The sequence below is a fragment of the Gymnoscopelus microlampas genome (genome assembly GCF_963454915.1).
Source record: "Gymnoscopelus microlampas genome assembly, chromosome: 17".
In the NCBI taxonomy this organism is placed as follows: domain Eukaryota; kingdom Metazoa; phylum Chordata; class Actinopteri; order Myctophiformes; family Myctophidae; genus Gymnoscopelus; species Gymnoscopelus microlampas.
The window spans coordinates 8,891,522-8,958,539 of record NC_139954.1 but is presented as its reverse complement, the minus strand read 5'-3'; the positions used below and the strand labels follow the sequence as shown (position 1 = coordinate 8,958,539).

Genomic DNA, 67,018 nt, shown 5'->3' with positions numbered 1-67,018 from the left:
CAATCAGAGGCGGAGTAGAAGTGACATCTCACATGGGGTTTTATTTATTCCACAGTAGGCTATAAACGTGTGTAAATGTTTAAAATATTTAAAATAACTACATGTATTTTCAGTATTTTAAATACAGAAAATACAAATTACCTACATTTTTCCTGTGCCAGCCAAATACAATGACAAAATACAAAAAAAGTATTTTAAATACGTATTTAAAATACTGCCCATATCAATCCCCATTGATATTACCTTATTCCCAATTGATATTATCCATGATGGTTAATAAATACAGTGAAACCTCACATTCTTCAATCATTTTGTTTCAATCATTGCAGATTCTGAAGACAATATGCTTCGGATTTCAGGTTGTTGCCCTAAGGGTATGATTCATGCTACCGCCCTTCCCCTTAAAATACAATGCAATTGTTAACATATACTGTAGCTGTACATACAGTGTGCTTTGACCTTGTTTTGAACCAATCGCAGTGAAAGAGACATACTATAAAAGACTCCTGAACACCCATCACCAGCATCAACCTGTGTTTGCCTTCAGAGCTGACTAAACAAGGTATCCAGAGATTCCAGACACAGGAGCGGACCACTGCTACAGTATAGAGCCAAGATGAATTTTCACATTCTTGTAATCGTCGCCACCATCATAGGAAGAAGTAGTAGTCAGCTGACATTGAGTGCCTGTAATACAATAGGAGAAGCGCGGCGACCAGATGTCACTGACATCGCGGTGACATGTGGCACCGACTCCATCAGTCTGGCAATCCAAGCCTGCCCTGTCGTCTACACCGGCTACAACGAGTCACTGATGATCGTGAACCATCATACGGAGCCAGCCTGCAGGGGAACCCTGGATACATCTGTATCTCCACCCGTGGTGCGTTTCAACTTCCCCTTGAACAATACCCATGCCTGTGGAAGTCTCTTCAGGACCACCAGCACTGCCGGCACAGGGGTGTTCTCAGACTTCTCCAACATCCAGACAGTCAACGTCAGTGGCATTGTGCGATCCTCTGATCCCACCACAGGGACAATCACCTACAATGCTGAGATGAAGTACTATTACTCCTGCGCCTACCCCTTAGAGTACCTGATCAACAACACCCAGATCGATGTGTCAGCCTCCTCTATCGCATTGAAGGACAACAATGGCAGCTTCATCAGCACCCTGCGCCTGGAACTGTTCAGCGATTCTGGGTACACAAGCCCCCTGGTGATGCCAGAGAATGGAATCGAGCTGAGGACCAACGTCTACGTGGAGGTGAAGGCCACCAACTTGACAGGCCAGTACAACGTACTCCTGGACCGGTGCTACGCCTCAATCTCCCCGCTTCCTAGCAACTCCACCTTCTTCAACCTGTTAATGCCCTGCGAGACTGAACAGCTCACCACCATCATCGAGAACGGCATGAGCCAGAGCGCCCGCTTCTCCTTCCCGGCTTTCCGCTTCCAGCAGCAGCAGAACGAGACCGTCTCCACCTACTACCTGCACTGCATCACCCGGCTATGCGAGGTCAGCACCTGCAGCACCTTCATGCAATGCAACAACAGGAGAAGACGAAGAAGCACGGAGGATGAGCCAGCCGACTTGTCCAACCTCCACACCATCACCTCCCCGGAGATCCTCACCCAAGAAAATGTCATCAAAGGCCAGACCAAAACACATGATGAGAATTCGTCTGCTGGCCTTGGTGCTGCTGTAGGTGTTTTAGCCTTCGTGTGCATTGTTGCCCTGTGCATCGCTGCCGTCTTTTACAAGAGGCTCAGGAACTAATAGCAAACCTCCTTGAGCTGAAGGCGGGATAATGGGGCATCAGGCTATAGGCTAAGTAAATACTGTCTTTTGAGGTGTACCATATCCGTCAGCTTGTCTAACTTTTGTGGTTGAGGACAGGGCTTGGTTCATCTCACTGTTGTTTGTTGGGGAAGATATTCGTTTGTCCGTCATCATAGGCTAAACCGTGTAGGAATATTTACATTTTAGATGAAGAAGGAATGTGATTGAGATGTTTAGATAGATGTTGATCTAATATGGACCCCATATTATGAGGTCATTTTGTTTGGTCGCGACAACCTTCTTTCTTTTCTAACTTTTTTACCGTTTCTTGACGGTTGGCAATGCATGTATGCGATTCATAAGCTATTACTTAAAGAGGGGAAAAGGTAGTTGGAAGGAAAATATAAAAAAGGTTCATAAACCCAGTTTTAATGTGAAAGTTTGTGAAATGTTTTGAAAGTCAATGTACCCTCCAAAGTATTACTGTTTAATTTATTGAATTTATCATCTTGCTTGAAAAAGAAAACCATAGCAAATAAAAGGCATTTAGTTTGCACTTTATATTACTGGAAGTGTATGTAATACCTGTGTAAATACTATTATTATTACTATTAATCAGTAATAAGATGTGTGCAATTACCGTACATCTGATGTACAGGAAGGTTACTGTCAAGGAAATATACTTTAAAGTGTAACATTTAAAACATTTTGTAAAACCATAAATGAAATAAATAAAGATGAAATTACATTTTGTTGTCATTGTGACACTTTATTCTTGAGTTATCTTGACTCGTTTCTATCTCATTTCTTTTCAACACATTTGAGGTATGCTTGGAGTACAATAATTTCACTGCCTGCAATGTTGCGTGAGCAGCTAATCTCCGGCATCCCTGGAACAATTGGCATATGTCTTTGCAAAGATACTCCTGGGAGGCCAAGGAAAAATGAATTTAGCAAAACATTGTTTCTTTTATATTACTCCTACAGATTTTGGCCAAACCTCACGCAAATCGGTACACATTATCTCTATAGTCATGTGATCAAGAAGAATCTGTCAGATTTTTCATATTCCATCCTGATTGGCTACATATGGCTTAAGTTTGTGAGAGTGGCCCGTTTTGCACAAAATGCCACAAATCAATTGTCCAATTGCCGTGAAACTTTGCATACACATTCCGACTAGGCCAAGGGAGAACCTCCAAATTGTTCAAATCGGCCTCATGGTGGTTCTACAAAAGCCCACTTCACGTTTTCATCTATAACTGTGCCTAAACTTTCATTTGATATTTTAAAGTACAGTTAAAAAATACACATATATATATGAGAACACTTTCATTGACTTTATTCAAGTGGATTTTTATGTGGTTACACCATTTGACATTTCCAGCCACATTCTGTAATTTTAATTGTAAACACTTTGAAAATGTCTTTTCAAATGACATGAAATCAAGATGACTACAAAATGTACATTTTAACAAACCTGATACATGGCTTTAAAATATGATTTTAAACGATTTTCGAGATGTGTACATTCACATCATGAATTAAAATCATTTGAGAAATCATGGCAAAATAGACCAGTGTTGCCAGAGCGAGGGAGCGAGAGAAATAAGCAACCAGGTCTATGAAAACAAGTCGGACCGCAGACAAACACATTCATTTGGAGGTCCTTGACATGAACATTTTTAAGAACCACTGGTTTAAACTTTTCATTTTTTCTTGTGATATGGTGTTTTATTTTATGTCATTGTTTGTTTAAAAAAAAGAAAATCTATGGAGAGCTGTATTATTTAATGGCTGAATGTTGAAATTGTTATTCACCAATAAAAAGATTTATAAAAAAAAAATGTCCTGATGGTGGGTAAGCCAATCAGAGGCAGAGTAGAAGTGATATCTCACATTGGGTTTTATTTATTCCACAGTAGACTATAAACCTGTGTAAATGTTTAAAATGTAAAAAAGAAATAACATGTATTTTCTGTATTTTAAATACAGAAAATACAAGATCTGAAAGTATCTGAATTCAAATTACATCTATTTTTTTCCATGTCAGCCAAATACAAAAAAAAAGTATTTGAAATACGTATTTAAAATACTGCCCATATCTGTCCCCACTGATATTACCTTATTCCCAATTGATTATCCATCAATCAATTGGGACTGATTATCCATCGATGGCTAATAAATATAGTGAAAACTCCTCATTACACAATTATCTTATGTGTATGGGATGTAAAGGTGTGTGTCAAGTCAAGTCAAATGTATTTAAATAGCACATTTAAAAACATCAGCAGTTGACCCAAAGTGCCTTCCAAAACAAGAACAAAACTAGAAAAAGTGCTCCTCGGAGCACAGGTCTCCACCAGGTCAGGTAGGCTATTGTGGCCTCCTGGTGGCGCTATAATAGGCCAATGTGAAAAGGGTGCCATTTGTTCTTAGGCCTTGCACGACAATTGGACCCTGACTACATTCATGATTTGAGGCATTTTGTTAAAAAATGTTTTTGCTAAATTAGACCTGCTGGTGGCGCTATAACAGGCCAATGTTAACAGGGTGGCATTTGTTCCTCAACATAGTGTGAATGTGCGTGCAAAGTTTGAGTGCAATTGGACGGTGCGTTCATGATTTGCGAAATTTTGTTGCAAACAAGCCAATAATGCAAACTTTAGATGTCAATCTTAGCCAATCAGTATGAAATATGAAAAATAAAACACATCTGTCGTGATCACATGACTAAAGAGATCATGTGTACCGATTTGTGTGAAATTTGGATAAAATTGGAAGGAGTAGTATAAAATAATGTGTTTTACGTAAGTCGGCCTCCTGGTGGCGCTGTAAAAGGCAGATGTAAAAAATGCAGGGCAAAGGTTTTCCCTTGACCTCTAGGGAGTGTGCATACAAAGTTTTACACAGATCGGTGCAATTATAGGTAAAAACACGAATCGGCCTGTTATAGCGCCACCATGAGGCTGATTTGAAAATGTTCAAATGGTAGTTCTTCCTCGGCCTAATGGGAATGAGCGTGCAACATTTCACGGAAATTGCATGCTGTGTTCATGATTTGAGGCATTTTGTTCAAAACGGAGCACTCCTGCAAACTTTGGAAGACATTTTAGCCAATCAGGATGGAATATGAGAAATCTGAAAGACCCGTTTCGTTTAACGACTATAGAGATACTGTGCACCGATTTGCGTGATTTTTGGACAAAATCTGTAGGAGTACTGTCAAAAAATATGTTTTGCACAAATCGGCCTCCTGGTGGCGCTATAAAAGGCCCATGAGAAAAAATTGGGGCAAAAGTTCTGAATTGGCATCCAGGAAGTGTGTGTGCACAGTTTCGCTGCGATCAAGCCAACGGTGCCGGAGATAAGCTGGTGACAGATGGACACACGGACACACGGACGGACGGACGGGGTGGAAAACATACTCTCTCGCCATGCCTTTCGGCCTGGCGGAGACAAAAATAGACCTAGGTGTTAGTCTATTCAATTTAGTCTAGTGTTAGTCTAGTGTGTGACTCGCCATGAGAGTCAGACTCCACAACAGTGGCGAGGAGCTCTTGTTGTACAGCTCTGCAGGCTTATGGGATGCAGTGCGTTCTTGAACACAGAGGACGAACATATTTAGTACAGATGCATTTCTACAAGCAGTTGGACATTGGTTGTGAACATGTCACAACCGTCTCAGCAGTGCATACACCCAGCCTACATCGTGTGCCTCACCACCTAAATGTTTGACCCTGGCACTAAATTGGACCTCGCTCTCACTGGCCCCTTTTCCACCAAAAGAACTTTGGTTCTAGAACTGGTTCTGTTCTAGATTCTTGGAACCTTGATGCTTTCACGGCTTGCGTTTCCACCAGTTTTAAGCAGAACCATTGTAATTTTAGGGTGGCATAGCTGCATGGTTGGAGAGCCCGCCTGGGGAGCAGGAGTCCCCAGTTGCCCCAGATTCAATTCCAGGCCTGGCCGGCAATGTGTCGAATATGACTGGTCGAAGTGTCCATGTCATGTGGTAAATTCAATTGTCAATGGCAGTTACAGTTTACCTTTTCTTTTTTTTTGTGATTTTCCGCTTGCTTTTGCCTTTGTATATTGCATCTACATCTTCCAACCTGTAGGATAGTGACACGCCAACTTTGGTTCCCAGTTAGTCCCATTTCTGAACCAATTCATTTTCAGTGGAAACACTCTGAACTGGAGTTCAGGAATAGAACAATGTACCTTTATTCCTCTAAAGTCGGCCAGGACACCCATGACCCAGGACCCATTCAAATTGCATTATGAAAGACGTGAGACGCCAGAGGGTTTTACGCAACAAACAAAGCCAATCGAAGGACAGAGTTTGTGGGCAGAACTAATGATGAACTTTAAGTAACAAGTGCGATACAAGTGGGAAAATATGTAGTTCCAAATTAGTGCTTGATTTACTGCTTCGGTTCTGTTTAATTAGGTTTTAGGTGAATTGGTGTTATTTTAAGTGATACTAGAGATTCTCTGTTTATATATTTATTGTATTCATTTATTTCCATGCATTTGTAATGTTTGTCGGTTTTACATCGAGGATCACTTTGGAAATAAGTGTTTTAAGTGCTATCCTCCGTTTTGTCTGTTTGAATCCAAATAAAGGCCTGGTTATCTTATTATTATGCTGTACAGTAGTGTGAGATGGAGAACCCTCTCACCTCTTCAGACTCCACCTTAGCCCGTAGCACTTGTCCTAGCCTTGACGACCTTGCAGGCTTATGCAAAGACTAAAATGTAACTTAGATTGCATGTTATGTAGACAGATACCAGGTCATTGTTGACCTGGTATCCTATAGTACAGATTCAATGTACAGATTATAGATTTTTTGGGGGATATTCTACGGTTAGACTGATGATAGGTTCTTCTTGGTTTACTAATGTATATGTATGTTTATTAGTAGATTACTATTTCTATGGATTTGATGTATTACCTTGTGTTGTCCGTGCTTACTGTAAATCGCTCTGGATCGCTAAATGCTTAAATTGTAAATTGTAACCCAGTACCCTACCTGTCTGTCTGTCTGTCTGCACCTGGATCCTCTGCTATGCAGTTACAAGTCCTGAGCACCTCTACTACAACAGCTTTGGTAGCACCTGAAGCACACTATCCAAACACCACAACACTATTAAACGTCCTATCCTTAAATATAAATATCCATGTAATTACAGTTCTCAGATAGCATCCATACTCACTCAGAAACGTGTTAAAATGTCTCACACTCTCTTCTCCTCCAGGCTAGTGTTAGTTGATCAGCAACAGACCACTTTGCACTTATTAATGTCAGCTGGTTATGGTAGAAATACTGAGTGAAAACCCAGCTCCAAACACACTAACCATCTTGTTTTTAACCGGGTTACACTCTATATGCTCAGCCTGGCTCTTAATAACATTTTATTAATAAACAACAGTTTTCACCTCTATGGTTTTCACCTGTTTCTCACACTCTTTTTGTTTAGTCCCACCCCCTCAGAACCTGGTAGGTTGACTACAGTTGATTGACACCTGGCTACCCAATGACATTGTGTCCACAAGCCTGGTATGAGCCTTGGAGTTTAGCCAACTGGTTAGCGCTGCTGCCTGTGATATATGAGACCTGGGTTCAAATTTACATGCTTGTCTTTGTTGTTTGATTCTAGGTTAAGAGTTCAAACACTTCTCTTACATACATTAATTCTACGTTTGAAAGTTAATCAAATCAAATCCATTTTCTTTCCTCTCTTTCATCCTTTCTTTGTCGCTCACTCATTTGTGATAATTTCTCATCTCCGCCAGGCCAGACGGCCGAAGGCCGGAAACTGTGTTTTCGGCCCTGTCCATCCATCTGTGTGTGTGTGTGTGTGTGTTTGTGTGTGTGTGTGTGTGTGTGTCGGACACACACAATATCAGTATTATACTGTTGCTCTGAATGGGACTGAAAGTGTGAATGAGGTTTTATGGAGATCATGTTCATTACAGTGCAGCGTTTGTAGTTGTACTGAACCACATATTTACACTCTGAGTTAAACTAATATTTGTGCGTTGCCAAAACATTGTTTTGTTATGTAATGGTTGTATATAATATAAAAGCACAGAATGTATAATTGTGCAATAATTGATCACAAAGCGATTTGTGATTGTTCTGTGCAAAAGGCCACCAAGCTTTGTTCCATTAACATGATTGTGTTAACTTTGAATGACTTTTGCATTTCACTGCCCGGAGGATAAACGCTTATTTTATATTTTTCGCTTGTATGCATTTCTTGAAACCAATAAAACCAATAAAATATTACACTAAACCACCCGTGCAACAATCAACAATCAAACTGTCAAAAGAGTAAGACACTACTGTAAGTCAGTCAATCACTACAACAATCTCCAAATGTATAACGCCAGTATTTGGGGCTACAACACTGATGATGCGTCCCAGTTGCATCCATGTGATGTATTTATTTATTAGTTATTCTATTTATAGTGGCTCATAGGAATTTATAGACTACGTGACAACCAGGAATAGTTTGGTGACCACAGGAGAGACTGTTGACAGCCGGAATGTAGACGGTATCCCGGGAGCAGTATGGGTTAGCGCCCCATGCTGTGTCTTCCGTGAGGAAGAAGCCCAACAAACCCGCGGGGTTCTCCTTCCATTCCGACATCTCGCCACTCCGACTAGTGGCTTCCGCGTGCGGTTAGGGTTAGGGTTAGGGTTAGGTATAGGGTTCGTCAACGTCGGAAAGGCAACATGTCGGAAAGGCGAAATGCACCCCAAACCCGCGGTGAGGCCTTTAGGAGGGCCATTCCATTCCAGCGTACCGCAAGCGGAGCTAATACCATTAGACGGCCCAATCTAGTGGTATCGGCCCAAGGAACCATCACGCCAGAAGGAAATGTTTGGATCGGGGCGGTGCATCTGATCTGGCGCAGCGCTCAGGTCCTGGACCTGGTGAGACGAAGGAGGAGCCCGGCCAGGAGACAACCCACAGTGCCTAGTCCCTCCACGTGCCAGAGCCTCCCCGAGTCCCGGCAGAGTACTTCCGGAGAAGCGGACTGAGTGGCCCTGTCTTTCCCTATAGGACTGACCGTGGGTGCTACTGGGACGTAAGTCGGGGCTTGATCAACCCTGGCTGGGTCACCTGGGCGAGGGTGTATGTTGTATGTTGCGAGACCCGAAACACCCTATGACCCCAGGCTACAACACTGATGATGCGTCCCAGTTGCATCCATGTGATGTATTTATTTATTAGTTATTCTATTTATAGTGGCTCATAGGAATTTATAGACTACGTGACAACCAGGAATAGTTTGGTGACCACAGGAGAGACTGTTGACAGCCGGAATGTAGACGGTATCCCGGGAGCAGTATGGGTTAGCGCCCCATGCTGTGTCTTCCGTGAGGAAGAAGCCCAACAAACCCGCGGTGAGGCCTTTAGGAGGGCCATTCCATTCCAGCGTACCGCAAGCGGAGCTAATACCATTAGACGGCCCAATCTAGTGGTATCGGCCCAAGGAACCATCACGCCAGAAGGAAATGTTTGGATCGGGCGGTGCATCTGATCTGGCGCAGCGCTCAGGTCCTGGACCTGGTGAGACGAAGGAGGAGCCCGGCCAGGAGACAACCCACAGTGCCTAGTCCCTCCACGTGCCAGAGCCTCCCCGAGTCCCGGCAGAGTACTTCCGGAGAAGCGGACTGAGTGGCCCTGTCTTTCCCTATAGGACTGACCGTGGGTGCTACTGGGACGTAAGTCGGGGCTTGATCAACCCTGGCTGGGTCACCTGGGCGAGGGTGTATGTTGTATGTTGCGAGACCCGAAACACCCTATGACCCCAGGCTACAACACTGATGATGCGTCCCAGTTGCATCCATGTGATGTATTTATTTATTAGTTATTCTATTTATAGTGGCTCATAGGAATTTATAGACTACGTGACAACCAGGAATAGTTTGGTGACCACAGGAGAGACTGTTGACAGCCGGAATGTAGACGGTATCCCGGGAGCAGTATGGGTTAGCGCCCCATGCTGTGTCTTCCGTGAGGAAGAAGCCCAACAAACCCGCGGTGAGGCCTTTAGGAGGGCCATTCCATTCCAGCGTACCGCAAGCGGAGCTAATACCATTAGACGGCCCAATCTAGTGGTATCGGCCCAAGGAACCATCACGCCAGAAGGAAATGTTTGGATCGGGGCGGTGCATCTGATCTGGCGCAGCGCTCAGGTCCTGGACCTGGTGAGACGAAGGAGGAGCCCGGCCAGGAGACAACCCACAGTGCCTAGTCCCTCCACGTGCCAGAGCCTCCCCGAGTCCCGGCAGAGTACTTCCGGAGAAGCGGACTGAGTGGCCCTGTCTTTCCCTATAGGACTGACCGTGGGTGCTACTGGGACGTAAGTCGGGGCTTGATCAACCCTGGCTGGGTCACCTGGGCGAGGGTGTATGTTGTATGTTGCGAGACCCGAAACACCCTATGACCCCAGGCTACAACACTGATGATGCGTCCCAGTTGCATCCATGTGATGTATTTATTTATTTGGATCAAAACTATTTTTTTATTTACCTTTTTATTATTTATTTATTTTGTCACTGTTGCACAACCAATCTCTGGGGAGAAACATTCCAGTCAACTTCGACTTGACTTTCATTGGGCATCCATTCTCTCCTCCCTGTCTACCTGACCTCTGTGGTCCCCTCTCCCTTCTGCCCCACCACCATGTACTCGGACACCTCTTGCACGGCCCAGACTACTGACACCTGCTTCTGGATTGAATTGACAGTGTGAATATTAATTCATCTTCAATTGTGAGAAGGGAAGTTACTCACTCCAATCACCCATCATGCTGGCCTAATCCTTTGTACAAATGCTCATTGTACATATTTATTTTACATGCAATGATTGACCCAATGATCAACTGTGTCAGTGTCAGGGAAATGTTCATAGACAATAGAAAGAAAGAAAGAAATATGTTTTGACTGGAATGTTAAAGAGGAATGATAATTGCCTCTACACTATGACAACGGCGTTAAGTGTTTTGCATTCTGTATGAACACAAAGAGAAGTGAAATACCATAGTGTAACTGGCCAATTACCTTAACCACATGAACCCTAGCGTCCCTAGGGCAAACATTATATTCTGCAAAAATAGCTGATCTACGAGCTCAAAACATATCACAAAGTGTTGTGAGCTTGTAGATCGGCACAAAGAGTTTGTGTAGAGGGAGATACTAGTGGACCTATAGTATAGAGAGCCCTGGAGGACCCTGGTCAACTAAGTGTGTGGGGTTATAAGGCTCTGTTAAGAGACTGAGGACAGAGTTTCAAGAATTGCATCCAAGTAATTGAGTAGAAACTTTATAACACCTTATTCTGAATTTGGATTCCTGCACTGAACTACAGTATCTGAACTAAATGTATTTTAAGGAGTTTCATAACCATGTCCTAATGCCAAACACATTTGAATTTCCATATGGAGTTCTTCTCTTCTGAATAGTGTTGAATGGGGGAAATGGAAAAACACAGAGGTGAAGGGAATAACTATAGCATAGTCATTAGATAGTCAACGTCAGTGGGTCAATGTCCGCTACAGATGATCCTTACTGGGTCATTTATGAATGTTCTCCATCCGGAGGATTTGTATGGGATCTTAAGGTATTCAGCAGATATGGGTTACTGTACTTTATGTTAAGTTACTTCACGATTCCTTAGTCTGTCTGTGACCCAGTTCACAGATATCTTTATTTTGTTACAGTTGCTGAAGACAATATGCTTCGGATTTCAGGTTGTTGCCCTAAGGGTATAATTCCACGCTGCCGCCCTTCTCCTTAAAATACAATGCAATTGTTAACATATACAGTAGCTGTACATATAGTGTGCTTTGACCTTGTTTTGAGCCAAACGCAGTGAAAGAGGCATACTATAAAAGACCCCATGAACACCCATCACCAGCATCAACCTGTGTTTGCCTTCAGAGCTGACTAAACAAGGTATCCAGAGATTCCAGACACAGGAGCGGACCACTGCTATAGAGCCAAGATGAATTTTCACATTCTTGTAATCGTCGCCACCATCATAGGAAGAAGTAGTAGTCAGCTGACATTGAGTGCCTGTAATACAATAGGAGAAGCGCGGCGACCAGATGTCACTGACATCGCGGTGACATGTGGCACCGACTCCATCAGTCTGGCAATCCAAGCCTGCCCTGTCGTCTACACCGGCTACAACGAGTCACTGATGATCGTGAACCATCATACGGAGGCAGCCTGCAGGGGAACCCTGGATACATCTGTATCTCCACCCGTGGTGCGTTTCAACTTCCCCTTGAACAATACCCATGCCTGTGGAAGTCACTTCAGGACCACCAGCGCTGCCGGCACAGGGGTGTTCTCAGACTTCTCCAACATCCAGACAGTCAACGTCAGTGGCATTGTGCGATCCTCTGATCCCACCACAGGCACAATCACCTACAATGCGGAGATGAAGTACTATTACTCCTGCGCCTACCCCTTAGAGTACCTGATCAACAACACCCAGATCGATGTGTCAGCCTCCTCTATCGCATTGAAGGACAACAATGGCAGCTTCATCAGCACCCTGCGCCTGGAACTGTTCAGCGATTCTGGGTACACAAGCCCCCTGGTGATGCCAGAGAATGGAATCGAGCTGAGGACCAACGTCTACGTGGAGGTGAAGGCCACCAACTTGACAGGCCAGTACAACGTACTCCTGGACCGGTGCTACGCCTCAGTCTCCCCGCTTCCTAGCAACTCCACCTTCTTCAACCTGTTAATGCCCTGCGAGACTGAACAGCTCACCACCATCATCGAGAACGGCATGAGCCAGAGCGCCCGCTTCTCCTTCCCGGCTTTCCGCTTCCAGGAGCAGCAGAACGAGACCGTCTCCACCTACTACCTGCACTGCATCACCCGGCTATGCGAGGTCAGCACCTGCAGCACCTTCATGCAATGCAACAACAGAAGAAGAAGAAGAAGCACGGAGGACGAGCCAGCCGACTTGTCCCACCTCCACACCATCTCCTCCCCGGAGATCGTCACTCAAGAAAGAGTCATCAAAGGCCAGACCAAAACACATGATGAGAATTCGTCTGCTGGGCTTGGTGCTGCTGTAGGTGTTTTAGCTTTTGTGTGTATTGTTGCCCTGTGCATCGCTGCCGTCTTTTACAAGAGGCTCAGGAACTAAAATCAAACCTCCTTGAGCTGAAGGCGGGATAATGGGGCATCAGGCTATAGGCTAAATACTGTCTTTTGAGGTGTACCATATCCGCCAGCTTGTCTAACTTTTGTGGTTGAGGACAGGGCTTGGTTCATCTCACTGTTGTTTGTTGGGGAAGATATTAGTTTGTCCGTCATCATAGGCTAAACCGTGTAGGACTATTTACATTTTAGATGAAGAAGGAATGTGATTGAGATGTTTAGATAGATGTTGGTCTAGATGTTAAGTGTTTTTAATAGCAAAATTTGGAAATGCACAAAAGCAAAGGCTGTAAGTGTTAATGCATGTAAGAGCTTCATAAGCTTTTACTTGATTAAAAAAAAGGAGGAAAAGGTAGTTGGAAGGAAAATATAAAAGAGGTTCATGAACCCAGTTTCAATATGTGAAAGTTTGTGGAATGTTTTGAAAGGGAATGTACCTTCCAAAGTGTTACTGTTTAATTTATTGAATTTCTCATTTTGCTTGAAAAAGAAAACCATAGCAAATAAGGCATATAGTTTGCACTTTATATTACTGGAAGTGTATGTAATACCTGTGTAATTACTATTATTATTACTATTAATCAGGAATAAGATGTGTGCAATTACCGTACATCTGATGTACAGTAAGGTTACTGCCCAGGAAATATACTTTCAAGAATAAAGAATAAATGTTACACTTCAGTTATCTTGACTCATTTCTTTTCCACACTTTGAGGTACGATTGGACAATAATTGCACTGCCTGCAATGTTGCTCGTGAGTAGCTAATCTTCAACAATCTTCATATGTCTTTGCACGGATACTCCTGGGAGGCCAAGGAAGAACCTCAAAATGTTCACACAAATGGGCCAGTTATAGCGTGACCAGGAGGCCGAATTTTGCAAAAATGATTCTTTTATATTACTCCTACAGATTTTGTCCAAACCTCACGCAAATCGGTACACATTATCTTTTCATATTCCATCCTGATAGGCTAAAGTTTGTGGGAGTGGTCCGTTTTGCACAAAATGCCAGAAAGCAATTGTCCAATTGCCGTGAAACTTTGCATACACATTTCGACTAGGCCAAGGGAGAACCTCTAAATTGTTCAAATCGGCCTCATGCTGGCTCTACAAAAGCCAACTTCACGTTTTGGTGTATAACTGTGCCTAACATTTTCATTTGATATTTTAAAGTAAAGAAAAAATATATTGTATGAGAACACTTTCATTCACTAATCAAGTGGATATAATATTCGATATTTAAATGTTTAAAAAAATCTGTAATTTTGTAAAAATGGTGCAAATGTCTTTTTCAAATGACATGGAACCAACAGGACTACAAAATGTACATTTTAACAAACCTGATACATGGCTTTAAAATATCATTTTAAAATATTCGTCTTTCCATCTTTGTCACTGACCCATAAAACTTTTCACTAAATCCATGTTCTGAACAGTAACTGTTGTGTGCCTGGGTAGCATGTTTAATGAAGCATGCACCTTTGATGCATGTTCGATACCGGGCAATGCCAGCTCAATGTATGAGTAGCCCACCGGGGATAAATAACTGATCGAGACCAAGCCTCAAGTCTTTGAGGGGCAAATCCACGTTTCTGACAGTTGTAATGAGAGTTCATGCATTAAGTTATACTGAACTTAAATACAAATACATTGGACATAAAAAAAGACAATAACATTGTAATACTAGTCATTAAGCTACTAATATAGACTGAAGTAATTAAAGGGGGTCATGTTTGCATGTTTGGAATTGTAACAGTTGAAATCAATAATATGTCAGTATTACGATATTAACCTGCGGGCCGCATTAAGTGAAGGTGGGGGCCGCCAGTTGCCCACGTATGTGCTAGGTGTTCCCAAGGACACCAGTTCGAACCCCATTTTTGACCCCAAGATAGATAGATATACATTTTATTGATACCGAAGGAGAAGTGTTGAATATATAACATACAAAACATCAATAGAAAGCAGCAAGTCTATACGTTTGAAGTTAAAAATCCTATGGGGACACAGTATCAAAATAAAAGACAAGTTAAAAAACACAACTATAACTATTATATCATTTAGCTGACCCCCCCAGTGATTCATTGTACAGTCTTATGGCCCTTGAAATGGCCCTAAAGCATGTTTTGAAGGCTGACATCCAGAACACTACTTTAAGGAAGCCTGACCGTGATGAAACGAGGTGCATGGTGGCTCACAGTGTTAAAACACTCTACCCGTTCTCTTGGTCCTGGGTTCAAATCAAAAGTGAAAGTCCTGCATTGAAAATGCCACTTCGAGTGAAAGTGCAAAAGTATTGGCATCAAAATAATCCTCGAAGTACCAGAAGTAAAAGTACTCCATTATGCAGAATGTACCATTTCACAAGTTGGTTCAAAAGTGAAGTTGGTTCAATGTCATATAGAGCTTTAACCCATTAAAACCGTGAAAGCATCGGTGTCATTATGGATTTTTGCTTTGGTTATAAAAAAAATAGCAGATATACAAGCTCACAGGGTGTCACTTCCTGCCGCGCTGCAAGCTTGTACATCTGAAAAGTTTTCAAGATTCAAGATCATGTGTCTTGCATGGTTGTATGTGAATGTGTTAACTCAGTCACAGCCGGAATAAATAAATCATCCACTGCCAGCGATTTTTCGATTTTCTTACCTTTTCAAGTAGTCATAGAATATGTATTTATCACCTGATCATTGCTAATCACGGAGGGTTTCACTGTGCTTCCACAAAAAACGTCTCGCCAAAAATACATAGTAAAACAGAGGATTTCCCAAATACTTTAACCAGGAAGTGAATGGAGCAGTAAATCTTTGGATAACATTATCTCCTGGTGTGCAAAATGTAATAAACTGACAAAAAAAAACACAAAAAGCCGTCAAAGTCGTCCTTGGCAGTCTGGGCCTTTGGGAAAAAAATCGTCAAAGTCGTTCTATGGCAGTGAATGTGTTAAGTGTCTGTACAAAATGCATTCAGTTCAGAGTTTTATTGAAAATAAATATATCTTTATTTTTTATTCTCGTCATCTATAGGGGGTTGACTCCTCCCAACAACCACAGGTACAGTTAAGCACATGAGACATATACAAACATTAATAACACATCAGTAGAGCAGTGGTTCTCAAACTTTCCCCCCCAAATTAATGCGTGTTTGGCCGCGGACCCCCCTCTGAAAATATTTTGTGCCGAGGAACAAAGTGAGCTTGCAGATCGGCCATTTTAAAATAGCATATATATATATATATATATATATATATATATATATATATATATATATATATATATATATATATATATATATATATATATATAGTGGTTAAACTGATTTTTATGCCATATTAAATAATTTCGCTGGAGCCTCGGTACCCATGGAACCCCCTCAAAGACCCCGCCTTGAGAACCACGGCAGTAGAAGGCAGTAGAACAGTCATCACATCACTGAGCAGGAAACTCAAAGTTATTGTAATATTGTTGTACAGTATATCGTAGTTTTGTAGTACAATATACTGTAGCATTGTTGCTCAGTATATTGTTGCATATTAGTACAATATAATGTAGTAGTGTACAACAATATATTGTATTGTTGTACACTACAGCATAATGTAGGCTAGTATTGTACAGTATATATTAGTATTGCAGTATACAGTTGGACAGTATATTGTAATTAATGCATTGTGTGTGTGTGTGTGTGTGTGTGTGTGTGTGTGTGTGTGTGTGTGTGTGTGTGTGTTGTTAGTCGGTTCTTAAATATCGTCGATATCGGGTAGAAACCTTGTATGTCCATATTTCAACCTTTTATGTTGCAAGTTAATTCCCTGCTTTGTCGTACGATGGTGTCACCAAATATTTGCAAAAACAGCAGATATACAAGCTCTCAGCACGAGTGTCGTGAGCTTGTAGAGCTGCTATTTTTTAATGTTTGAAACAGAAAGTGGTTAAGTGTGTCCGTGGGTTTTATAAACATTTAACCAATGACAAGTATTACAGGAGTTTGTGACTAAATAATAACTGCATTGGATCCATTGGAACACAGGTTATTCTTTCTATTTCCTAAAATGTACGGTTTTGGACCTAAAAGGTTTCCACCTGACAGTGACGATATAAGTCTGTTGATGACATTAAAACGGCTCCTTATTTTTGTAGTATTTAGTACACAGATCGATTTCTATTACTGCTGGTTTATATCCTACCGGGACCTCTAGTACTGCTGGTTTTACATCCTACCAGGACCTCTAGAACTGCTGGTTTTCTATCTTACCAGGACCTCTAGAACTGCTGGTTTTCTATCCTACCAGGACCTCTAGTACTGCTGGTTTTACATCCTACCAGGACTTCTAGTACTGCTGGTTTTATATCCTACCAGGACCTCTAGAACTGCTGGTTTTCTATCTTACCAGGACCTCTAGTACTGCTGGTTTTCTATCCTACGAGGACCTCTAGTACGGCTGGTTTTCTATCCTAACAGGACCTCTAGTAGGGCTGGTTTTATATCCTACCAGGACCTCTAGTACGGCTGGTTTTCTATCCTAACAGGACCTCTAGTACTGCTGGTTTTCTATCCTACCAGGCAAACTAGTAACCTGGTACTGGTGCTAGTTTAATATCACCAAAGTACCGCTGATTTTGTATCTTTACCAGGATAAAATGTGATTCTTTGCATGACTTACTTGTTGTCGTCATTTTATCAGGTGAATGTAATTAACTTCCTGGTAGGATAGAAAGCAGTAGGCTACAAGTAGATATTTTGGAGCAGGGCTGGTGACTGTAATTGAACACCGGCTTCGAATGCTATCAATGCATTGAATGGGAGATTATCACGTTTTATCAGACAATTTAATGGGCGAGTAGGCGACATACTGACCTACCCGCGATTTATCAGACCATTCATTGGGCGTACTGGATGGAGCTACTGACCTACTCGGAGGCAGAGCAGTCCCCACAACATGATTTACGATTAGCTAGCAAACTATCCTCTAGCACAGTGATTCTCAAACGTTTTACTTTAAAGGACTACCCCCCCCCCCCATTAGTGGGCCACAGACCCCCATAACTAAGGGTGTAAAAATGACAAAAGGAACCAAATGGACCCATAAGGGTCCATTTGGTTCCATTTGTGAACCCTCAGAGTTACAGACCTGTAATGATAAATTTGGTTCCTAACTATCAATCTAGCTGAGGACCCCCTGGAACCCCTCAAGTACCCCTGGTGGTCCCCAGACCACACTTTGAGAACCACTGTTTCAGCAACATCAGCTCAATAGATTATTTTGTTCCGATTAGATTGGATTAGTTTGGTCTGCTTTAGATTGATTAGTTTTTTGTCTGGTTAGACAGATTAGTTTGGTCAGCTGAGATATACAGTATTAGTTGGATCTGGTTATTGATAGATTAGTTTGGTCTGGTTAGATGGATTAGTATCATAATCCTTGACTGAAACCAGAGGCGATACAAAATGAAACAATATTGTCTATCTACAGTATCTCAACATTTACACCCTGTTTACAAATAGACAAATGTTAAAACATAAATTTAATAATGAAATATTTTACATTTCTAACAGTTTACTCCCGGAAAGAAAAAAACAAAAAAAAAGACAGGGAGTAAATCACAACTCCATCACTCCATTTCCTCAAACAGAGCACTGAACTCAACTCCTTTTTAGGGATGAAATGGTTATTGCACGAGGCAAAGAGACAGACAGACAAACAGACAGACAGCAGAATGTGTTGGAATGTAAGCTAGACAGTATTTGACTTTTAGGTTACAACATTTACAAGTAATCTTCAGCTAGAAGATGTTTTAGTAAGACGTTTTAACATATCCAAACAAACTAATTATGTCTTATAAAAAGCATTTCAACATGACAGACAACGGACGTTTGACAGTGAAGACAGTAGCAGCACAAACTATGACCGAGTCTGGGTTAAATATGCTCTAATTAGTACTGCAATAATCATCATTTACTATTGTTATTACTGTACACAAAGACATGACGCCAACATGCTAACGGAGGTTAGCACAAACACTGCGTGCTCCACCATAATAATTATGGGTCGTTTTAACGGTACGACCAGGCCACACCCTCATCGCTGTCACCATGACAACGACCAGGCCACACCCTCATCCCTAACCATGACAACATACTTTAACCTCCAGCTGACTGACCTTTCACCTCTCAGAGCACAACCTAACTTCACACACTTGACACAAATCCTGAACTGTAGTGAACTGTACTATACTGTAGCGATTCTCAACATTTGTTATGGCAATTTGTTACAATATTTTATCTCTGGGACCCCCAAACTACACTCTAAAATCCAGTGTTCATTTAACTCAGAGTTACAGATCTGTAAGGGTCCCATCTGGACCCCTGGTGGTCCCCGGACCCGACATTGAGAAACAGTGCTGTGCAGTACAGTACTGAACTACACACAGTAAAGAAATCTACAGTAACTGTACAGCATTGGACTATAGTGTATGTACTGTACAGTATTGTGGTCTGACTGGATGGTTAATGCTGATGATCAGGTTACATGGTATAAGGTCTGCTGGCACTGGAGTTATGTTCTGGTCTATATGGAATGCTCTGATATCAATGGAATGTTCTGGTATCAATGGAATGTTCTGGTATCAATGGAATGTTCTACTATAAATGGAATGTTTTACTATAAATGGAATGCTCTGGTATCAATGGAATGTTCTGGTCTACATCTGGTATAACTGTATGTTCTGGTTTAAATGGTATGTTCTGGTGGAACCACTACATATGGTATGTCGTGGTTTTAGTGGCGTTACCAGAGGATGTGCAAAGATGATGAACTATAATGACCACAAAAAAAAAAAGTGATGGTCCTCAAAAGTCACATAATCCACATCCCACGCACACACACACTTCCTCCAACAGTCTGTTTAACACAATCTACAAAACCTCCTGCACTTTGATTCTAGTTACTATGATAAGCTGGTACTTTCAGAAGTACCATAATCACCAATTACAACAACCAACTACAGTAACTCTCTGTGTTGTAGTATTATATTGTTATAGTTGTGTTGTCAGATTTTGTTGGGTTGTGACATTGTACTGTGTTGACACTAGAGGGTAGCACAGTCCACCCGAAACCGAAAACCTGAGAGGGCTCGGGTACGGGTTACAACTATTAGAATTGCTGCGGGTCTCGGGTGAGTGAATCTGAAATGGTGTGTTGTAATAATGTTCTAAAATCCATATCGCCTCTTCTTGCATATCGAACGAGCCATGCTTAACGTTAACAGGCGATTGAAATTTCAAGTGCCCTGCAGTGCAGTGCAAGCCTAAACACCAAGGAGGTTTTCTTTAAGTGAAGCACAAACTACAAGGGAAAGTAAAATGAGCAAAAGCCACCAGGAACATCATATTAGTGGAGTGCTTTTGTGGCTATTATCGACGGGGACTGGAAGAAAGTCGGCGAAAATGTACTCCCTTCAACGTTGGAACGCACTCCTAAGGTTGAGTGCAGCCAAGACAGGTACGTCTCGTCTCAACGCAGCTCTCTGACTGAGACCTATGACTGATTCATAATTGTTTGCGTGCCGCGAATAGCCGGCCTACAAGCTCACAAGCTGTCGAATACGCGACGCCTTGTGAGCTTGTAGGTCTGCTATTCTCAGCCGTTCCAGCCGTGCGACGGGGCATAAATTAGGCTCAACTACAGCTACAGTGGAGGGGCGACACTGAAAGACACAGATAGGGCTACTCAATGGTGAAAAGTGCATGGTTTAACAAAGCCTTGTTGAAAATATAATTATGTAATGTAACCTGTGCACCGGCTCCAATTAACGGGGCTAGACACGGCAAGGTCCGTTTCGGACCGGGTCTAATAATCTCAAATTATCCTTGGGTCTGTTTCGGAACGGGTAAAAAAAGAATTGGACCCATCTACCCTCTAGTTAACACATTGTCTTGTTGTCACATTGTGTTGTCATATTGTGTAGTTGTGTTGTGTTTGTGCCCAGGCTTGGTCATAGTTGACTCTCTTCAGTTTTGTAGACATACAGTGTTTATTTTGTACAGTGCTGTTGCTAAGGGCTGTGGTTACTAGGGAAGTAGTTACAGGAGGTTGTTGCCCTTGACTACAGGGGTTCTCGGGTTGCCAGGGGCGATCTCTGTGGTGACATGACGGCCAGCAGGTCATGGAGAATCTCCTGACGGATTTCGTCTGCAACACTCCGTCTGATCTGCTCGCGCGCATACGCGCGCACACACACACACACACACACACACACACACACACACACACACACACACACACACACACACACACACACACACACACACACACAAGATAAGAGGATAGGCACAGGTAAAAAATAAATGAGGAAATTAAATCTGCAAGCAGCAATGACGGGCCCTAGCACCTTTATCCACACCGGGATGCCTGTTGAAGTTAAAAGGTGTTGCATGTAATAAAGCTAAATAAAATGTCATGACTGAAACATTTTGTCAGGCCAAGTTCTAATTTGTGACACAAAATGGTGTGGCGTGGGGAAACGGCTGTGAAACCTCACTAAAATAGAGACACAGCGAGCGATATTTGATGGTCGGACATCATTGCGGCACACGTTGTCAATGGAAGAGTAGTTATTATTTCAATGAAATGGATTAGTTTGATAAAGTGTTGCACCCCAAATAACCAGTAGACAGACCTCTTGAATAAGCTGCTGGAGTTCCTCTGCCATCAACCCTCCAACTCTCCTCTCCTGTCCTCCTCTCGCCTCCTCTCCTTCTCTCCTTTCCTCTCCTCCCCTCGCCCCCTCTCCTTCTCTCCTTTCCTCTCCCCCCCTCGCCTCCTCTCCTCCTTCTCTCGCCTCCTCTCCTCCTTCACTCTCCTCCTCTCCTCCAGTGTCCTCTCTCTCCTGGCTGGGCATGTTGGGGCGAGGGGGAGGGGCGGGGGTTATGTTGATTGACGCTCTGTACACTTCCTGCTTCTGCTCGCCGCCTGCCCTCACTGGACTAGAGGAGCGGGAGGAGGGGCCCGTGGCTGTGGAAGGGGTGTGGCTTTCGTCGTCGAGCTCTGATTGGAGGAAAAGCTGCTCTCTCAGCAGGTCTGATACCTGGATGGAAAGTCAGACAGACAGACAGGTTTTACAAGAGAAAACTAAAGAACCAACAGGCTTCACACGTCACTGTGTGTGTGTGTGTGTGTGTGTGTGTGTGTGTGTGTGTGTGTGTGTGTGTGTGTGTGTGTCCGTACCGGTTCCATGGCTCTCAGTGCTGAGGAGGTAGACAGATCATCAACACTGCTGCCCTGGAGGACAAGAAGAGAACAACAGAAAACACAGGAGTTGAAGACAATTACGTGTTGCAGTTCAGCATCTGACCAGCAGATGGCAACACAATACTGTTGTTTTTCTAACCTAGCAGGAAAGGTGACACACACCAAAGGTTGTGATGAGGTGTTGATCACTAGGATTAAACTTGAAATAGGGGGGGGGGGCTTTGTTTCCCAACCTTTTATCCGTGGAGCCCCACTTTCTTACATCTGACAGATGTAAATGTAGACTATTATTGTGTACACTGCATGTGGACACATAAACAATTTACAATTGTGTGTGTGTGTGTGTGTGTGTGTGTGTGTGTGTGTGTGTGTGTGTGTGTGTGTGTGTGTGTGTGTGTGTGTGTGTGTGTGTGTGTGTGTGTGTGTGTTACCAGGGGGTGGCTGTGTAGTCTGTCCTCCAGTTGAAATTCTAGTTCCTGCAGTTCGCGTCTCACAGCCGACCTTAGAGCCTGCAGCTGATCTGCCTGCAGTCTGAACAGAGGAACACATTTACCTTGTTACATACAGTATACACAGAACCTAATGGTTTTAAACTGGCCTTCATTTACCTCGTTACATACACAGAATCTACTGGTTTAAACTGGCCTTCATTTACCTCGTTACATACACAGAACCTACTGGTTTAAACTGGCCTTCATTTACCTCGTTACATACACAGAACCCACTGGTTTAAACTGGCCTTCATTTACCTCGTTACATACACAGAACCTACTGGTTTAAACTGGCCTTCATTTACCTCTTTACATACACAGAACCTACTGGTTTAAACTGGCCTTCATTTACCTCGTTACATACACAGAACCTACTGGTTTAAACTGGCCTACATTTACCTCGTTACATACACAGAACCTACTGGTTTAAACTGGCCTTCATTTACCTCGTTACATACACAGAACCTACTGGTTTAAACTGGCCTACATCTGCTCTCAGTGTAAACAGAGGAACAAACAAACCCTGACACATATCGGCAGCAGAGAAGATGTGTGTGTGTGTGTGTGTGTGTGTGTGTGTGTGTGTGTGTGTGTGTGTGTGTACCTGTCAGCAGGACTCAGGTGTGTGTAGACAAGTGCCTGCTGTCTGATGATTGACAGCTCCAGATCCATCATGTGACTACGGAATTCACACAAGCTCTCCCTCTTCTGCTGTAACTCTGCCAGAGAGGACTAGAGAGAGAGAAAGAGAGAAAGAGAGAAAGAGAAAGAGAAAGAGAGAGAGAGAGAGAGAGAGAGAGAGAGAGAGAGAGAGACACAGGGAGGGGGAGAGAGAGAGAGACAGACAGACAGACAGACAGACAGAGAGGGAGGGAGGGAGGGAGAGAGAGAGAGACAGACAGACAGACAGACAGACAGAGAGTTAATACGGTAGTTGAATATTCTCAAGACAATGTTTGCAGAAACAGAAATGCATTGTGGGTTAGGATGTACCTGTTGGGTGGATGCGCCTGATCTAGGATCAGTGAACAGGTCTGATGGTGTGTCTGGTCTCTGGACAGACAGACAGACAGACAGACAAACAGACAAATAAATATACTGAATATACCTCTGGCTAAATGTCAACACAGATGAGAACTTAAGGCCTGCACTGTCTGCTACCGACTATTGACTTGGTGACTACTGACCACTAGTATTGTTTACTGTTGTTGTGGTTCCATTATAATTCCTATATCAGTGGTTCTCAACTTGTGGGCTGGGGCCTACTGGTGGGCCGTGAGGATACTGCAAGTGGTCCAATGAATAATAGGCAAAATACTAAGATTTTAATGATAATATAACATTAATATATTTTTTAAATTAATGTAAAAATGTGTTTTTTTTTTCTTTAACATCTTGAAAAAATAGTTTTCATTGTGATAGCGTTAAATAGGAACTTATCCTAAGTTAGTCCCTCTGATCCGAGCCGCAAGACAATCGATTGATTGATCACATGCGCTGAAAATGCACGCAGCCCACCCATCTGACCACTGTTGGGTGGGCCGCAAACAACTTTCTAGATTTTCAAGTGGGCCCTGATCCCGAAAAGGTTGAGAACCACTGCCCTATATAAGATTTATTCACAGACAAAAGCTCTGCTGAATTTAACTCAAACAAACAAACAGGTCTGTAATCATCACTTACTACTTACTACTTTACCTGCACTCGACACAATCATCTCATGTCATCACTTATAATTTTAGACATAGCTAAAAACACATATTATTAGTCTTTATTGTAACATCTCACTTCCTAAAACATTTCTTCACAAACCTAAAAAAAACCTCTTTCCCATTTTAAAAATGGGATAATTTTAACTTGATTTAGTGGGTAATTTATTTGAATATGGCCTTGGAATGACAGAAGAAGCGAGGGATTGATCTTCCTGCATGGTCGTGAGAAAGATGGACCGCACATAATCAGCTGACGTGATTTAACAACATATTTAAAGATTAATTTCACTTATGACTTTAACTTATCTGACGTGAAGTAACAAAGCGTGTGGCTGTGAAGGTACTGCACTGGGTCACATATTAGGTTAACGGATGTCTGGTTCCACACGCATTAGACATATCAATAATGATATAAATACTTTATTACATAATGCTGTCCTTTCTTCAGTTATGTTCTGGTACTAACCTGGTGCAGAGTCTGAACTGCTCCTCTGATGTCATGCAGAACTCGCCTCAGTTGCATCTCTGTACTTGAAGCTAAGCCTGGGGCTACGTTAGATCCCTGCCCAGGGTACAGGCCCTGTCCTGGGGTTAGAGTAGATCCCTGCCCAGGGTAAAGGCCCTGTCCTAGGGTTAGAGTAGATCCCTGCCCAGGGTAAAGGCCCTGTCCTGGGGTTAGAGTAGATCCCTGCCCAGGGTAAAGGCCCTGTCCTAGGGTTAGAGTAGATCCCTGCCCAGGGTACAGGCCCTGTCCTGGGGTTAGAGTAGATCCCTGCCCAGGGTAAAGGCCCTGTCCTGGGGTTAGAGTAGATCCCTGCCCAGGGTAAAGGCCCTGTCCTGCGGCAAGAGGAGAACCCTGCCCAGGGTACAGGCCCTGACCTGGGGCAGAAACAGGGTGGGGGTAGTGGCCGTGGGGTGCGGGTACGTGGAAGGCAGGGTAGGGATTCAATCCGTAACCGTGATACCCAGCGTAAGGTGAGGTATAAGGAGCCAGGTATGGCGATGACTGGTGATTACCATAGCCATGATGAGGCATTGTGGGAGTTGTAGGCTGCTCCAGGTTGGAGAGGCTGCCATGGTGAGACATGATGGGGGTTGTAGGCTGGTGGAGGAAGCCATGATGGGGTATAGAGGGGCGGGGATAGTACAGCTGGTTTGGTAAGGACTGGTGGTGAGGTGATGTGTAGTAGGGGTGGTTATTGTAGTAATGGCTAGGGTGTTGCCTGGTGGAGTTAGAGGTGTTAGGGTGGGGGTGATGTGGAGTGCTAGTTTGGGGGTCCCAGGCAGAGCCACGGTTGGAGGGAAATGGATCGCACATCGGCAGCCGCGAATTCGAATTCCAAACGGAATGGTGATTTTGATAGGCTGCGGGGTGGTGATGCAACTGGCCAGGCTGACTCTGACTGCAGAGATTGGGGACGCTCTGGGTGCTCCAGGAGTGGGCGGGGCCTCCCAACGGCCTCTCCAGCCAATCGGTATGCGGCGGGCTGGAGCCCTGTAGCGAATAGGACGATCGCGTGAGATGCTTCCTCCGCGTGAGGTGGGATTTAGGGAGGACGCCGTGCGAGAGAGTTTCCCCGTGAGGCTCAGATGACGATTGGACGGCGGGGATCTGAGAAGAGGCGGGGTTTATGAAGAGGGTAGAGAGATGATTGGTTGGCTCTTCGCCGGAGTGCTGTGGGGCGGAGACACTGGCAGACGAGCCCCTCCCAACCTGGATCCTGAGAGAGGACACCATCCTGGATGCAGGGCAGTCACCATCAAGACGTTTTAGTTAAATTAAATTACGATTATTGATTTAATTGTGTTTTAGGCATTGAATGTTGGAACATATAAATCAAAATGACACTTCTGTTTGCCTTTTAGGATTTGTAAACAGAAATTGCATAGGGCAGATATGACAAATTACTACATGATCAGTTGAACCCCAGCATCCATATTCTGGGGGGAACCTTAGCCCAAGAATAGCAGATCTACAAGCTCAAAACGTTGTGAGCTTGTAGAGCGGCTATTTTTAGCGGCGCTAGCCGCTCTATACCTTTAGGTATAGAGCGGATATTAGCCCTCTATGCCTGGCTTTTGCGTCAACGTTCTGATTGGTCAGGTGCGCCAACGTTCTGATTGGTCAGGTGCGTCAACGTTCTGATTGGTCAGGTGCGTCAACGTTCTGATTGGTCAGGTGCGCCAAAGTTGTGATTGGTCACTATTCATGACATCACTATGATGTCATGAATATAGAACTCGATGTCTATATAAACGATGACAATGACTTCATCTTATTATTCATTTGGCTAAAGTCTCCGTCTAGGTAAGTTATTTAAAGTTAATATGACGAATAGAAAGAGAAAGATACAAGAACAGATGAAGGGTGAATGTATAGAAAGTCTGAGTTCGGGACCCAGTCATCCGTTATGACAGAATGGTTTGATAGAGACGATCGAGAATCCAAGAGTCCGTTAAGGTTCTGATTGGTCAGGCCCGTCAAGGTTCTGATTGGTCAGGCCCGTCAAGGTTCTGATTGGTCAGGCCCGTCAAGGTTGTGATTTGTCAGGCAAGGGGACTATTCATGACATCACTATGATGTCAAGGTTTATTTTTTATTTCCTCATGTTTTTTTTTGTATATATTTTTATTTGGCTAAAGTCTCCTTCTAGGTAAGTTATTTAAAGTTAGATCCTCAATTTAACTTTATCTGTCGTCGACGCTCTGATTGGTCAGACCCGTCAACAAAGTGATTGGTCAAGCTTCACATGACACATGGCTATAAACACATTATAAACACATATCGATGACATAATGTATTCAAAGGCGCCGCTACCTTCACACAGGGTGTGATTTTTTAGTACAGAGCCAACTCAGATCCAAAGACTAGGGGGTTTTAAAGGAAAAAAATACAAAAATATACAAAGAAATGGCTGACTATGACGGTACTAATAACTATTGGTACCGTCAATAATTATTTATAAAGTAAATAAATAAATACTGTACTATATGGCCAAAACAGGCCATGCATTTAATAATTTAAATAATTTAATATGAATATTTTTCAACAGTAGAGCTAATACAGATGAATGGAACCGATTCTGGCGATTCTTATGCAAAAAATAATGGCGATCAGGCGATTAAGGTAATATAATTGTGACAGGCCTTACCTGGACGGACAGAGGGAGGAAGAGGAAGGGAGAGACATTGACCTCTGCAGAGTAGGCGTTCCTCTCCCTCTGCCTGGCAGATGGAGGGTCAGGGAGTTGTGGTAGCGCTTGGCTCGCTCCAGCGCCTGTTGGACCAGCAGGGCTGAGTAACTCGAACTCTCAACCTCCTCCTCAGAGCCGTCTGACGCAGCTGTGGACTGGGTGGTCTGCAACGAAATAGCGAAAACTAGAATTTAAAAATAATTTTACTAACTAAAATTATAGAGAAAATGTCCTTAGTTTTAGTGCATCAAAAAACTTCAAAAGTAGCAAAATGAATGTGATGCTTCGTTGTGATTTTTGTAATTTTTCTGACCTTGTTGAATCTTGACTCTGTCTAATCAATATTCCAATAAAAAACTAAAACTATTAAAACTAATTCTAATTTTTCACAAAATAAAAAAATCAAAGTCAAATCGAAATAAATATGAACTAATAACCTGGGTCTGCGTTTCGGACTGGGTTCCGGCGTGTCCGGTCTGACCCGCCTCCTCAGAACTACCAGTCCCATCATGCACCTGGGCTGCTGACTCGAACTCCTCCCGATCCTCTTCTGTGTCGGCCAGCCGTTCGAACGCCGGCTGGTCCACGGCGAGGGGCGTGGCCACGTCATGTGACGCGTGCGAGGTCACAGTGGTCTCGCTGTCGCAACTGTCACTGCTGTCCTGCACCTGGTGGGCGGATAATTTATTAATTCAAGTCATTTTGTTGGCTAGTTTGTCAACAAATTGATGTCAATTCATTAAGATTATTATGGTCGGTTTCTCAGTTCCATTACTACACACACACACACACACATGCACACGCACACACACACACACACCTTGAGGTAGCTGTTGGAGTCAGTAGATGGGTCCTCAGCAAAGCCACTACTGTCTGACTGTTGACTGACTGTCCTTATCAACCCTGTCACAGAGACACACACAAAATGAAATATATTATTATCCACAAATAACAACCAAGCCTCTATAGTCAATTTAATTATCAGACAGCTACTGTACAAAAGATTTACAGATATGTTGGCAGTACATTGTTTGTCTGCTTGGCTTACATAAGGCTTTGATCTAATAAGACAATAGTTGATTCTATCTTTTACTTATTATTAACTCCTTATCCAATAAAACTTTAAATTAAATTGGCCCAGACATCAGTCGGGAACACACAGCTTGGTGGGAGTGAGGGAGTGAGGGTGTGTGTGTGTGTGTGTGTGTGTGTGTGTGTGTGTGTGTGTGTGTGTGTGTGTGTGGGGGGGGGGGGCACCCTAGAAACCCAGTGCCAACATATCACGGGCCATAAATATATACCTTCTGTTAGGAAGTCCCATACATACATTAATTTGGATACATGACATGTAGACGATATAACTCAAAGGTCATGAGCCAGTGTTCTCAAAGTGGGGTCTGGAGATCCTTGAGGGGGGTTCCAGGGGGTCCCCAGCTAAATTACTGACATTTCGGAACCAAATGGGCCATAACGGATCTGGCCTTACGGGTCCATTTGGTTCCATGTGTACACTCTCAGACTAAACACTGAGAAAAAGCAAGTAAGTAGCCTTGGGAACCAATGGTTCCCGAGCCATGTGGCCCATACGGCAGGAGCCTTATCTCCTGCCTCTCCTATTTCTGTAGCGTGGTGATGCGGCTTGATGTACAAGTACAGTACATCCCCCAGCCATGATGTACAAGAACCCCCCCTGAAAATGACACTAGTATGACACTAGTATGACTTAAAGGTGGGATCCCATTAAAGTTGTATCAAAGGTTTGTGGCCAAATGCATATCAAACTGGGGGTCCTTGAAATAAGTATGCAAAGTACTGTCATAAGCAATAGGTCCTAAATAAACCAATGGACTGAATCAACTCAAACAAACAGACCCACTGCTGTGGCAGCATGGTCTCAAACAAAGGGGGCTGAAGGGGGCTGAACATGACACGCCCAGCCCTCCCCCGAATATTATAATATTCAGATACCATCGTTGTCGTACCATGTTGTTTACTCTGATCTTGCACTTTGTAAGAGTGTCTTGTATTGAATGATCAGGGGGTTGGCGGTTAGGGATTCGGGATTCAGAGGTTGAGGTTAGAGGTCAAGGGCTGTGAGATGGAGATTAACTCACCACTGGTTCTGGAGGTGCTGCGTGTCTCATCTTCATTACTCAGTACCTAAAAACAAACACACACACAATAACCCAACCACACACACACACACACACACACACACACACACACACACACACACACACACACACACACACACACACACACACACACACACACACACACACACACACACACACACACACACACACACACACACACACACACACACACACACACACACACACAATACGAATATTACTATCATTAAGGGGCAGCCATAGCTTAGTGGGTAGAGAGACTGTGGTAATCAGGAGGTTACCGCTTCGACTCCCGGACTACCCAATGTATTTGTCAAAGTGTCCCTGAGCAAGACACCCAACGCATCACGGATGCGTTGTGAGCTTGTAGATTGTTTATTTTCGCCATGCAACGCCATCGTCGTCCGATTAAGTATAAATCGAGCTTAAGTCTCTGATGAATTGCATTGAGGACATAACCTTTGACCTTCAGCTTACCTCCTCCATTTCAAAGGAGTCCTTGGTCTCTGTACGCAGCTGAGTAAGATGAGGGTGGAGCAGGGGCGGAGCTCTCTGTCTGATCTCCTCTGTCTGATTGGCCGACAGTGGTTGATCCTCCGTCTGATTGGCTAACCGTGGTTGATCCTCCGTCTGACTGGCCAAACGTGGTTGATCCTCCGTCTGATTGGGTGACCGTGGTCGTTCCTCCGTGTGACTGGCTGATTGTGGTTCCTCCTTCCCATTGGCTGCTGAAGTGGCGAGTCTGTCTTCTGGCCTGTAGGGAGTCAGCTTTTAATAACAGGTCTAATCACTGGTTTCACTGGTAATGTGTCAGTAGACTGGGTGTGTTTACTGGTCTTGTGTCAGTGGACTGGTTGTGTTTACTGGTGTGTCAGTAGACTGGGTGTGTTTACTGGTGTGTCAGTAGACTGGGTGTGTTTACTGGTGTGTCAGTAGACTGGGTGTGTTTACTAGACTTGTGTCAGTAGACTGGTTGTGTTTACTGGTTGTGTGTCAGTGGACTGGGTGTGTTTACTGGTCTTAGGTCAGTAGACTGGGTGTGTTTACTGGACTTGTGTCAGTAGACTGGGTGTGTTTACTGGTCTTGTGTCAGTAGACTGGTTGTGTTTACTGGTTGTGTGTCAGTGGACTGGGTGTGTTTACTGGTCTTAGGTCAGTAGACTGGGTGTGTTTACTGGACTTGTGTCAGTAGACTGGGTGTGTTTACTGGTCTTGGGTCAGTAGACTGGGTGTGTTTACTGGTTGTGTGTCAGTGGACTGGGTGTGTTTACTGGTCTTGTGTCAGTAGACTGGGTGTGTTTACTGGTGTGTCAGTAGATTGGGTGTGTTTTTTGTTTTGATTACAGAAAAGGGCATAGAAAGACACAGCATAGAAAGACAGACTGAATTACATATATGTATATATTTTTTTTTTCCGTATCCCCCCTTTTCTCTTTTCTCCCCATAACCCCCCCACCCCAGAGGACTATGACCATACTGTCAACCAGACAAACATTGCATTATGTCAAAGGCTAAGTAAAGGAAACACAAGTAGAAAATAAATCCAAATAAAAATAGAATAACATAACCAGAAAAATTATAATAAAAACTAATAAAAATAAGACTGGGTGTGTTTACTGGTGTGTCAGTGGACTGGGTGTGCAGCACAGTGATTCTCGACCTTTATAATTTGAGGGTGAATAGGGTCACCCCAGTCAAAAAAAAAAGTCTGGACACACTACTGGACCCCGGGTGGTCCTTGGACGCGACGTTGAGAACCAGTGGTGTAGCAGTGTAAAATTAAAATATAAACACTTATTTATGCATCTAAAAATATGGACTCTTCACATAATTGGAAGACTATGGCCCGATTAAAAGTGGAAGGTGGGAAAAACGTATACATCTTTGTCCGTCTGTCCTGTACCTGTGGTCTGTCAGATCGTCCGTTTCCTCTTTCGACGACCCGTTGCTCTCCTCGGTAACGGTGGCGAGGACGCAGCTGTCCTTTCTGAGGGCCACCCTGTGGTGAGCGTCGGTACCGCTGCCATCGGTGTGCATAGCGTGACCGTTGACCGGGGCGATGTTGCTGTGTCCTGGGTGTGGGTGTGTGTGTGCGTGGGCGGGAGCTGTGTGTGTGTCCGGCGGGGACTGGCTCAGCAGGTTGTGTTTGCTGATGGTTTTCTTGAGGATCCTGGCCACGTTCAGAGCAGAGTTGTTCCTCCTCAGAGGAGCCGGCAACGCATCCCCTCCCCCGATCTCTTCTCCTCCTCTCTCCTCTCCTCTGTCCTCTCCTCCTCTGCCGTCCTCTCGTACTAGCAACACAAGATAAAGTGGGTTAGGAAAACGTAGGTTAGGAAAACGAAAAGTAGGGGTGAAACAGTTAATCGAAATAAGGGATTTAACCTGTTAACAATCCGCGGTCTCTCCCGCGGGGACCTCGGACGTTTTTGCATTTTTCAGACAAACAAAAAAGTGTACACAAATCTGTGTGTCACCTACATAGGCAAGTTATATACCATTTTAAAAAGGTACAGGTCTTGTGATTAAAATGATGCAACGTACGGTACGGTACAATCAATGCCGAAGTCCGACATACAAAAACAAACAAACATTCACAAAGCTGCAGCGACTTTCAAAGTTGAATTCTACTCCACCGATATGAAATATTTCTACAAAAATTATGTTCTTACTTCGGGGAAGAGTAAACATGATCAGTCCAAACCACGTCCAAACCACGTTTTTCTGTCGAGAAACCAACAGTAACCCTCATAGGGCATAGCAGTGGCGGCCATTTTGTGGTTCCACAACAAAAAAGGCCATTCATTTTTCCCATAGAGATTTCCAAAAATAAGTATATCAATTATTTTAAGCCTAGAATCAAGCCATCCAGGCTCCAAGTGAATCATGACTATAAAACATTTGATTATGTGAAAAACATTTTTTTTAAACGGCAAAACAAAGTGTATTTATTAAATATAGTATATCATATAAATAAATATTTGTCTCCGCCAGGAGATTATGTTTTGTAAAAAAATACATATTTAGCCACCTGCCCGAATGCCCCTGCCCACTGTAAAAAAAAGATCGCGAAAATTGCTAAAACTATAGAAAGCAGTAAATGGAAAAAAAATGACACTCTTTTATTTACTTTAATTACAAGCTAAAACATAAACCTTGGTTGTAAAAACACAAAGTTGTCCTTTAATTATACTTCAAACATATTTTTTACTATTTTACTTAGTATACGTATTTATTTAACAATGTAACTTCAATTTGTAGGAAGCTTGTGTAGCGCACGGGATTCGAACCCGGGTTGGGACTGTACCTATGTTCCCCAGGTCCTATGTTCCCCGGGTCCTATGTTCCCCGCTTTCCTAGGGAGAGCGGGGAACATAGGACCTAACCTAAACCTAACCCTAACCTTAGCGGGGGAACATAGAACCCGGGGAACATAGGGATGACCCCCCTGGGTTTCCCGTATGGAAAGCCAACCTAAAGGAGAATTCCCCCTTGGCCAGGGAAGATACTAGGCTTTTTGGTCATCAGGCGGAGGCTCTGAGCCGCCACTACTAGACTCGCCCCTCCTTTTGACCTCCCCCACCGGGAAATCCGATCCGGGTCGCAGCACCATAGCAACGCCCGGGATTCAAACCTGGGTCTATGTGGTGGTATAGTGGTTAGCTCGATTCCCGGGCGTTACACTTGAACAAAATAATTCCGCCCAGTCATTAATACTTGGTGGCTGTGATGTGACAAACTGGAAGTTGAGTAGGGTTCAAGGTGAAACTTTGTAGCTATGCTGCATCTGCTGTACCATGGTTATGGGATTTATTTTTGTGTGGGGGGGGTGCGGGTTGCCTTGGTTACCTTGGTCCCTGGAGCCGATTCGTTGGACCGGGTTTCCAGACACCTGGCTGTACATCTGAAGGAACTCATTAGCTACTGTTGTCAAGACCTCAATCTGACGGAAACGACCTGCACACACACACACACACACACACACACACACACACACACACACACACACACACACACACACACACACACACACACACACACACACACACACACACACACACACACACACACACACACACACACACACACACACACACACACACACACACACAGAGAGAGACAACAATTAGCAGACATTTTAGTTGTACTTAATTTTCATTAAATGGGTTGGTCAAATCCGATTGGTTGATAGGTGTGGTATAATAATAACCAAGTCCAATGTATTAGTACAGGTCTATACAAACAAAACATTAGCTCACAACGCCGACCTATATTGTTTTATATTATTTGAAAATGTCTTTTTTAAAACAACATTGGGATGGTCAGTTATGCAGCCGATGTGTCACGATTTTTAAATAAGTATAGTAAACCAAAAGAAATCATGGATTATTTAGATTTCTCCTTTGCTTTGTTTGAATGATGAACTTTCTAATTACCAGAACTATCCAGTAGAGGGGGTTCTAATACAAGCGCGTCAATGAATAAATCAGTGAATACAAGAAAGTGTCAGAACAACAGTTGTCCTTCATCACTGTCAAGCTGGCGCCCCTATTTTGGGCATGTCATTATAGGTGGAAAAAGACCTGTTACAAACCCGTGCTGGCTTAATGCAAGGACTTTAAGTGCTGCAGCACTGGAAACCAACCTTGGGGGTGGGCGGGCATCAAATGGCAGGGTAAAGGTGAAAGAAGACGAGATTATGCATCTCACTATCCTCCAATAAAAATAAATAAAAAAAGACTCATATTGTCGAAAGGGAGAAACGTTTTTTTTCCAGAAAACTTCAAATACATTTTATATGGTGTTTTTATCGGCCTCAGGTCTATATATATAGCAGATTCACAAGCTCACAATGCATTTTGTTGTGTAGATCTGCATTTTTTTTGCAAAACACCACTGCAAGAAGAGCTTAAAGGAGAATTCCGGACTACCTTTTCCTTACCTTTTATATGATATTATTATGTCCTAGGACGAGTGGTACAGTAGAAAAAAATCATAACTCCATCCCGAGTCCACCGTAGCTAAACACCCAAGTGTTTATAAAAAGGTAAGAAAAACGGTAGTCCGGAGTTCTCCTTTAAGTGGTGGTTAACCCCATGAACCCTAGTGTCCGTACTCTGGGGTGAACATTCGTCAAAAATAGCAGATCTGCAAGCTTACAACGCATTGCAACTAAGTATATATACCCTATTTCAGTGGTTCCCAAACTTTTTAGCTCAAGACCCAAATGAGATATTTTATGTCTCCCCGGGAGCCAAACTGTTGAATAGCTGATCTACAAGCTCACAAAACAGTGGGTCCTGACCCACTGTTTGGGAACCATTGCCCTATATACATTGTTGACTGGAGTCCCCCCAGGGGCATATCTATACTAGGACATCTCTTATTTTAAGTGGTTGGGGTGGTTTAAGTGGTTAACAGGCAGGGTACATTCCAGTAGTAAATGTAAATGTTGCATAGTAACCACCTTGTTTGTGCAGACAGTCAGGGACTACTTATTAAGAATTATTGTGGTAGTGAAATTGTTATTAATGACATGTTGCCGTATTTGGCTTGTGTTGGCATAACTCACTCTCTGACATACAGTACATTGTTGAAAAACGTCCCTTGGGTGTGATAATAATGATAATGTATTTCATAGTTATTAATAGTTAGCAGTCAGTAGTAAGAGGTTTAGGGCTGTAATAACTTGCCAATAGAACTGAAATAGTTAATGGGATATTTCATTATCAAACACTTCCAAATTGATCCTTACAGGTCTGTAATTCTGAACACATAACATTACATTACAGTCATTTAGCAGACGCTTTTATCCAAAGCGACTTACAATAAGTGCATTCAACATAGGTAGGGAACGAAACTACTAATCACCAGAAGTCTTAAGTGCATTTTCTGCAAAAACAAGCAGCCAAGAGTATACACATGGATGTACCGGTCTATGTGGTTCCATTTGTTCACTCTCTTGCTCGGAAACAAGCAGTTCAGTGTGGTATGGACTAGACTTGTCACAATTATTACATAATCGTCTAATCGCAATTATTTGAGATATTCACAATTTTTTTGCATAATCGTTTCCATGTAGAACATTTTTTACACATTTTCAAATATAAAAAAGAAAATAGCAGAAATAGCAGATCTACAAGTTTACAAGGCGTCACTTTGTGACGCGTTGTAAGCTTTCTGCTATTTTTACATTATTAAATGTGTCAGAAATGTCTTTGTATATTTAAGTTATTTGTCATATCTGCCCTGTGCAGATTACGAAGCCTATAAGGTAAACATAAATTAAATGTACCGCTTAAATCGCAATTATGTGTGTGACAATTATCGTCAACTTAGTGTCAACGCAGTGTGTAGGGGCCCTTAAATTTGTAATCGTGACAGCCCTAGTATGGACACTATTAGACATGCTTCTGTGCGTTCTCGTGTACTTTTACGTTGTCTTGCTTGCACTATGCTTTCACTGCTGAAGGTGTAAATTGTAGGTTGCATTATCTTATTTATATATATACATTTTCTTTTTCTTTTTTTGCCACCTCACTGATGGTGTTGCTTTGACTGTGATTTATTTCCATCATGCTGTATCTGTAGTACTTATTTTTTCTTGCCCTGTGATCTGTATTTAACTACTGTACTACTGTCTTTGGTGACTAGAATTTCCCCAGCGGGATCAATAAAGGTCTTACTCTCAGAGTACTGGGGGTCCTTGAAATTAAAACATTTGAGAACCTAGCAATGATTACTATCAGAATATAGTGCTATTTAACACTTATTTTAACAACAAAATTGGGAGAAATAAATTATCACATACTGCACCTTTAACAAAGAGTTCATAAATGATCAGCAGCAAATAAATAACTAATAGTCAGTCAAACCTCAGAGCATCATGGGAATGAAACAGGAAGTGCTGATGACACATTTTCTCTGTTTTCTTTCTATCATTCCTTTTTTCTCTCTCACACACACACACTCTCACCATCCCAAGAGACAGAGCTTACATAACACATCTCGCACACACACACACACACGGCTGGGGAAGCAGTGGATCAGTACTGAGAATACTAACTAGTATGAGAGAGTAACTGTGTGTGTGCGTGTGTGTGTGTGTGTGTGTGTGTGTGTGTGTGTGTGTGTGTGTGTGTGTGTGTGTGTGTGTGTGTGTGTGTGTAATACTGTGTATGTTGTATTTACATGTATGTATGTGCATGTATATTGTGTTTGTTTGTGTTTATCACTACTGTAGCTTTAAATGTGACTCAGAGAATTGGCAGAACAGTCCTGTGTGCGTGTGTGTGTGTGTGTGTGTGTGTGTGTGTGTGTGTGTGTGTGTGTGTGTGTGTGTGTGTGTGTGTGTGTGTGTGTGTGTGTGTGTGTGTGTGTGTGTGTGTGTGTGTGTGTGTGTGTGTCCTTGCCAGGACAAAGCTGGTTCTGTTAAGGCAGTTTGACAGCCATGCAGGCAGGAGCACACAAAGCCACCTAAAGCCTCTCACATTCACTGTCCTGGCAGCCTTCAAAGACATTTGTACACTTCAAACACTTATAACTATAATAATAATAATAATAGAATATATTAAATTATTTGTAATTAAGTCCTAAAGTTTGAATCGGGTGGGTAGTACCATCTGTGGGTGGGCAATCTGCAATATTGGCCTTTGAAAATGCAATATCTATATCGAACCGATATCAAAATAATATATGTTGGTTTTAGTCAATATTTTATTTTCATAATATTTATTTATGTTTGAATGTGAAGCTGAAAAAGCATTTTGTGATGAAAAAGGCTGCAGATGCAATATCAGTGGTGTCTGGAGAAGCTTTCCATAGGGTCAACAAGTGGGAAAATTATTAAAAGGATCTCTGGCTAATACGCCTTATCACATTATAATTGCCCTCTATAACAAACATTTTAAATTAAAAACACCTTAATATTTTATTTATTTTAGAAATTATTATTATTTCATTTTTTATTCAAGTCAGACACACTCCCGTCGCAAGTTGATGATGTCATTTATCCATGTGAGGGAATGTACGGAATGCATGTGATAACTAAAACAAAATTCTTATGCTTTCTAAGGTTAACAAAATATAAACAATATTTTGAATAAGTTGTAATCTGTCCATGCATTCCACAAGGCTGGACCACACACATGGACAAATTACATCATCAACTTGCGACAGGTGTTGATCCCTTGAGTAAACGATGAACTATTTCTAAAATGTATACAATATTTAAGGTGTTTTGAATTTTTGTTATAGAGGGTAATCATAATGTATTAAGGCATATATGGCTTATTAGCCAGGGATCCTTTTAAGTAAAAATACTTATAATACAAATATTTTTTTTTAAATTCTGTATCTGCACCCAGAATGACAGTTACTGTATAACAGGTGTAATGATCGGTATCGTCGATTTGACCGTGCAAATATTCAGTAATCGGATATCGGCCAAAATGTCCAAAACTAGTGTACAGTAGTAGTGCATACTAGTTAGGCTACAGTGTGTGTAATAATACATACTAGTTAGGGCGTAGTTAGGGTTTTCCAGCTCCATGCGTTGTAGTTGAGCTCCCAGATAGACCTGTAAACAAACACAATGTCACACACTGATAACTACAGTTGATGACAATACTACAGCTACTACTACTAGCACAACTAGGATCACCATACTTGTACTGGTACCTTGATGTCGATGCCTCTGGCTCCAGATGAGCCGTTGAAGAAGCGAGATGGAACTTTAGAGGCCAGGTCTGGTTCCTCTCGACCAAACCCCAGATTATATAAAATCTCTTCAGGATCCTCCTCATACAGGTCCAACAACTCTGATACACTAGACAGACAGAGACAGAGAGGGTTAGTTCAGTAACATTAGTGTTCCCAAACACTCCCATTCTAATTAACCAGACAAACAAATAAAGCACCACCATGCGACAGACAGACACAGTGGATTATGTGGTTGTGATCTCCAGAAAACAAATAGTCTTTACTTTAGAAGCAAGAAGCACTTTAGTTCTTTAAAATGACTTCAGTTAATTCGTTTTTCATTCTGCCAGTATGTGAAAACGTTTGAAAAATGTCATGATAGATTGTTCATCAACAGAAAAATGCCCATCGGTCAGTCGTCCATTAGTTTGGTGGGTAGTTACATGGTTATTAAGTTAGTCGAGTTACCGGTAGTAAACATCATCTTCAGTGACATGGGTTAGTTAGCGGAACTGTTTCTAATTGCGTACACACACTCGCTCAGTGATTTACAGCCTCTTCCGGCTTTTTGAAAGAGTTCACAATCAATAAAAAAATGCCTCTGGTGATAAGCCCGCCCCAAATTTACATACTGGGCCAAGATTGGTCCCTCACTACTTCGGAGGGAGTGAAATCCAATCACAACTGAGCGGTGTCAGACCAAATCTGCCGAGGGCATTTTTTTGTTTTGCAATGGCAGATTTGTCTGGTTTCCAGGCTAGGTGGGGCTTTGGGGGCTTTTATTGATAGGAAAGTATGCTGACAGGAAACGGGGAGAGAGATGGGGGGGTGACGCGCAGCAAAGGCCGTCGGGGTTGGGAGTCGAACCAGCGACAGGCAACGCAGTCCTGTGTGGACCGACAACTGGCTGAATTTCTAGAAATGGGGATGGGACATAAATATTCTATAAAGGAAAAGACCATCTCTAAAATACCATTACGACGATTTACTAACCAACAAAATAACTTTGTTTTGTCATCGTTGGGACAGATACTCGCATACAGGTGATGTTCAGCACAAGACATACAGTACGTGAAAATCAGCACAGTAAGCAGTAACATCGTGACGTACATAAAGGGTTAATGTTGACAGACATGAACTGACATACAGAAAGGGTTAATGTTGACAGACATGAGCTGACGTACAGAAAGGGTTAATGTTGACAGACATGAGCTGAAGGAAGTGTCTAGGAATGGAAACAGGCTTCGTCATCAAAAAACTATGTGTGCTATCACTACAATTGCGGGAACTGGAAGAAAAATGGTTGCAAGTTAATGTCAAATTAATATTAAACTTAGACAGAAAACGGATGGAGCCAACTAAATATACTGACTGTATGAGAAAATGAAATGAATGAAAACATCACAATATGAAATATCATGTTCAATATTCATCGTTCACTTTTGGTTAATTCTGACTGGAATTGTAAACAGTGACGCTAATTAGTCAGGCAGCCGGTTATTTCATTCTGTTAGCTACTGTAGTTGATTAATCCAGTGGTTCTCAAAGTGGGGTCCAGGGACCCCCTGGGGTCGTTGGAGGGGTTCCAGGGATCCCCAGCCAAATGATTGATAGTTAGGAACCAAATGGACCCTTATGGGTCTCTAACTGCATATCAAAATGGGGATGCTTGAAATTAAAATGTTTGAGAATCACTGCTATAACCGTAAATATTTTCTCTTATGGGGGTCTGTGCCGTATATTTTCATATGGGGGTCCGTGGGGTAATTTTTGTGCCAATGTGGGGGTCCTCGACATAAAACGGTTTGAGAACCACCGGATAAGTTTGTACAAAACAAAGTCAGTTATTGGTTAGCTGGTTCAACTACTGTAGTACTGACCTGGACACAGCGCTGCTCTTCCCTGAGCCTGTAGAGTTCATACTCTGTCCTCTCAGTTTAAACTGACTTCTCTTTTCCTGGGCTGCTGCTTCAACATAACTACACACACACACACACCCACAAACACAAAACACATGCGCGCGCACACACACACACACACACACACACAAATGCATGAACACACACACGAACAAACACACAATCCACATGCACGCAGAAGAGACACATACAAGCAATGTTAGTAACCGATGTTAGTAACAGAAGAGAAGAGAAGAGAAGAGAAGAGAAGAGAAGAGAAGAGAAGAGAAGAGAAGAGAAGAGAAGAGAAGAGAAGAGAAGAGAAGAGAAGAGAAGAGAAGAGAAGAGTAACCGAGAAGAGAAGAGAAGAGTAACCGAGAAGAGAAGAGAAGAGAAGAGTAACCGAGAAGAGAAGAGAAGAGTAACCGAGAAGAGAAGAGAAGAGAAGAGTAACCGAGAAGAGAAGAGAAGAGAAGAGAAGAGAAGAGAAGAGAAGAGAAGAGACTCACCAGGTTGGTTCAGCTTTGACCCTGCTGGACTGAAGGTGGTTGGCTGGACAGAGAAACAGGGAGAGAAAGAGAGAGCAGTTTGTGAATTTGTTGTGACTTCCTGAATTTTAATTAGCAGCCTGGTTCGGTCTCTTGTTCTGACTAGAGCATTTTCAGGCCTTATTTGACAAGCCATATTGGCTTTACAACTTATAACAAAACCCCTGACAAGACCTCAACAAAAAATGCATAACATCCTTTATTTTACCCTGGGGGAGGGGTTGATAAAAAGGAACATTAGGGTGATAAACTTGTGATAGGCTGGACAAGAACTATTGCCGAAAGTGTCTAACCGGACATACAGGACTACAGAAAGCTTTGGTAGGCTGAATCAGGATCACTCACATTTGTCACATCACAGTTTTACAGGTGCAAAAATTACTATTATTATTATTTATTTATTTTCGTTTAGTAGTATTCCGAGAGAAGAGAGAGGACTAGAGTGAGAGCAAAGGGAAAGAGATGGAAAACAGATTCATTCAGTAGAACAAATAAAGATACTATACAGATAGCGGACTTGAAAGCAGATACCGGCACATGATATTCAGAACATTAGCATATGCAGGTGTGTACATACATGTTATTTTGAAACATGAGCATCATTATGCAGTTGAGGGGGGGGGGGGAGTAGCAGCAGGTACAATGTCTCTTAACCCATTTTGGGCAGGAACCCCTATTTGTAACTATACCTTTCAAGACGGGAGCCCCTTTTGGGGTTCCTGTTGCTATGTACAGTATATAGCAACATAATATTTTGTAATTTTTGAATACAGGTACATATTTCAAGTTTTTCTGAAAACTTAGGTCAGGATTTAGAATCGGCCTCAGGTCTAAATGGGTTAAAAGGTACCGTTTCAAAGACCAGTTTGTGCAGCATGGAAAAAAGAAAGAAAAGAAAAAAACGCCACATATTTCACATGGTTAGGCTGTAGCCTTGTACATCCCGTACTTCCGGTCAGACACTTTTGGCAGTATAGTTCTTTTCCAGGCTTTATCTCCTCGTGAGATGAAGATAAAACTGGGAACTAGGTTAAGCTATGCGCCAATATGTCAGCTGACCAATCAGTGGAAAGGTACCAAAACACAAAGAGTGGAAAACTGCAGCCTTCCACTGACTACAGATTGTCTGCATAATGACTAGGCCGGCAAGCCAGCAGCACCTGCGGTGTTTTCAGTCAACTGCTGGGATATTCAAGTTGGGATTGCCGTTTCAACCTCACAGGCTGGAAACGTGAGCCAACCCAGCCCCGCAAAACTACAAATAACTGGGTGATAAATCGTACAACAGTGGGCGACACTAAGCGGCCCACGGGCCGAAATCTGCCCCGCAGCAATAATATCTGGCAAGCCAGTTTATGTTGATGATTTTTTTCAGACTGACAATCCCACATATATGCTATCATTATAGCTATAATGTCCAAATAGACACGTTTTCACTGTCAACTTTCCTCTTTAGGCTTTTGGATAGTGCCATTTTCTCTTATTCTTCCTAACTTGCAGGTTAAAGGAATAGTTCACCCCAAAAACTACTTCCAATTACACACCCCATGAAGCTTTGAATTCATGGAGATTGTTTTTGTCGCATAGCCAATAATCACATTCCTAAGCCAATAATTTGATGGAGACTCTGCCGGTCATCAAATTATTAGTTTAGGCGACATCTCCTACTAGTTTAGGTGACATCTCCATGAATTCAAGGCTTCATCAGGTGTGTTTTGATAGAAAATGTATAGAAAATAAGTCCTTTTTGGGTGAACTACTCCTTTAAATGTTGTAAGATGTACCATCTTATAATGAGCATTAGTGAGGACAAATTATATGAGGATACTGTAGGTTGAAAATGACTTGGTCTTTTAAGTTAGTCTCACTTTGGTTGCTATAGTCGGTTAGATGTATGGGGGGGGGGGGGGGCTGCCTTGACGCAAAAATGTAGTTCCCCATGTTTATCAGTAGAGCATCACACAACAGGGCTTGAAAGGGCCATTTCACCTAAACACACAAAGCCGACATATTGTGTGCACAATCCAACTTACTGCACACCTGACAGCCTGCTGACAGAAGGCACTTGAGATGAATAGAATCTAATAGAACTAATGGATGGATGAATAGAGTGTAATAGACACTCATTATTCTGAAAGCGAAGACCCAGCAAGCTGAAACAACGCTACAGCGCAATAACATTCCACGACAAGCAGGAGAATTATTTTGTTTTGAGGTAGAGTAAGCTGATGTTAGAGAGAGAGAGAGAAGCTGTTCAAACATTCACATTCAGCAGGAGAAAACAATTTGACAGCTACTTAACCCTAACCCTAGCCTAACAAATACCTGCCTAACCGTAACCCTGACAAATACATGCCTAACCTTAAAACTTAGCAGTATGCTGTTTGGGTCGGCAGTGGCACAGGAGTTAAGAGCGGAAATCGTAAGGTTCCCGGTTCAATCCCCCACTCCCATGAGTTATTGTGAAAGCGTCCTTGAGCAAGACACTTAAGCCCTAACTGCTGCTAACTGAGCAGCTTTGTTGCCTTGCATGGTTTCCTCTGCCGACAGTGTGTGAAGGAAGTGCACATTGTAAAGCACTTTGGATAAAGGCACTATTTAAATGCACCATTTACCCTTCATATATCTCCCCTTAAGGAATACATGCCCTATTTTATACTTCATCGTGCAATGGACGCCAGGTTGAAAGTGGTTGCAGGGCAAATTTGTAGAATTTTTACATGAATCCTATCCTTCGTTGTGAGCGGGACGTGAAAACCCTGACATAATTTCCCAACGTGTTCTGTGTGTTTTTCCCAGGAGCTCTGCGAACAGAACACATTGGGACCGATGTGACCTCCTCACAATAAAACAATAGGATTGATGCCCGGGATGCTGACCTTTGAGCAAAGGTTCTGGGTTTATCCCAGCCACCGCCAACTCAGCATACGAGTAGCACGGCTTGGGTAACTGATGGTAGGTGTGGTGCTCCACCCCAGTAATCCATCTCCCAGTGTCTAGAGCATTGTGAAGGCGATGGACGCCCTCGTTGGCTGATGGCTGATGCAAAAAGCCACTTCGACCTACTTATTACTCTGCGGGGGTGATCATGTGTGTGTAGGGAGTGGGTGAAAGAGGGAGAGAGAGACAGAGAGAGGGAGAAAGAGAGAGAGAGAGACACACAAACACAGAAAGAGAGAGAAAGAGAGATAGAGAGAGAGTTGTGTGGTCAGAGTAGAGTTAGAGTTAAATCCACAGACTTTTAAGGAGGGCAATGGAATGACTCTCTTGCAATTTATGTTATAACTATCCAGCAATGTACTGGTATTCAGTGGAATACAATGGCCGTACAGTTGTGGAAGGTGTATATGTTTATGAAAATTAAAGCTTTAATGTTTTGACATGGATTTTCACACTTTCGGAACTGCTGTTGCAGTTCCATCATGATTATGGCTGGGCGATATGACTTCAACTCAATATCACAATTATTTCAAACTTTTGTATCCATTACGATTAATGAACGATTATCTAAAATATATATTTATGCTGAAAATAGCAGATCTACAAGCTTGTGTCGATTCGTTGATATACAAGACATTTTAAAACAATGATTAAAAAAAAAACTGCTTCTCAATTATTTGAATGAACAAAACAAGTTTTAGTCTCAGGTACTTCTATCCTACTCAGGCATATTTCTTGCAGTAGAGTTGTGGCAAGCTTCCCCACATAATATGGGGGAGGTGTTGTTGACGTGTGGCCCCACTGGCTGATGAGGCGTCAACCTATTTATGTCTATGTTCTCCTCTTACCTCTCTCCTCCTTCTACTCCTACTCCTCTTCTCCTTCCTACCTATCTTCTCCTACCCCTATTTCCTAAATGATTCTACTCCTCTTCTGCCTCCTAAGTACTTACACTCCCCCTGACTCCTTGTGTCCATCTTTTATTTCTACTCCCCTTCTCCTCCTCCTATTTTCATTTCTCAATTTCACAGTTACATTCCAACACACTTGTGCAGTCTAAACTCATTAGCGTCTATTGAGCAAATCCATCTCACACACACGCACTCGCACACACACACAAGCGCTGCTGGATGTATGGTTGTGTGTGTGTGTGTGTGTGTGTGTGTGTGTGTGTGTGTGTGTGTGTGTGTGTGTTTTTGTGCTATACTAGCCATGTCCCGTCTTGTTTGTGGGGAATGTAAACATAATCTCATAAGAACAGTCTGACACACGCATGACTGCCTGTGTGTGTGTGTGTGTGTGTGTGTGTGTGTGTGTGTGTGTGTGTGTGTGTGTGTGTGTGTGTGTGTGTGTGTGTGTGTGTGTGTGTGTGTGTGTGTGTGTGTGTGTGTGTGTGTGTGTGTGTGTGTGTGTGTGTGTGTGTGTCACAGGACCACAGCTATGCCCAGTGTGTATTTGGGGCTCTGCAATCCTCGTTCACCTGGCCAACAAAATGGTTGTGCTGGGACTCCCCGACTAAGAAAATGTTTCATCTCTGTACTGATAAACCTGAAATCTTTGCACATCTTGCTGTTACTACACCAGATGTTGTTGTTGCCAAATCAGTTTCTATCCTTGAAGTAGCCCCTTCGACTCCAGCTTAGAAGAAGCTTTTTTATAACGAAAGTCATTAAATACCAGCCGATACCATCACAGTTACTGTAGATCCGTTTTTAGGCCGCGACAGGCAGGCACTACGCCTCGTTATGCGAGGCATAGTGACATATAGCCTATTTGACATATTAGTTTGTTATTACTATATTAGTATAGTTTGTTGATTACTTTTGATGCAGTAATTGTCTTTTCTTTCATTCTTTTTGAGGTCCTTAAATTGTCACTTCACTGTCATCTGGGGACCCGCCCAAATCATGTGGGGACCCCCCTAGGGGTCCCGACCCACAGGTTGAGAACCACTGCTGTAGATTAGGACATATATAGGACATGTCATGCAGGACCACAGCTATGCCCAGTGTGTATTTGGGGCTCTGCAAGCCTTGTTTACCTGGCCAACAAAATGGTTATGCTGGGACTCCCCGACTGCATTGGGGGGGTTGACTAAGAACATGGATTGCCTCACCATTAACCACTTAAACCTTCTATACTCAGTAAAACCGACTTGAACTGCAACTGTACTTGGTACACTCTTTTCTCACTCTACACCAAATCTCACCAAAAACAGCCGATCTACAATGGGTCGGCAATCTTTGACAAACATTTCCCCCAGAATAGCGATGCTGGGGTTCAAGTGGTTTTTAAGGTTTTATGCCTTTGCGATCTAATAAACCCCGCTGCCCTCCCCCTTCTCTCTCTCTCTGTGTGTCTGTGTGTCTGTGTGTGTGTGTGTGTGTGTGTGTGTGTGTGTGTGTGTGTGTGTGTGTGTGTGTGTGCGCTAACCTTCAGCTCCCAATGACAGGTCATCTTCGAAGCTACAAGCATTCCTCACCAATCCTGTTTACACACGAACACAAAATACAACACATTAATGTGTATATCTGTCTATATTCTATTTATACATGCACGCATGGGGGGGCACACACACAAAACTCACCTTTAGGAGGACAAATGTTCTGTTCGTCTAGAGACGCACCTAGAGGAGTCCTGATAGACAGACAGAGAGAGATCAGCTTAGTTCACATAAAAAAACTCTGTGTCTGTGTAAAATATTTTGAATAGAACTAAGTACAACAACAAAAACAAGTTTAGTAATAACCAGTGGTGTAAAGTAACTAAGTATATTGACTAGGTACTTTTACTTTACTGGAGTCTTTCTATACTTTTACTCCACTACATCTCAGAGGCAAATATTGTACTTTTACTACACTACAATTATTTGAAAAATGAAGTTACTAGATACTTTGCAGGTATAAATTATTACGTTATAAAACATACTTTAACCACTTAAGCCCTATTTTAAACCATGGCTATTTGAAAATCGCCGATCTACAAGCTCACAACGCATCGCGACGCGTTGTGAGCTTGTAGATCTGCTATTTTCAAACATTTTAGTCATTTTACTTTTGATACTTGAGGTACATTTTGATACCAATACTTTTGTACTTTTACTCAAGTCAATTTTTAATTCAGGACTTTTACTTGTAACAGAGTACTTCTACATTGCAGTATTGATACTTTTACTTAAGTAAAACACTTGAGTACTATTAAAAAGAATAGTATAGCAATAGTATTATCTAGTATACTCATATTAACAACTAGTATAATAATAAGTAATGCAGCAATAGTAATGACTAGTATGAACTGAGTGCATGTGCTGACTCACCTGTCTGACTGAAACAACATTAGGCACCTGAGCGATAAACAGTGCTATGCTAACACTAGTACAGCATTAAACCAATACCGGAGCCGACTATAGGGTACAACATGTTAACGCTACGCTAGGCTAACGTAGGCCGACATTAGACTAACCACGTTATTGTAGGCTATAACGATGCTAGGCTACATGCCATATGGAGGAGGTAGTGTAACGCTACGCCAGACCAACATGGTCGAGCAGTGCTGACTGAAGCTAACCTGTTATACAATCACCACTGCCCTTATCTATAGGGCAAACTCCACACACACACACACACACACACACACACACACACACACACACACACACACACACACACACACACACACACACACACACACACACACACACACACACACACACACACACACACACACACACACACACACACACACACACACACAATTTGCAGTATGTGCTGACTAATATTAATATGGATACTGTATTAATTGTAATTTATACAGCGTAGTGTATATCAGTGGTTCTCAGGGGGTTCCAGGCAGTCCCCAGAAAAATAAGTTACTATAAATTAGTACATCAAAATCTGTTTAGCTACTTTAACCCTATTTTATATGTTCTACAAATAGTATATCTGCTATCTTTGAAAAATGTGAAGAATCTTGAAAAACTATTAAAAGATGTGAAGATCATTAGTAATTATTTTAACACAAATCTTCTCTTATGGAGTCCCAGGACCAAAATCCCTTCAGGTGAGGGTCCTTGATATGAAAATGTTTGAGAACCACTGGTATAGATGAATAGAAATTATGGTTTTATATATATATACACTGTAGTGTACTTGAGTCTGATAACTCAAGTAAGATACTGTATGAACATGTAGTGTGTATATGAACACCTACAGTATGCAAACAGTACATGCACACATGAACAGGTACAGTACATATAGCAAAATGTTCCTGTTACCTGCATTCATTCAACCAGCTGGCGATGTTATTAGGGACACGACCTAAGAGAGAGAGAGACACACAGACAGAGACAGACAGACAGCAACAGAGGGACAGACAAGCAGGGAGAGATAGACAGACAGAGACAGAGAGAGAGAGAGAGAGAGAAACATGCTTGAACCAGTCTTCACATATTATGGAGCAGTAACAAATACATAATGATGTAGAAAACAGAAATGTGTACAGGCGCAACACCTAATCAAAGTAATCGATTATAATATTTAAAAAAGCCTTGTTATTTTACAAATGATTGCAAAAATAGCTCAAATGGCCAATCTGCAAGTTCACAAGGTCGCATCGCATGGTGAGGCGTTGTGAGCTTGTAGATCCACTCTATTTCTACTAATTTTGCACCGCTTTGCTGGCTACTGTCTGTTTATATTTCAGTGTTCTTATTTCTGTCATCTTTGCAAATAAATAAATGATTTGTATTGACCTAATAACTATAACTATTTATAGTTATAGGGCCTGGATAGTTATAGAAATAGTTAAAACTATAACTATTTCTGTGTATTTTCAGACTTCCATGCCGTTTGGATCAATGTGGCTATACAGTACTATGGCTGACTTTCAGTAACTCTGCGAGTATACAAATGGAGCCAAATGGGCCCGTAACCCCCTGTTGAAGACCCCTGCTCTCAACACATTGTGTACCAGAGGTTTATTAAAATAGGGTACGTTCAGTGCCTGCATATCTTCCATCCACTTACGTTGATATGTTTCGTGCTGTAGAAGCCCCGACGCGGAAGTGCATGTAAACAAAGCGTGCGTGCGAGGCGGCGGAGGGTCCCGACTAACGCCTGGAACAATAATATTTCTAACGCGATTCTCCATTGCAGAGTGATCGCCGATCGAAAACGGCTCACTTCCACCACGTTAAAAAGAAATGGAGATATTAAGCTTTTAGTCAAGGAGTTAACATTGGAGTGGCCGAGCGGAAGCATTTTTGACATGGATCGACATCCGGCCTCTCCTTCTCAGAGACTCCTTGGATGATCCCAAAGTTTCGTTAGAGCGCCCCACGTGGGCCCCACGTATTAAAAAAAAATGGGCCAAAAACGGTCCGGACCGTTTATGGCACATGACGCATGGCTTCTCAAAAACGGTCCGGACCGTTTATGGCACTCAATGTGTTAAGAGTTATGTTGTTGTTGTTTTTTTGTTACAAGTTAGCGAACCAGTGGCAGGTCTCACCAGGGTCACCAGGGTCCTCGGAGGGTGCATGGGTTCTGGGGTCGGCTTCGGGGGTTTCCGTCCAGACAGAGTCTCTGCTCTGAGCCCAGGCCTTCCGCTTCAAGCAGGCTTCCCTCCAGTCCCCCTGGCCCCGCCCACTGCCCCCTGGCTCCACCCACTCACGACCTGTCAAGTCAAGAGCACGGCCAAATCAGGAACCACCTCCAGTCAAGAGCCACAACAGCCCGTTAAGCAACTGTGGCATACATGTTTTGGGCAAAGTTTCACACAGTTTCATAATTGTTACATTTTCTTTTAAAGGGACTACACCATGAATTTTAACTTTTTCTTCTTTTTTATGTGTTTTTGGTCTCCCCCTACCACTCTTCTATCCTCAAAAATACCCCAGTTTGAACACTCAGGCTTTCACAGCAAATCTGGGTTTTTTTGTAAATTGGTCTAAAAACAGGCCAAACTGATTTGGTCCCCCTGCATACGTCACGTCAGGGAACGATTCCTCCCGTTTTTCAGTTCCAACCAAAAAAAAAAAAAAAGTTTTTTTTTAAATGTATTTTTCTTATTTATTTTTTTATTTTTTTTACTTTTTCCACACAGAACCAGGAGATAACATTTATACAAACTGGCTCAATAGCGCCCCGTGCCAAACAGGACAATGTGGTATTGCAAGTGAAAGTGCTTTATAAGCCAGAGAGAAGTTAGTTGGAATGAGTATATCTGAGGCTTGATTTAGGCTCAAACCTTTTGAAAAACGTTTGAGGGACATAAACAATATGATATTAAACATTATTTTATTTTTTTTAATTCATGGTGTAGTCCCTTTAACATTTTTTTAAAATAGCAGATCTACATGCACACAACACTTTGCATCGTGACACGTTGTGGGCTTGTAGATCTGCTATTTTTGCTATTTGAGCGGTTAAAAAAAAACACAGCTTAAGCTGCAAGTATCGATTACTGTCTAAACAACTATTCAACTTTTTAGATTAATCGAATAATCAGGAAGCAGGTTTTTTTATATTTACATATATGTAATTTCAATTTGTATGTATTTTACACTTCATCATACAACTGAGTTTTTCAAAAGAAATTTGCCAAAGATAAACGATCTACAAGCTCGGCTATTATTCGCGAATGTTCGCCCCCAAGAATATGGATGCTGGGGTTCAAATGGTTAACAAAATATTGTGAAATAATTAGTAAACATCAATATATCGTTGCTGTCGGGCAGACACCTCTTATTTCCAACTTTGTGTGCTTTTTCGTAAATTAACGCCCTACTTGATCATACTACAGCGTCACATAAAAGCATCAAAAGTAGCAGATCCACAAGCTCGAAACTGTGCCGCGTTTTGAGCTTGTAGATCTGCTACTTTTGTCATTTTTGGACATATGAGGTTTCCACCTGACAGAGACGTACGGTATATATATCTACCTTGTATTCCAACACCTCCAGTCTCCTCCATGTGTCTTTCTGTCTGTCTATCTGTCTCTCTGTCAGTAAACTGACAGACTGGTTTGTTGTAGCATAGAGTCACACACCTGAGGACCAGAGAAGTGAGATCATCAGTGTGTGTGTGTGTGTGTGTGTGTGTGTGTGTGTGTGTGTGTGTGTGTGTGTGTGTGTGTGTGTGTGTGTGTGTGTGTGTGTGTGTGTGTGTGTGTGAGAAACCGTGATTATTTCTCTAAATCCAGCGTAGCGATAGTTCAGGTAGGCACGGAAGGTACACTGTTAGCTCACCCCCCCCCCCCCAACTCATTCGCTAACAAGTTAATTCATACACCCACAAGTTAGTCTGTCACTCCACGTTTAACCTCACTTGCTACAAGCTAACACACACACACACACACACACACACACACACACACACACAGTGCAACTCAGGCGGTTCTTTTAAGCAGTCCGCTATTCATTCTACATGCTTAGCTGTCACAGCTCGTTGTACAGCTGTCAGCGTTCAAATTCCCTCCACCTCCCAGGCCTCCTCCCTGTGGCATTTAGTTCATATGTTAATGGTCGATTCTGTGGATACTAGTACTGTGATTCTATGGATTGTACTATGATATGTGGCATCGAAAGGTCCAATGTTATGTTCATGTAATAACTGTTGATTTCAGATTCTGTGTCATGCTTGCGCAGGTAATCTGTAGCATCACAGGAGCAGAGTCACACCACCAAACTGAATGCATTATCATTGCAAAGAATAGTAAATGGTTAATCCTCAGCTGAAGTGTCTAACTGAACTATAATCATAACCATCAAAATCCATAATTGTCCAATCCATACTGGGCAGCTCCCAGTACTGGTTATAGTGGACAGTCATGTCCAACAGCAGTTGGTTGCAGTGAACAGTCATGTCCAACAGTAGTTGGTTGTAGTGGACAGACATGTCCAACAGTAGTTGGTTGCAGTGAACAGTCATGTGCAACAGTAGTTGGCTGTAGTGGACAGTCGTGTCCAACAGTAGTTGGTTGTAATGGACAGACATGTCCAACAGTAAGTAGCTGGTTGTAGTGGACTGGACAGTATGTCCAACAACAGTAGTTGGTTGTAGCTATTTTAAATGTTCCCAGGACAGCAGTGTCCAACAATAGATGGTTGTTGTAGCTATTTTAAAAGTTCCCAGGAGAAACAAAGGTTAAATGTAGAACATAACTGCTACTAAAATAGAATTTCTTATGAACACCAATAAACAACACTGAACTATATTGAGAGAGAAATAGAGAAAAGAGATTAGGGGAGGGAGAGAGAGAGAGAGAGAGAGAGAGAGAGAGAGAGAGAGAGAGAGAGAGAGAGAGAGAGAGAGAGAGAGAGAGAGAGAGAGAGAGAGAGAGAGAGAGAGAGAGAGAGAGAGAGAGAGAGAGAGAGAGAGAGAGAGAGAGAGAGAGAGAGAGAGAGAGAGAATAGAGATTAGGGGAGAGGGAGGAAAGGAGAAAGGGAGAGCTGACTGGGAACGTGTGAATCAGGAAACAAGTGTTTAGAATAAAGATTACAACTACTTCCTGTCTGGAGGAGGAGTGATATGAGAAATACAGAAACAAAAAACAACATGAGCAAGAAAGGGAGAGAGGGGAGAGAGAGAGAAATGGGAGAGGGGGAGATGGGGGAGGAGAGAAAGAGATGGGGGAGAGTAGAGAGAAAGGGGAGAGAGAGGAGAGAGAGGAGAGGGGGAGAGAGGAGTGAGAGGGGAGAGAGGAGAGAGAGAGGGGAGAGAGGAGTGAGAGGGGAGAGAGGAGAGAGAGAGAGAGAGGAGAGGGGGAGAGAAAGAGTTGGAGGAGAGGAGAGAGAAAGGGGGAGAGAGAGAGGGAGAGAGAGAGAGATGGGGGGAAAGGATAGAGAGGGGAGGAGAGATGAGAAGCGGAGAGAGAGATGGGGAGAGGAGAGAGGGGAGAGTAAGGGGAGGAGAGAGAAAGGGAGAGAGAGAGAGAGGATACAATACTCATTATAGTACATAATACATAGTACTGTTAACACATCCATGCACTCCGTCTGATTTGTCTGAACTTTTCTGTGCTTATTTTTGGTCGTCAAACTTAAGTCTGTGTTTACTACTACAGAACAATGAGAACCAAAATGTCAATGGGTCAGTGGCTACTGTACTGCCCAAGCAGTACTATTTAAAGTAATACAGGCCCACCCCTTTATGCCGCCCTGTGTGTGTGTTCAGGACAGAGAGAAAGAAAGAGAGAGAGAGGGGGGGGGGGTTCTTTGTCTACCACCTAATACTAATAACCCTAATAAGGTTATTATATTAATTTAGATGTTCTTAGAGGTGTTTCTGAAGGTTCCGAGTTGTCCTACTTTGCTTGCGGCCCACAGGCGAATCGGTTTCATGGCAATATAGGCCTACATTTTGTGCTGGTTTCTTTGGTGGATCGAGTGGTTTTCTGGACTGTGGTTCGGCTGGGAATTGTCCATGAGATCAGCCAACACTGCTAGTAATAACTGAGTCACTGACCCTTTCGTATTGTTTGACTAAGGGTTGGTGCAACTTTCATGGTCGACTACATTATCTCCAAGCTTTGGTTCCAGTCAGCAGATCTACAATCTACAAGCTGTGAGCTTGTAGATCTGCTATTTTTGGTGAATGTTCAAGTGGTTGAACTGGCACGACCAAATCTCTAGGAGGATAACACGAAAACCAGAACATCACTGACTGATGAAGTTACTGTATTAGGCAATGCTAAAGTTAAGTTACAAATAATTATAAAAAAATTAAAAGGGATAAATATTGGAGGGGTATTTGTAGCGACCAATCAGGAGTAGAGGGTAGCACGGGTCAAAAAAGTGGGATCTGAACCGAAACGGATCCGTGGATAATTGGACCGGTACGAACGGACCCGAGAAAACATTCTAAATGACTTGATCCGGTCTGAAACGGACCGGTTCATAAGTGTACCCGACCCGAAATGGGGCAGAGGCAAACTGGACCCGGTCCAAAACTAACCAAGGATAATTCAAATGTATTAGACCCAGTCCTACCTGGTCTCTAGACCGTACTGGACCCGTTGCTCATTTATTGCTAAAATCACTGTGGTATTCAGATTAGCCATGTGTGTCAGTCACCTCCTGCTCCCCCCGCCCCAAACAGAGTAATCACAGACTGTGCATTGCGTGTGTTCTGCTCTGTGTTGCAGACAGACAGAGAACATTTTCGCTGACTATTATACCGCCCTTCCCTGCAGATTATGTCCATAAACATGCTCCACACAGATGACGTTCCAACTTGCATCTTCCCGGTGGCTTTTGTTTGCGTTTCACCTCGTAAAAAAACCTCCATGGTGTTCAACTTCAGCAGCAGTGCAGTGTGCTTGAGATTGACTGCGTTTCAATCGGCTGTTAACGTTAAACGGGGCTCATTCAATATGCGAGAACAGACAATATGGATTTGGGAGTGTAATAACAATGCATATGACTCATTTTTAAACCGAAGGTTAGAGATGATTATAATATTAATAATAATAAAAAGCAGGTCCATACGAGTCTATCCATTTCAAATGGATCCGACCGAAACCCTGTGGCAATTGGAACTGATCCAACCCATGCCCGGGGGATAAGTCCATATTTTCGGTTCTGTTCGGGGCTCAGATCTTCGGTTCCGGATGGACCCATGCTAACCTCTAAGCAGTAGTGTAAAAGTGGTATCGGTGCATGTCTACTCATTATGACACAAGCCATATCACTTGACAACAGTGATGTACTGTATGCTATGCTCAACAATTTTTTTTTGGCATGAGTAAGTATTTTTTTATGAATCAGCGTTGTTTGATAGTTTAGACACAACATTCTCTTGTTTATATAGTGTCTTAAGTTAGGATGACATGGGCGCCTTACTAAAGCGTGCAGGGAAGGTAGTGTTTTGTGACCGGGACAACCTACGGAATACAGATTCAATTGTAACTACGACGTTAATACGAGGGCATTAAAATGCGTTTTCTATTCCATTTTAGACAAAGCAAAGTCGTAGAAGGTCAATGTTAGTTCACTTGTTGTGTTTGTTTATATACCAAATGTCCTCAGACAGCATCAACTCTGACCTTTAACGTAACTACCAGAGCCTGAAGGAATACACACACACACACACACACACACACACACACACACACACACACACACACACACACACACACACACACACACACACACACACACACACACACACACACACACACACACACACACACACACACACACACACACACACAGTGCTATTGTATATGGGAGCAGTTGACTGGCTCCAGTAACAATGTTTTTATCAGTCTATCAGTCTAGCTTGAAAGCAGCCAAAAATACACCCTCTCCTACTCCTACTCCTAATAATAATAATAACAATAATAATAACAACATTATATTATCATTATCATCATCATTAGAAACACGCGTTGACTGCAAATCATGCATGTCCTACCTTATGTGATGACAATGTAAGAAAGGGCACAGGGCTGTGGGGGGAAGGCTATTTTAAAAGGATGCTGAATGTTAATGCAGTACAGAATGTCTATTATGTTAGTAAAGAAGGGGCACACTGGGAACACAAATCAGCCCAGGAATTTTAAAAGACATATAATTTAATATATCTGCCCAAATTGACATAATAATGATAATAATATAACATAGTATAATAAAGCATGCAGCCAAAGCTTGACTGATCGGTCAGTCTATGAAAGAAATTAAAACGAAAAGGAACAGCATAGGGCAGGGGTCGGCAAGTAAGTTTGGCCTTGGGCCAATTTGTTCCTAAGGCATTAGATGGTAGGCCAGAACATGTAATTAAAGGCTGATTTAAGAAATTGATAGTCCAAAAATGTTACTAGAACTCCATGACAGACTAGCTTCGGCCCATTAAACATTCAACAAACTGGACAGACAACAGTGCAACAAACAACGATAAAAAGATATAAAATATCAAACAATTTCAACTTAAAAAAGACAAATATATATAAAAAGGTGGTGTGGGGCCAGGGCTACGAACACATGGAATTTAGCTGAGACCAATTCGAATTTCGGCGGAGCCATGATTGAATCATCTTTAATGTCACATCACAGGTTTACAGGTGCAAAACAGTGGGTGAAATTTGTTTTTTGGGCAAACTCCATTATTTTTGTTGTTTCCAGAAAGAAAAAGAAGGGGGGGAGCAAGGGGGAAAAGAAAAAAACATAGGTATCTACATATTTACACATAGCATATCCGTACATCAGGATAGCCATAAGGTGCATGAGCATAGCAACTGTACTATATAGAAATTAACTTAATGTCTATATCACTTGCACCTTAATTCAAGGTGCAACCCGCTGTGAGCTTGTACATCTGCTATTTTTTGAATAGCCAACGCAAAAATCTAAAAAGACACAGATGCGTTCCTGGTTTTAATGGGTTACGGTGCAGGTAGAGTGTCAGGTTCAACCACATAGTCCACAAAAGTAAAAGTCCAAGGCCTTCACATTTAAACTTGAATGGGGAATTTAATACTAGACTACATCAGTACTGCAGGAAAGGAAGGGCAGACCGGAATACTACATACAAAGTATGTGTTACATGTATGTAGTATTCCGGTCAGCCCGTGTTTTCCTGCCGGTTGCTGGTTGCTATAGCGACATCAGTAATGATTAACCATTAAGATAGCGCTGATTGTCTTACTGTTGGTGCATGGTGGGGCTGCGTACCACTGTTGCTATGGTGACAATACAGGATGTAGTTGACCACTGACGGCTGCCAATCACAGATCCCATACTACTACATACACAGTATGTACTACTGCACAGTAACATATACTACTCCATATTACTTCACAGTATACAACTAAAATAATACATACTAGTAGTACTAAATGGGGCTGGGCTAGTGATGAGCGGGCCGACCCGTAACCCGCGGGTCAACCCGCGGCGCGGGTGGTCGAGTCAGGATTTCAGAGCCCATAATACATGATAGTACTGTTAACACATCCATTGTTAACAGTAATATTAACAGCACTATGTATTTAGCCCGTGACAATGTTGTGCTACTGTAGACATTTAACGCGACTTTGGGTACTTAAAAGAGCACTTTTATTATTATCTTTTTTTTCCCACCGCGGGTCGCAGGGCGGGTTGAGCCATAGATTTATATATGGTTTCGCGGGGCGGGTTGAGGCGGGTTGGGTTCCGTGGCGGGGCGGGGCGGGTTATGAAAAAACCCGACCCGCACATATTTCAAACTTTTACCTCGTTAACGATTATTAAAAAGAATAATATCTCGCCCCTTCTGTTGTCTGCCGGCCAGCCGGTGCCATATTTGGTCACGGATATAATTGTTTTTGTATAGATTTGTTGATATAAAAGAAAAATATATGCCGTAAATAAAAAACATTGCTTTATTATTATTCGGTTATAAGTCTGTTAATGGCGCTGCATATGGGTTTTGATATATTTTCTGTTAATTGCCCAGCCCTACTACTAGATAATACAACAATACTACATACTATAGCTTGTGCTACAACAACACTAGAGCACAATAGTACTGCAGTGGCGTACAGTGCAGTTAATAGACAGACAGCAATGGTAGTATTAGTCTGTTTATGATTCAACCACTCTCTTCAAACCAAATACATTTCCTGTCCCACGTTCCCAACACTGACCCCAAAACACACACACACGCACGCATGCACGCACGCACACACATTTGAATTATGCAATACATAATAGATCCAAACACTGATCAGAAGAAGGTTACAGTACGGTCAAACCAGATACAACTGCTGCACATGCTTATTCAATGAGGCACATTGCAAACAGCAATCTGGTAACATCGATATTAGTAACATTTCTTCCCTGCATTGACGGCGGCAGTTATGACGGGTCTGTTTTAAGATGGAAATAGTGCGTTTTGGCTGGAGAACTAGCGTTTACTCCTGCCACCATCTCACTCACTCACACTCACACACACACACACACACACACACACACACACACACACACACACACACACACACACACACACACACACACACACACACACACACACACACACACGACAAATGTCTGTTAAGGATTAGCTGTTTCATTGTTGATAGAGTGTATCAACTCAAATGCACTGTTAGCCTGTACAGATATTATCCATATACACATGTAGTCTGGCTGACACTGTACATAATCATTCCCATATCCACTGTGTCAATAGTCTGACAGGCAATAGACTGGTTACATAACGTCAAGAAAGTGGAGCATATCACTCCAGTTCTTAGATCTTTTCACTGGCTCTGTGTGTGTCAAAGAATTGATTTCAAAATACTACTGTTGGTTTAAACAGCATTGAATGGTTTAGGCCCAAGAGATACATTTCTGATCTTGTGCAATACAGTGTTGATTTTGACAGCAAATTTTGATTTAGTTTTAGTCATATTTTAGTCGTCTGAAAAGTTTGTTTTTGTCTAGTTTTAGTCGACTAAATATCATAAGATTATAGTCGCCGAAATCTACAGTGGATTTAGTGGACTAAAATGTATTTTGGCGGGACTTGATGGCATCAGAATGGCTGATTTTACACTTGGTTGCATACTGAAAATACGCGAACTACAAGCTTACCAGCGCAACGCGTTGTGAGCTTGTAGATCTGCTATTCAGAGTGCAACCAAACATAAAATGACTTGTCTTAGTTCTACTGGATCTCTTCTCCACTAGTCCCGCACTAACATTTTAGTCTAGTTTTTATTTGTTGATGAAATTTTCTAGCTTAGTTTTTGTCAGTGAAAAAAGGTAGTTGACGAACTTTTTTTGTCATAGTTTTAGTCAACGAAATCAACACTGGTGCGATATCATGAACCATCCAAACCTCTCAGCCAGGTCATCTGGGACAGGTCTGCTTTCTGTCCCCAGAATCAGAAGTAAACATGGAGAAGCAGAATTTACTAAGAATAGAGGGATTAAGTGGTTAAGGAAATAGGTGTTTTAACTTCACTTTTCTTTCTTCCTTTTTACTGAATTCACATGACCTTTCATAATGCGTTTCCTTAACTTAATGGTTTATGTAAAGCACGTTGAATTGTCTTGTTGTTGGCATGTGCCATATACATTAAAAAAAAATACCTTGCCTTACATGCTCATATTTACTGGTGATGGATTGTACATACATTACACCAGTTGTTCTCAAACAGGGGACCCCCTTTTTCATCCCTGAATTACATTTACTATTGCACCTTACATTTATGTCATGTTACGGTACGTAAATAATATGTAAATTGTTCCCCGAAGATACAGTATGTCACAAGGAATACTTGAGAGAATATCAGCTTCTATTAGTACAAATTGAAAATAACTTTATACTTGGCGTTTAAACTGAAGTGATATTGATAAATTCCAAATATTATCAAAGTATTCTGCGGCACCCCTGGACTTGTGTCACAGCACCCACTTTGAGATGAGCATAAGTAATGCATTACACAGCACTTATGCTTGTATATATGTATTAATAGAAAATACATGATGTTACGCCAGTCAGAGCAATCTAGTGTCAGATATATCTATTTATATCTCATCTCTTACCTGTATGTCTGTATGAGGTTATGCTTAGTACTGCTATTGCCTCTACTAGGACATCTGAATTTCCCCACTGGATTCAATAAAGGTTTATCTGCACACACACACACACACACACACGATCTGTCGGCAAGAATGATGATTTAGAATCACATGGATCTGACTGGACCCACCTGTGTTAGCTCAGTGCACGCACGTACACACACACACACACACACACACACACACACACACACACACACACACACACACACACACACACACACACACACACACACACACACACACACACACACACACACACACACACACACACACACACACACACACACACACACACACACACACACCTCTAGGATGCCTAAGAGTCTAGGTGTGGTTACAGTGTAAACCCTCATAAACACTCTTCCATTCTCACTCTCACGCCATCTCTCTTTCTTATACTTTACAATTTAAGCATTCAAGCATTTAGCAGACGCTCTTATCCAGAGCAGATCAGAGCAAACATCATGAACCTTTCACTCAACTAACTACATGCTAAATGTCACTTAAAAGAGAGCGCAGAGAAAATAATTAAGAGCTAGTAATAACAAGCATACAAACCTAGCCTCTGTCTAAAACAACATGCTATATAAAACACTGTTTCCCAAACAGTGGCTTGGGACCCATATGTGGGTCATAAACCAATTTTTATGCGTCGCACGTGAATAGCCCTTTAATTTTGTTGATTAATTATTATTTGAAAAGACTTTCAAAACATTCAAAAAACATATTCAAATGTTGTTGTTTTTTCAAAAGAATTCCTTTTAAAAAATCCATAAATTAGAGGGGAAAAAATACTTTTAAGTAGTAGTGACAATAGCACATCTACAGTACAAGCTCACAACAGATCGCGATGTGACATGTTGTCAGCTTGTAGATCGGCTATTTTCACTAGTTTGGGTCACAGGGAGACATCAAATGTCTCTTTTGGGTCTCGAGCTAAAAAGTTTAGGAACCACTGATCTTTGCATGTGTGGTCAAGTACACAGTATGTCTCTATTTAAATAAGAACATAATTATGTGTAGAGCTGTCACGATCATCATTGAAATTTGACTTGAAGATTAATTGTCACTCAAATAATTGCAATTAACGATTTTATTGCGTTTCTGTGTCGTTGAACATTAGAACATTATGAATATAAAAATACATTTCTGTTTGGCTTTTAGGCTTCGTAAACTAAAGCTGCACAGAGCAGATATGACAAATAACTTACATTATGTCATTACTTTATACTTTCAAAAAAACATTAACAGTGTAAATAGCCGATCTACAAGCTCAACACGTTTTGAGCTTGTAGATCTGCTATTTACACTATTTCTGTTGATTAGGTCTGAAAATATATGAACATTTTTAAACATGGAAATGATGATTATGCAAAAAATAATTGCGATTATCTCAAATAATTACGATTAGTTGATTGCGTAATAATTGTGACAGGCCTAAACATACGACATATCATATGATAACATATGATATGTAATCAACATACAGCAACAGTATAACTCACATCTATCAAAAGGAATAGGTGACAGAAGTGATAAAGGAAAGAGGAGTGTTAGTGCTGGGGGCTGAGGTAGAGTCTGACGCAGGGCTGCAACTATTGATGATTTTTCTAAATGATTATTACTCTATCAATTATGTTTGCTGTTAATTGAAAAAAATCAAGAAGCGAGTATTTTTTTAAGATTACAAAAATATATGTACAAATCTATTAACTGTAAAAGCCCTATTTTATTAAGGTACTTTGTTTCGTTGCACAACAATTTTGTGAAAAAAATGTGAAATTAGCTTTTTATTTTTGTTGTTTTTATTTTTTTGTTTTTTATTTTAGGAAACGTTTTGCCCAAAATAGCAATTATTAATTCATTATTTTATTAAATTATCGACTATTTATTTTATGATCAATTGAACCGATTAGTTCCATTATCTGTTGTAGCACCCATAGCCTGAAGAGGCGAGTACTTACACACACACACACACCACAGAGACAGGATATTTTACAATGTTTTGTAACAGTGTCAGTGTGTGTCTATATTATCTCAGCTGAACAACAGTTTCCTGACAGACTTAACAGACCTCCTGTCAGTCATTCACAATCACTGACACCACCACCAATAATGACCAACTAATGCTCATTAATGTGTAATCAAGTACACACATGGCGTGTGTCACACACACACTACAACTTTAATTTTAAGCTTGATAAAATGTCACTTCTCACATGCACACACGCACAACTTTAAGCTTGATAACAATGTCACTTGTCACACACACATAACTTTAATTTTAAGCTTGATAAAATGTCACTTCTCACATGCACACACACACAACTTTAAGCTTGATAAAAATGGCACTTGTCTCTCTCACACACACACACACACACACACTACAACTTTAACTTTTAGCTTGTCACACACACACACACACACACACACACACACACACACACACACACACACACACACACACACACACACTACAACTTTAAGCTTGTCACACACACACACACACACACACACACACACACACACACACACACACACACACACACACACACACACACCCCAACAACTTTAAGCTTGATAATTTAAACGTCACTTATCACTAACTCACACACACACCTTTAACTTATAGCGTGATAATTTAAATGTCACTTGTCACACACACACACACACACACACACACACACACACACACACACACACACACACACACACACACACACACACACACACACACACACACACTTTAACTTTTAGCTTGATAATTAAATGTCACTTGTCAAACAACAGCAGAGACAAAACAGACGAAGCAGCTCCAAACAAAACGATACAGTAAAGATAGAATACCCTCCAACAACAGCTCTCAGTGTCAACCAGAACACATGTAGGTATATAATAAATGATAATAAAACATGATAAAAGGGTGTTTTTGGTCATAGTTACCATTGCGTGTCGCAGTGCAGCAGCAGAGCACAGACAAGTGTTCAAACTAACTTTCATGGAACTTTTGTTGGAACATTACAAAAAAAAAAACGTCAACATTCCTTCCGCTTCCGGGAACAACAGCGGCAGCAGCGCGAGGCGAGGGGCGTGGCCTACTGGACGTCACTCACAATCCTGCTGGGATGAAGCAATCTGAGAGATGGGTCTGGATCATGACTAGCCCTGAAACATGATTGTCATACCATGACAGTCATGGCGCTACTTGTTCCTGTTTTCTGAAAATGTTACACTTACAACCAATACATCTACATAAACGTTCAGATTTCAAATATAAAGAAATGACCCCACGGCCATGGATGTAACAAGTTAAAGCGCCTGAATCTAAGTACCCGTACCTTCCGTATTGTTCAATAAAAAGCATTTTAATCCGATCGGCAGCCATTTTCTATTTTGTATTTATTTATTTATAATGTATCAGAGTGCAATACACCTCCTAACCGATAGGGGCGCGTGGTGGAAAGCATTTGAAAGACATTTTAAGAAAATGGCCACCGATCGGATTAAAAAGCTTTTTATTGAACACTACGGAATATACGGGTACTTAGACCCAGGCGCTTTATCTTGTTACATCCGTGGCCCTACGGTCAGCACTTTATATTTGAAATTTGAACGTTTATGTAGATGTACAGGTTGTAAATGTGAAATGTTCAAAAAACAGGAACAAGTAGCGCCATCACTGTCATGGTATGACAGTCATGCTCAGGGCTAGGTCTGGATCAGTCTGGATGCAGACGACAGAAAGGGGGCGGATCCTATAGGGGCGGATCCTATAACATCCGCCCCCTATAGGATCCGCCCTTTTCCTGTGGCCTACTGGACGTCACTCACAATCCTGCAGGGATGAAGCAATGCATTTCAGACCGGATGCGACCACGTGACGCCATCTACTGCCATAGAAGCATACTGTAGCAGCAGTTCTCAAACTTTTTCGTGTCAGGGAGTCGGACAGTAGTGTAAAGTAACTAAGTACATTTACTCAAGTTATGTACTCAAGTACATTTTTTTTTACTTTACTGGAGTATTTCCAATACTTTTACTTCTACTCCACTACATCTCAGAGGCAAATATTGTACTTTTACTCTTAAGTTACTTTGTAGCATCCAAGTTATGAAGCATCTTATCTCATGCAAAATATGTGGGCTTTTTGTATTCTTTCCTTTCTTTTACAGATACTGTATACAGATGTTCTATCCATGTATATGGCATGGCATGTATTTTATTGAATAGAAACGACACGAACAATCTTGATTGTTTCATTGTGTGCGCAGCTCCGCAGGTCAAGATCATACGCCTGAACCTGTGACCTGTCTCAGGTTCACAGCGCCCTCTGTCGACTGGTTTCATTAAAGCACAAAAAGGCCATCATTCATAACAGAGTATAATTCTGATAGGCTATATAGCAGTGGAGTGGTGTAAAGTAATTACGTACATTTACTCAAGTACTGTACTTAAATACAATTGAGGCATTTTCACTTTTTTCCCCCAGTACTTTCACTTCTAGCCTACTCCACTACATGGCAAATATTGTACTTTACTATAATTATCTGAAAACTTTACATGTAGATTTTGATTATTACAAAACATACATTTAACCATTCAGCCCTAAATACATTTCAGCCATTTGAAAATAGCCGAGCGATTTTCAAAACATTTTTATACATTTTATTCATTTGAAAACTAGTGAAATTGGACATTCTGCATAACGAGTACCTTCTACTTTAAGTACATTTTGATATCAATACCTTTTTAATTTTACTCAAGTAAATTTTGACTTTTACTTGTAACGAGTATTTCTACATGGTGGTATTGATACTTTTAATACATCATAGAAAAATATTTTATACTCTGCATGTTATTATTTTACTTACTTTTTTGGGGGGGATATCATCTCAGTCACAGTTGTAGCCTACATCAAAACTATGCAAACATTAAGCTGTAGTCAAATTAGCTGTAGAAATTGAAAGCATTACATTACAATTAAAATGTATAAAACCCAACCAATGAGGTTTTTAACAATCAAGACTAACCAGGTTCCACTGATATTTTTTTTTTTCAAGAGATGAGTACCAGTGACTGAACTGAAGGTTTTGTTTAAGCTGAACTGAAAGTTTTGTTGAAGCTCGGCTGGGTCTCAAAAAGGGAAAACACACAAAACCTTTATAGGTCAAATAAAGCATAAACGAGACAAAATAACTGCTCATACCCATTGGGTGAATTTAATAAGTCAGAGGAATGATAGAAACAAGAGAGGAGGATCTCACATGGCCAATTTCTCCCCCCCCCCCCCCCCTTTCCATTACTTCCGGCCAATGGCAAACCGGAAGACAAGAGTGGCCTAGAATTCCTCCTCATCCTCATCCTCTGCCCCAGCACTGTCAGCGCCCACCTCTTCGTAATCCTTCTCTAGGGCAGCCATGTCCTCCCTAGCCTCAGAGAACTCTCCCTCCTCCATCCCCTCGCCGACATACCAGTGGACGAAGGCCCTTTTGGCATACATTAGGTCAAATTTGTGGTCAAGACGTGCCCAGGCCTCAGCGATGGCTGTGGTGTTGCTGAGCATGCATACAGCTCTCTGGACCTTGGCCAGGTCTCCTCCAGGAACCACGGTGGGAGGCTGGTAGTTGATGCCCACCTTGAAGCCTGTGGGGCACCAGTCTACAAACTGGATGCTGCGTCTGGTCTTGATCGCTGCAATGGCAGTGTTGACATCTTTGGGCACCACGTCTCCACGGTACAGCAGACAGCAGGCCATGTATTTACCATGACGGGGATCGCACTTCACCATCTGATTGGCCGGCTCGAAGCATTCGTTGGTGATCTGGGCAACAGACAGCTGCTCGTGATACGCCTTCTCGGCAGAGATGACTGGGGCATAGGTGGTCAGAGGGAAGTGGATACGAGGGTAAGGCACCAAGTTGGTCTGGAACTCCGTCAGGTCAACGTTCAGAGCTCCGTCAAAGCGAAGGGAGGCGGTGATCGAAGACACAATTTGACTGACGAGCCTGTTGAGGTTGATGTAGGATGGCCTCTCGACGTCCAGGTTCCTGCGGCAGATGTCAAAGATGGCCTCGTTGTCCACCATGAAGGCACAGTCTGAGTGTTCCAGGGTGGTGTGGGTGGTCAGGATGGAGTTGTAGGGCTCCACTACAGCTGTGGACACCTGGGGAGCCGGGTAGACGGCAAACTCAAGTTTGGACTTTTTCCCATAATCAACAGAGAGCCTCTCCATCAGCAGGGAAGCAAAACCAGAGCCGGTGCCACCACCAAAGCTGTGGAAGATGAGAAACCCTTGGAGGCCAGTGCACTGGTCAGCCTGAATGAAAAGAGAAAGAAATGTTGTCTTTAATTAGTTAAAGCTGAATTTAAGCAGTTTGCTAATTAAAGTCAACTCATTAAGGCCCTCACCAGCTTGCGAATTCTCTCCATGACCAGGTCAATGACCTCCTTGCCGATGGTGTAGTGTCCGCGGGCATAGTTGTTGGCTGCATCCTCCTTTCCTGTGATCATCTGTTCAGGGTGGAATAGCTGGCGGTACGCTCCTGTACGGATCTCATCTGAGAATGGAAGGTTTAAAGGAAATGGTTGACAATCATTAGTACCTTGTTTTTCTTTTAAGTTTTTATTAAAGGAATACTAATATCACTGAAAGGCCTATGAGCCAGGTTCAAAGAATGTTTCAAATATGGTTTTGCTCTTGTTAAGATTGGTCTCCTATTAAGTCAAATATTGGATTATCGGATCAGGAATGCAACAAAAACTAATGCATTTAAGGCTTCATGGGGTGAGTAATTTATAGTAAAAGTATTTTTTGGGGGTTAAGTATTCCTTTAAGGTTGCAAGGGATTGGTAAATGGTTTAACTGACCAATGACATTGGGTTCCAGGTCAACAAAAACGGCTCTGGGGACATGCTTTCCTCCTCCAGTCTCGCTGAAGAAGGTGCTGAAGGAGTCACCACCTACAACGGTCTTATCACTGGGCATCTTTCCATCAGGCTGGATGCCATGCTCCAGACAGTACAGCTCCCAGCAAGTGTTACCGATCTGGACTCCGGCTTGGCCAACATGAATGGAAAGACACTCACGCTGCATAGGGAGAGAGAGTGAGTGAGTGAGAGAGGGTGGGGGGGGGGGGGGGGGGGGGGGGGGGGGGTAATGTTAATTGCACTGTAAAGAGAATGAGAATTCTGAATTGGGGCGATACAATTTTATCTACAGGGCAGGCTACATGATTGGGGAAGAAAGGCTGTTGTGGAAATTCAGCGTGCCTTTGAAAAGCAATGGAACTAATATTGCAGCAGAGACAAAGGCCCAACCTTAACCAACACAGGTGGGCCCATTGCTGGGTTTGATTGGCTGAAGGGGAACCATATTTACATGCACATTTTCTTTTGGGGAAATGTAGACGTCTAATTATCAGAATCAGAAGCAACTTTGTCACGTCACAGGTTTACAGGTGTAAAACAGTGGGTGAAATCGTTTTTTGTGCAAGCTCCATCGTTTGTCATTTCCATAAAAAAGGGGAAGAAGGGGGGGGGGGGGGGGGGAGAGATAGATCAATCAAGTGAGACATAGTATGGTAAGTACCTGAGGTAAGACAAAGGT

At 42.2% G+C, this 67,018-nt stretch overlaps 4 protein-coding genes across 4 annotated transcripts; 2 read left to right on the top strand and 2 right to left on the bottom strand.

Moving 5' to 3' along the window:
• Positions 1 to 616: 616 nt before the first annotated feature.
• Positions 617 to 1,780, top strand: LOC311064264 (zona pellucida-like domain-containing protein 1; the record flags this gene model as incomplete). The annotated part of the gene is made up of 1 exon (XM_084084098.1): positions 617 to 1,780. One exon carries the CDS (start codon positions 617 to 619, stop codon positions 1,778 to 1,780), a length of 1,164 nt encoding a protein of 387 aa, XP_083940224.1.
• A 10,029-nt stretch (positions 1,781 to 11,809) lies between these two features.
• On the top strand, positions 11,810 to 12,973 carry LOC311064263 (zona pellucida-like domain-containing protein 1; the record flags this gene model as incomplete). The annotated part of the gene is made up of 1 exon (XM_084084097.1): positions 11,810 to 12,973. The coding sequence occupies one exon, from the start codon at positions 11,810 to 11,812 to the stop codon at positions 12,971 to 12,973; it is 1,164 nt and encodes a 387-aa protein (XP_083940223.1).
• A 3,680-nt stretch (positions 12,974 to 16,653) lies between these two features.
• On the bottom strand, positions 16,654 to 62,457 carry itprid2 (ITPR interacting domain containing 2). The gene is made up of 24 exons (XM_084085159.1): positions 62,356 to 62,457; positions 50,791 to 50,897; positions 49,359 to 49,523; positions 48,124 to 48,166; positions 46,438 to 46,487; positions 46,284 to 46,337; positions 40,873 to 40,914; positions 40,345 to 40,462; positions 38,444 to 38,591; positions 38,282 to 38,342; positions 33,614 to 33,721; positions 31,671 to 32,058; positions 30,245 to 30,521; positions 29,747 to 29,792; positions 28,453 to 28,535; positions 28,070 to 28,300; positions 27,591 to 27,796; positions 24,905 to 26,177; positions 23,720 to 23,779; positions 23,331 to 23,458; positions 22,667 to 22,766; positions 22,212 to 22,265; positions 21,664 to 22,071; positions 16,654 to 21,195 (listed from the first exon to the last, which is right to left on the bottom strand). The coding sequence occupies exons 2-24, from the start codon at positions 50,819 to 50,821 to the stop codon at positions 21,091 to 21,093; spliced, it is 4,179 nt and encodes a 1,392-aa protein (XP_083941285.1). The 5' UTR covers positions 50,822 to 50,897; positions 62,356 to 62,457; the 3' UTR covers positions 16,654 to 21,090.
• Positions 62,458 to 64,646: 2,189 nt separating this feature from the next.
• On the bottom strand, positions 64,647 to 66,505 carry LOC311065008 (tubulin alpha chain-like; the record flags this gene model as incomplete). The annotated part of the gene is made up of 3 exons (XM_084085154.1): positions 64,647 to 65,728; positions 65,821 to 65,969; positions 66,280 to 66,505. The coding sequence occupies 3 exons, from the start codon at positions 66,503 to 66,505 to the stop codon at positions 64,751 to 64,753; spliced, it is 1,353 nt and encodes a 450-aa protein (XP_083941280.1). The 3' UTR covers positions 64,647 to 64,750.
• Between the last annotated feature and the right edge of the window lie 513 nt (positions 66,506 to 67,018).

What these genes read in the sequence shown, in the direction of transcription:
- itprid2 (XM_084085159.1), bottom strand. Translation starts at nt 50,821, where the DNA reads ATGGAGGAGACTGGAGGTGTTGGAATACAAG. An exon ending in AAGAGCAGCGCTGTGTCCAG is followed by an intron (nt 38,592 to 40,344) that starts GTCAGTACTACA and finishes CTGTCTGTCTAG; the next exon opens with TGTATCAGAGTTGTTGGACC. An exon ending in GACTACACAGCCACCCCCTG is followed by an intron (nt 22,266 to 22,666) that starts GTAACACACACA and finishes CTTGTCCTCCAG; the next exon opens with GGCAGCAGTGTTGATGATCT.